The sequence below is a fragment of the Lactuca virosa genome, chromosome 4 (assembly GCF_052849685.1).
Source record: "Lactuca virosa cultivar CGN04683 chromosome 4, Lactuca_virosa_CGN04683_v6, whole genome shotgun sequence".
Classification (NCBI taxonomy): domain Eukaryota; kingdom Viridiplantae; phylum Streptophyta; class Magnoliopsida; order Asterales; family Asteraceae; genus Lactuca; species Lactuca virosa.
In genome coordinates, this window is record NC_136429.1 from 295,929,958 (window position 1) to 296,002,046 (window position 72,089).

Sequence of the window (72,089 nt, forward strand, 5' to 3'; positions counted from 1 at the left end):
ATCCAATTCCCATAATAAATTAACGGTGAACACTTCAAAGTTCTAGCTATTATATGTCACCTTATGAAATCTCCATTTTCTTTTTGCGCGATCCTTATGCAATTGTTTTTCACCAAGACTTTTTCTTCCAAAAGGATCCAGTTTTTATTTTTTTGAGATTTCCTGTTAACGATTTTCAACAAGTCACTGAATATGTTACCTACCTACTTGTTTAACAGGCCTTATTGGTCTCACAAGTACTTCGTTCTGTTTCGGTCTTATATTAAGTATCGAAATCAAGAATTGAAGTGAAAGCCACCCTTAATAGCCTTAATTAAAAAGATGCCTTTCAATGCTTCTTAACAAGTACTTGATCGTAATTCAACGGGATTCCAAACAAGCACTTTGAAGTCTCTCTTGACTTTGAAGGAAGAGATTTGTGCCCGGGATCAACTGCTTTATGTCTTAATAGACATCACAAATTCCCACAAAAAGTTTGCTTTATTTCTTTATCTTTTACACACTTACGCACACACATTCTATATTCACAAAGAGGTCTTGTTCGGTTCTTAACGAATTAATGCAGATGGTTTCAAAATTAAAAGCGATGGGTTGGTGTAACGTCTTTGGGTTATTATGGTAATAGCAATTTTATTGAAGATTCAACCGATGACTCAGCAAGAAGTTTAAACGCTTGATAATTTGAATTATGGATAAGTTTGGAAGGCGCCAAAATTTGAATCGGTTATCATCGTGCGTCATCTCTACTTTATCGGGGTTGCAAGATGTCAAATCACGCCTTTTCAGGAGTCGTTTCCAAGATTTAAGCAATCATTACTCACGATTTTTCTCTCTCTCCAAGATCGTATATAAGGACTGATTTCTGTGCGATTATTCCTTACCATACTTCAGTTCTCTAGAGCAAAAACAGGTGATCAATTTTTCACTGTTCATCTTCTTCCTCGACAAGCTTCATCAATGGCAGACTCTTCCTCAGTTCAAGAAACTACTGCACGCTCCACTCTTCTTGCAATCAAGCCCAATCAGAACTTGCTGATCGATCTCTCACCTTTTCTCTACGATTCGTACATGATTCAAGTGGTGGAATGCCTGAAATATTCCCCACTCGTTCAAGCCCTAACCACAGTCGAAGTCGTTCCAATGTCCTGTCTCTCTCAAATCTATTCCTCTGCAACGTATGACCTCTCTTCTAGGGCTTACGTATGAAGAATCCATGGTTAATCCCGATTCCATTACCACAGGTCAGCTTTTCTCAATGTTCTACAACATGGGTTATACTGAAACCCTAACCACTGTGACAAAGTTCAAAAAGTCCTGCCTTCCTCCTCAATGGAATGGCCTCTTCACTCTACTCTTCAAAGGGGTTTCTGAACGGAGTGTTGGATCTGACTGTGCGAGCAAGTCCTTCATGACTCTACTTTATGGTGTGTACCACGGTCTTAATCTGGATTATGGAATGGTCTTGTGGCTTCAGCTTATTCAGAGTTTATCATCTTCTTCTCGCCACACCAAAATCTCTTGTGCTCGCTTCTGGACTATTATCACTCAGTGGATAATGGATCGTTTCCATGTTCCTATCATGGCAGACTCAATGCTTTCTTCCATTGCTACGTTTCATACTACCAACATCATTGTTACTCATCCTTCAAAGTTTCTTTTTGTTGGGTCCATTCCTGAGTCGATGTCTGCTTCTGTGTCTCCTTCAAGCAAGATTATTCAGGAATAGAAGAAGCTTCCCTCTTCTGGTCCAAGGGAACTTACTGCTGACATGGTGAAATCAATTGAGGACGCAGACAAACCTGCCAAGAGAGGCAAGAAGCCAGAAGTGAAAAAGGGGGATAAGGGGCGTCAAGTCTCAAAAGTTCAAACCCCTAAGAAGCGAAAGTCTGAGAAGGCAGCACCATCTCAACCTAAGCCGAAGAAAGGCAAGAAACCCGCTCGCCGGCTAATTCTTCAATCCTCAAGTGATTCTGACTCAGAATATGTGCCTCCTACTCATCACTCAACTCTTCCTTGTGAATCTGACAGCGAAAGCTCAGATGATGAAGGTTCGGTTTGTGGTGATACACCACCTCGCTCGCCTACACCAGAGGTACCTGTTCGTTCCAAAGCACCTTCTCCTCCACCTGTTTATGTTCCTGTCTCCATCCCTCCGATTTTTCCTATCATCACATCTCAACCATCCTCTACCATTCCCATTTCTGCACCCATCTTCACTGAGGCTACCACTACCACCACTACTGGAGTTCGAACCAACGTATCTGATATGGGGGCTCGTTCTTCAGCTCCCGAAACCCCAGTTACTACCAAACCACCATCACCTACCCAATCCACTGAAACCAACACTGTTCTTGGAGGAGAGGACTTGGAGTTTGATTCCACTTACTTCAGTTCCTACCGTGTTCAAAGTGACGATGATGACGATGCTCCTATTACCAAGCGCCATCTCAAGACGGTTACTGATAAGCTCGATCAGCTAATCTCTTCCTCATCCACTGGTGCTTACTCAGAAACTGCTCTCAAGGCTTTGTTTTCTTCGGTTGTTCAAGAGCATGCTACCTCTCTCTCTGATGCAGCAAAGGCTATTGATGCTTCTACATCTCAATGTCAGAAGGCCTCGCTTGCTGTTGAGGCCTCCACAAAAGAATGCAAGGGAGCGACCGCAAAAGTCGAAAAACTAATTTATGAGGCTCAACTATTCCTAGATTCTTTGCAAGCTGCCGCTCAGAAGAACTCCCAGACTGTGAATGCTTCGCTTGATACTCTCACGCGTTCTCTCGAAGCTGAAAGGACTAATCTTGAAGTCGCTAGTAGGGCCATTGAAGCTGCCAACGAAAACCTTCATACTAATGTTAATGAGCGTTTGACTCAGCTGGTAGCCGAACTTGCAGTTGAAAATCGGATTATGGATGAGCTAGACAAGCGTACTTCTCAGCTAAAAATTCAAAACGTAAAGCTTCGTTCTGCCACAAAAGAGCTTGATGATTTAAAATCTGAAAGAGAAGTTATTCGAAGCTCCGTGGGTGACGTTCATTCCATTCTGTTACACCTTCTCGACGCCCACTACTCTATTTTGACTATATCCATTAGACGCCATTTAGCCGAAAAACTCATACCTGCGTTGGATATCCTTAGTCGGATAGAGGGTGTTCCGGTGACTTCTGTCAAGCCGCAACAAGGGGGAGAAAAGGTTACTCAAGCTGGCATGGATGATACTCAACATCCTCCCGAACCAAAATCAACAGCTGCACCGAAGGATAATGTAGCTTCGGTCATCAAAAGGGATAAGAAGAAGAAGAAGATTGGAGAAGATGATAAAGATGATGATGATGATTTTGAAGATATCTTGGGTGAAAATCCCTCTAAGCCTTTTCAGAAAACTAAGGCCACTGATAAGGAGATTGAGGAAAGGATTGAGAAGGAAACGGTTGAGTTCGAGAAGAAGCTAAAAGAAAAGGAGCTCTTGGAGAAAAAGAAGTCCATGTTTCCAGAATGGACCATTGAATCGCTCCAGAGAGAAGTTATAGATGAACCGAGTACTCATTGGCTCGAACCTGTTATGTCGTTCGGTCTTGAGAACTCGAAGGACGCTCAATTTGATATGTCAATAACTCGAAAGGCATTTATCTTTCATTGCTTCAACTCAACTGTTGTTATTCCCTCCCCGGACCCGAAGGTAGATCGGGATCTGTTGGAATTTTATTTGGAGTTCGCTCAGCCACAGTACTTGACCTGGAGCTCACAGAAGATTACTACGGTCAAGGTACTGGAGCCATATTCAGCTGGAAAATTTGTTAATGTCAAGTTTAAAGTGACCTGAGGCTCTGGTAGCTCGGTTCATAATTTTTCCCTGGCTGATCTACCGAACCTTAACCCTCACGACTGGATACTCCTCAATAATATTCTGCTGTCCAATCCTTAGGAGTATCAGCCGATCATTGACCACATCAAGCGAATGCTTGTTTGCTACATTCATGAAGTAGCAAAGATGGATCAAGAAATCACATCTGCCATTCACAAGCGACCAACGATCAAACCAATTGGAAGAACTGGCAATGTGAACGCGATGGTCAAGGGTAAAATCGACCCAAAATTTCACACAGTGATGTTCGTTAGGGGCGAAGGTCAAAAATGTCTTTTTGCTCTTATTGATAAGCACCTGTTCTCAACTGCTTGCTTGGAGCATATTTTGGAGATCATTCACAGGTGTGATCAGAATTCTGCAGCGGACAAGAAGTTGTTTACTGATATGCTACGCTGGTACATTCAATTTCGGCAGACACTTCTTCCTATCATTCCTCGGCTGTTCAAGGTTGTGAAGAAAGTGAAGGCTACACAACAGAAATAATCTCTCGCCTCATTTGACGCAAAGGGGGAGATTGTTGGGTCGAATAGTGTTGCGTCATGGGCTCGGTCCTTAGCCCAGTTTTGCTATCCGGTTTGGGCCTGTCCAATCGTGATTGTTTTTGTTTAGGGTTTAGTATTTAAGGTGCATGCATGCAGCCTTTATGGTAGCGCTTTGATTATTATCAATTGCATTGTACTACAAACCCTAGCTCGCCTCTACAGTGGAAGTTCTTTGTCGAGCTCTGCTGAGGCGTGACTACATTTGAATCATTAAGCATCATTTGATTCTATATTGTGTTCATTGTGTTTATTTGATTTTATTGTTTAACCTGTTGAAGATCTAATCGATCTAAGAGTTTTTCAACTCAACATACACCATATATGGACATAAGTCATTAAAATGACCAAAATACCCCTCAAAGGTTCAAATACTAAATTTTATTGCTTCATACTATTCCTCTTGAAAAATATGAATGTAGGCGAAAACCGTGCGTAAATCCGATTCCGTATGCAAAAGTTATGAAGAAAACAAGAAAATCTCCAAATCAAGGAATTACGCTGATTATGTAAATTAAAGCATGCATTTACACGGGCCGTGTTTTCATGTCTGCACACACACAAAACTCGATTTTTCTCAAAATAACACTATACTTTGCATAGTTCTCGAAGACCCTTTTCCAAATTACTTTGTACCATTTGTTTAGGTCCTCACACATGATAAGGAGGCGTTTTATCATCCAAAAACACCCCACTTAATCCATAAGTGCTCATTGAATTCCTTTTAAAAACTCATTGGTTCTCATATTCCATAAGAAGGGTTAAGTAGCCAATTGTTCATTTGAGCATTCAAAACTCATAAGGATTGTTCCTAATTTATTGAACACTCATATGAAAGTTGTCAAGCATATAAAACCACCATTAATCTCAATGAAAATGCCCAATCTAACCATGGAATCCTCAATTCCATTCCATGTTCCAAAATTGCCCTTTAGGCTTAAACAATCACTAGAACCACTTATAGCTCAAGATATCCTTCATGTTTATGTTCCAATATCATCACTTGAGTGTCAATTCATGTTCATGAATATCATTCACTTCTTATATGAGATTCATTATGTAATTATCAATAGATTTCCCAAAATGCCCTTATGGCCAATTATTCCATAAATTCAACTATAAATCACTCAATCCTTCATGTTCTTGCATTCAAATCATATTGTTAGTATCAAATCATTATTATGAGTATCGTATGCTCATCAAATGCTCATATTCCAAGAATATCATTGTCTTCATCACAATTTCTCACATAACCATCTAAAACCCATGTTTATGCTTGATTCTACCATCATGGATGAATTTGAGCATTCCAATTGGTTTTATTGCTATCAAATATCATCTAGGTCATATAATCCAATCTCATTTCATCATCAATTACAATATCCCCAAATTTGGTTTCTAAGGTTCATGAGGGTTTTCACCCAAATCCTCAAATCCATTAATGGGATGATTGGATTGAGGTTGGGATCATCAAAACAACTCAATGGAGGTTAGAAAACCAAACCCTACTCAAGAATAATACTAATTTCGACAGTGGGGGTTTTACCTAAACCTTGAATTTGAAATTTAGAGATAAAAGAGAAGAGGTTATACCTAGCAAGCTTTTGATTCCTCTTTCCTTTGCATGAATGCTCAAAACTTGTCTTGTATCAAACCCTGGGATCCAAGAAGGTGAAAAATCGCCATTAGAGAGGGTTTTGGAGCTCAAATTCGTTCTTTATCCATAAGGGAAGAGTGGTGCATCTTATGTCCCACATTTTCACATTTGGCCCCTCTAATTCATGTATTTTGTCTATTTTTACCATTACTCCATTTATTTTAACATTTGACTTAAATATTGACATAACAAGTCCTCTTCCATCAATTATTTAACTTTGGTAGTCCTTTCCACTAACTGAGTCAACCCTTTGGTCAACTCACTTTGTCAATTTGGCACTTTTGCCCCTTTAACTTTTAAAAATGTAATTATTTTCACTTCTAACTTTTTGGAATTCATATTAACTAATGATATGTTTATTCCTCAATTATTTAACTTTATAAATCACCTTTTGTTTAATTTCTTTATTAATCTAAGAGTCCGGTCTTAAATTTTAGGATGTTACAATTGCGAAGATAGAAAACTTGCGAGATCGGAAATTGATCAATTCTGAAATCTTCCGATGATCGAAGTAGTTCGGACGTGAACGGTAACAATTCTAATTACGAACATAATTGTGACTTCGCTTATGATTTTGGTTCCAAAAACAAATTACTTCTGATTACGAGATTAATAAAGATGTGAAGCAGTTCCAACTGCTTAAACGGATGTGAGAATGTCAGTTAACATCGAGTCAACAATAAGACGGAAAATTAAATTTCGATCTCAATTCCATTCCTTCAGAAACAAAATCAACAAGTTGAAGTGCAATTGCGAGATCATGGATAAGTGTGAAACCCAAGCAATTATCAACGTCTGCGAGAGCTTCCATAGATGAGAACACCATTATAGGACCCGACATCAAAATACGAGAGAAGGATTACTTACCATAATCATCGCAATCAGTTCCGATTACGAAACATGTTTCACAAACGATATCAAAACAACTTGTGAGTTAAAATTGACCATTCGGATACGAAATCCAATAACCAATGAGACCTAATTATTTGATCAATCTGCGAGACCTAAAATTTAATTCGGATGCGAGATCGACACTTCAACTTGAGAGATCATCTGATTGTGATTATGAGATCAAATTGCTCAGTTTAATTGTGAGACCTTCAATCAAGTTGATACCAGAGCAAGAACAGCTTTCAATTATTCACACGAATTTTGACTCTTTTGTTTGAAAATTCTGGGTTGACCATCGAACCAACCCTTTTTTATTGATTTTAACTTTCAATTCTAATTTCCTTCTTTCAACTTCTTTTTGTAGTAACTTTTCAGACTTACAGTTGCTTTTTCGCAGCTTTTACACTTCTCAAAGATAGCAGTGATTTCATCTTTTTCATGCTTGTGATTTCATATTCAACTACTTTAAACCAACAAAATGAATATCTTCAATAAAAAGAGCTCACCCTCAAACAAATTTCAGTAATTAAATTGAAATTTTAGGGACCACTTGAGATTTAAAATTAAAGATGGCATCTTGCAAACCCATTCACTGATCAGAACAATAATCATCTTCTGAAAATAATATTGGCTTCTTAGTTGGAACACAAAAATTTCCAAACATCTCATTGAACCAACCATAAACCTTTTTCTTTTTTCTCCAACTTCTGACAAACTTTTGAAAATGAATTTTTGAGTTAACATGCTTGATTTGAATTTTCTCAACTTTTTTAGAAGCAACATAAACTTAAACTTTTGGCATCCAAACTTGTTTCACCTTTCTTTTCTTCTTCTTCTTCTTCTTCAAATTTTGAGACTTCAAAATTGATTTTCGGATCTGAACATGTTCATCACATTTCGTGATCTGAACATTAGAAGTTGTAACGCCCCAAATTTCAACCCAAATTTTTCGATTAAAACTTTAAGTATTTATGTAATTCACAACCGTAAGATCTTAAAACATTTATCAGAGTATCATTAAAAGTTATCAAGTACACAAGTCCCCCATTGATGCGATGCAATCGAGTCTTGCCCCTACTTTAATATAAGAAAACCTAAAACATGTAAACCAAAAATCGTAAGCATGAAGCTTAGTGAGTTCCCCAAAATATCACACATAGCACAACACAAATAAACAGCTATGGGTTATCAGCAGGGCCGGTTCTGATGATTTAAATGCCCAGGACGAGCCGAAAATAAAAGGCCCTTAGGCCCTAACGTGTAACAAGTAACCGACAACCCGTGAAGCTCACCCCATGTCTAACATAAATATAACCCTTCTTGAAAACTAATGGATAAACATGTACTATGTCTACACCCCTTCTTTTTCTCTTTTTAATTCAATTTGTCTTCATTTGAGTTAACCCAGGTGAAGGATATGTTTCACCAACAAACCGTATATCACTTGTGCATTTACTAAATTTAATATCCATTAAACCATACCTTGTGCACATCTTCAATTTCTTGAAAACCTCCAACTTTTAAGGCTTTTAAAAATATGACTTTGTCTTGAAACTATAGTTGTACCAAGATCTTTTCAACTTGGTGACAGCTATTCCATTTTTCGCTATGGAGAGTATCATCCATAGTTATAACACTCAATCTAACCCCATGAACTAGACCGTTGCATGCCCTTTTGAACTCTGCAACATACGTTCTAATACCATTTAAATTTGTTGATGTTAATCCTTAAAATAAGAAAAATTACAGGGACATTTCTGTAAGTCTTGAGTGTGCAAGAAACTTTCTTTACACAGGAACACACACATTCATTGATTAACTCCATAGAAGTTACAACTTAGGTGAGTTGATTTATGAGGTTTCAAACCATATGTATGCATTTTTTCTAGCCTAAAATTCTACCTAGATGTTATTTAGTAAACCTGGAGTGGTAGAACCTTAATATTGTGTTCACAGTTACTAAAAAACTCAATGATTCGGGTTAGGAAGCTAGGAATAAGCTGGACTGGTATGAAAATTAAAGCGTACATAAATCATGTTGATTTATTGATAGTTTATCAATAGTATTACATTTGCTAGCCAACAATCTGATTTCTGATAAACATTAAACAATCAACATAACCTCATAATCTGGTAATTTGATTTAGTGATTTGGCAATTTCGATTCAAGGTTTGGAACAAAAAGAAAAGTAGAAAGCTTTTACCTGAAAACCACTGCACGTCTGCACGTTGCTGCTGTGTTGCACGTTGCTAAACCGTTGGACGATTTCACATAGGCAGTCGACTGGTTGTGCGATTTTGGATATCAACTTCACTTCTGTCTTCTCTTCTGGTGGTGCGTGGTCGACGAACGATTGATGACCTGCAGACCTAGTCCAGTAGTTCGTTTCTTGTTGGGCTATCGTGTGTATATATATATATATATATATATATATATATATATATATATAATTGGCCCCCTAAAATAAATAGGCCTTGTGCATATGTCCTCTTCGCCCATGCTCTAATCCAGCCCTGGTTATCAGCAACCCTGGGGACTATCAGCAGTCCCAGTGGGCTAACAGCACGCCCAGTGGATGTGGGTTATCAGCAACCCTGGAGACTATCAGCAGTCTCAATCACATATAAACAACATAACACAATAATAACAGCTAGACCTAGTTGGTCATCACAAATACAACTATTCTACCACACAGGCTCATACAAACATGCGAGAGTCACAAAGACAGCTAGCATCCTACATATATAATTTAGTGATCCGGCATTGGTGCCTTCGACTCACGAGCACCGGGAGAAGACTCACCCGAATCGAAGAACCCTGAAACACTACGACACGATCCCTTTTCTGCACTGCTCTCACCCGCGAATCCACTAATACCATGACCATATAAAGTCTTAATTAATAACCTAAAACCCTCAAGTTTGACCCAAGGTCAAACTTGGTCAAAAAGTCAACGGTCAACGGAAGTCAAAGTCAACAAGTCAACATTAGGATGAGTACGCCCAGCGTACTCAGCATCTAGAATTGGGACCCCATACGAGTACGCGCAGCGTACTCGAAAGTACGCCCGGCGTACTCGGCCAAAAGGCACTTTTCCATTAAGTGCTTAATCTCTTAATTCCTTTCATCCAACACTTAGAACTAGTCCACAACATCATTCTAAGTCATAAAGTTTCAACCTTTATGACTTTCCATGTTTAGAAAAGGTCCAAAAGCCAAAACCTTAACTTATTAATCCATTAAGACATCATGACACTTTCATGGAAGGTATAGAAGGATCAAGATCACATTTTTATGGATCCTAAAATCTCCATAATGGATAAAGATTCCAACTTTATCCATTAGAATGGTCCAAACCACCAAGATCTAGCCTTTAAGCATCAAAGGGATCAAAGGGACCAAAAGCTTCCAACTTTATCCATTAGCATGGTCCAACCCGCTAGGTTCATTTTTAGCCTTCACCAACTCCTTTTTAACCAATCTAGCATTATAACTACCTCTTTCACAAATTCCAGAAACTGATCAGCCGGACAAGCTGAATTTGGGTTCAATTTTAGCTCATGATTGTAATATTTGGGACTCTCCAATGATGAATTTTGTGGCGGAGATGATGCATGGAATAAGAATCTCCTTTTCTTTTTTTCAGCTTTTTTACTGAAGTGACACCCAAGAACAAAGACTCCTAACTACAACCTTTTGAAACGATACCTATAAAGCTTTGAAAACTCAAGGTACTTGAATTCACAACCAGCAAAGAATCATATAAATACATGATTAGATGAGCCAACAAAGCAATTAATGCAAAAATGGTTTATATGTTAGGTATTTGTGACCAAGAAATGCAAAAGCAGACAAGTCTCTTGAACTCTTATGGATTCCTAAATTACATTATTGAAAACATTTGTAATTCAAAGATGAAGCATTTGGATCAAGATACCAATCATTCGGGACTCCCACTTTTGACATCTCCATCTCCATCTTAGTCATCGGTGACCATAACCTCTAACCCTTGTTGTTTCTCCTCCATCAACAATTATAATTCTATAAGAATTTATATGTGCCCTATACAAATGTAGTCTTAATGTTTAAACAATTGTCCTTACACTAAGGGCTTACCCTTTTGCAAACCATAAATCTTGAAATTATAAAAATCTATGAATTATATGAGAAATAGTTACATCTATAGCAAAGCTTATTGATGTTTGCTGATTAGGGACAAATAATAAAGAAGTTCAAAGTTGATGTAAATTTTTTATTTGTCTTCAGGCCGGATTACATGGAGGAGTGGACAGGGCCGGCCCGGAGATTTTGAAGGCCCTGTACAGTTTAGTAAAAAATAGGCCCCAAAATTTTGAAGATCAAAGGGTTGTATGCTAATTTCATTTAACTTGCTTAACACATGTTTATTCATATTTGATGTAAGGATCCAACAGTTCATATGATGTTTCAATAAAGAATTTTTTGACACCACCAATGCTTTGACCATTTAGTTTCTCCTGAAAAATCTTAAGCATATGAAATTACTCATTAATTTCGTATACAGGTTGGCCTCTAGAAGTTATACTTTTTCATTTTAATTTCAATATACATAAGTTCAAATACCATTCAAAATAATACACATAAAAACTTGGTTCTATTTAAAACCTGAAAAAACATGAAAATTACAATTGTAATAATAAAATTAAAAGCATGTTTCTAAGACCTTCTTATACTACAAATCTTTTGATTCTAAGTCCTTCAAAAAACCTGTAAAAATTCAGATTAAATACTACATCAAAAAGATAATGACTTATATTATCATATACGAATCAAAAAGAAAGAAAAAATAAAATTCTTTGTACCTTATGGTTTTTCGAAAACTCAAGCCGAATTGGAGCTTTGGGGATATGTTTTGCTTCTGATTTTCGAAAATTTAGAGTGTTAGATCTAGTAGGACATTGCGGCTTCTGGTTCAGTGGATCTGATTCCAGTGAAGAAAGAAGTAAGACAAAAGAAACTCAAAGCTTCTGATTTTAGGAATCAAACCCACAAGAAAGTCAACAGTAAATTTACAGTTCAATAGATCCTGATTTTGGAGAAGAAAGAAGTTAGAACAAAAACATCAAAACCCAAATCTGATTTTAAACAAAAAAATAGAATCGTTACGTACTTTTGTCGATGATTGTAGACCCTTCAATAGCAGGCATGCGTTCAAGAATCGAAGCGTTTTTCTCCCTCGATTTTTTGATTTCCCGCTTGTGTGTGTCGGCCTCTTCTATTTCCAGCAATATGTAAGTAGTAAAGTTAACCTAATACTAACAAGGAAAAAAATTGGGCCCTTATGTTTTGGTGGGCCCTGTTCTTAAGCACTGGTTGAACTCCCATAGGGCCGGCCCTAGGAGTGGAACTAGTTAAAAGTTCCTGATTGTGTGAAATTTCCAGTTGATTTCACTTGCATAATCATATGTGATACTTTAAGCCTGTCACATATAGTCAACATGGTTAAAGGTTTCATGATTTTTTTACTTAATGTAGGTGAGACAGTAATCAATTGAATGAACTCTAATTAATGGAAATCTTCAAATTTTTTAAGGGGCAAGAACTCCGATGGTTAACCTGGTCTGGGCTTGGAAGAGATAAATATGTTAATTCATATCCACGAGACAACAATATTCAGAAACTACGGTAATTTTGAAGAAACATGGTTTAGTGTTCCAGGGTAAACTTACTTTCACGAAAGACTAGAAATATAGTTTTTAGATTATTGAAAATTGATTTTTTTTGGATTTATTGGTATCATTGTTATAGAGATTAATTTCTTATAGTAAACATAGAGGGTACAATTAATAAGTTTTATGATTAACTTTGTAGATAATGGAAAGTCGTGGCGTAGCCATGATTTTGTTTTAAGGTAGGGAAAATAATTTACAAAATATAAACGAGTAGCAAAATACTTCAAATGATAACAAAATATAACAATGTATGCATTATAAAGTAAATTGTTCATTTAAGTAGCACACAATGCTCTCTTACATCATTAAAATCATCTAGAATAGAGTCTAAACAGAAAAGCTTAGCAATATCAAATACAAACACAGTCTTATATTTTTTATACAAAACAAACTTATATGTAATACAATAATACAAATAATTAATTCATAGCAACAAGTAATAACCTAATTTATTAGAAACTTACGATAAAAATATAAAATCAATGCAAACCTAAATTGGTAAACAATATGTTAACTGAAAATTGTCTATGATAAAAATAAAAACAAGTAATTGAGTATTTAGATGACAGCAAAAAAATTAATATACCAACCTGACGAATAATGAACGAAATATGAAATAGTTAGCAACAATTCCAAAAATCGCAGTTATCAAATCTATAATCGGCAAAATCTAGGCCATATGAAGCGCAAACGTTTTTACTTAACAAAAATATATAAGACTCAAACTTGTGTGGGGTGGGCCAAGGCCCACCTTTGCCTCCATATGGCTACGCCATTGATGGAAAGATTTTTCGTAGGACATATATGTGGTTAAGCTCCATTAATTGTTGTTGTATTTAGCTTTTATAATCCTTTTTGTTTTCTTATCGACAAAATTGCAAAATTGCAAAAAAGCCACTGTCGTTTGTCGAAAATTGTCACTTTGGTTCAAAAAAATTTAGACCAGCACCACTAGTTCAAAATATGAGTTTTATTGTAGTTTTGGTCCCTCCATAAAGTAAAAGTACTTAAAAAGACTGATTTGTCCTTCTTATTTTTATTTATTTATTTATTTTATCTTATTAAAATAAAACAAAAAACAAAATTTAGACATACCCCCAAATAACATACCCCCACCCCATCCCTCTATTACAAACTCCATATCTATCTATTTCTTTCTCTCACTCTCTCCCTCTTTACTGTCCACCGGAAATTAACCGGCCACCGGCACCACCCTTTTCATCAGAACACCACCAGAGACTTGTCATACCACTCTAGTGCCACTCCCTTTCTCTTTTTTCTACTATTATGATCACCATCTCTATCTCTTTATCTTTCTTCTACTTCTACAAAAGTCAAAGCCATCAAAATGATCATCGGATGGAGCTAGGATTTCAGATTTGCTGTAAGTTGATGTTAACGGAGGCGGACAAAGGCATTTAGATGATTGTTTTACAATGCTTCCCCCTTCTCGGATTGTCTTCTCTGGTAGGGTTCTCTGGTAATATGAGTTTACAGCGACGTCATTGCCAGTGATATACCACTAGAGATCGTTTCATACCCAGATCTGGAATACCCTAATTAACCAGCCCTTCGGCATCGACTTCACCCATTGGAGGTAGAGTTTACAGCGACGTCATTGCCAGTGATATACCACTAGAGATCGTTTCATACCCAAATCTGGAATACCCTAATTAACCAGCCCTTCAGCATCGACTTCACCCATTGGAGGTATCAAAATTCCCAAGGGTTTTCATCGCCAACTTCCCCAGAGCTACAAATTTTGTTTTTAGAGCCACAAGATCTATAGATTTTGGTTCATCTTCTTCGCCATAAAAAAATCTATGGTTTCAAGGAGGTTCAATACTGGTGGTGGCGCTCACATGTCCGACCGTTGGTGTTGGCGTTTGTGATAGTGGTGGTGGTGCTATTTTCACTTTGTGAAAATCGGGAGGGAGATGGGTATTATAGAGAAAAATAAAAAGAGAAAGAGAGGGGGAAGGGAAGATGTGTTTTCAGTCTCAGCAGTCCGACGGTGGTCTGACAATGGTCCAGTAGCCGATAGCATTTTCAAGAAAGAAAATATGATTTTTTTCAAGTTAAAAAGGTGAAATGTGTGAAAAAAAATAGGTTGGGTAGGGTGGGGGTTGGGTGCGTAAGATTTTTCTTTTATTTTTAATTAGAAAATAGTGAAGTGATAAAAAAAGAAAATAAAAAACAAATTAAAATGAGTAAAGCTTTCATTTTAAGAATTAAAAAAAATAGATCAGAACCGCAACAAAAAAAATTATTTTGAACCGGTAGTATTAGTCCAAAACTTTTTGAACCAAAATAACATTTTTTGACAAACCACAACCAAAAGAAATATTTTTACAGTTTTGTCTTTTATTATTTTTTATATACTTTCTTTATATTAAAATATTTCCTTGATTTCTATTTTTGTAATCCCTTACATAATTATTTATACACAACAATCAAAAATTTAGATATTATAAATTAACATTGTCATCTACATTTATAAAATATAACTTCTATAATTTATTACACATAATAGTTAAATAGTTTAATTTGATATTGATTTATATAAGACACACTTTCGTTTGGTGGCTTGAAGAAAAAAAAGTGAAGAATTAGAAAAAAATAAGGTTGTTTGTTTTTTTTAAGGAAAAGTTATATAAAAGATAGATTTTATTCATTTTAATCAAACTAGAAGGTGATTTGCGGCGGTTGCAATATTTTTTTTCATGTTTGCATATTTTAGTGTTTCTTTGGTTTTTTCTCGTTTGATGTTTTTATTTTGTGTTTGTATAATGTTCTGAGGACAATAGGACAGTGTAGTACATCAACGTATGCATCGTTAATGTAAATATAATTCTACATAGAGACCTATTTCGTAAAGTACAGGTACAGTTCTTGTAATTTGTTTTCTATGTAATGACCAAACATATCAAACCTGCAAACATGCCAATATACGAAACGTAAATGGGTGGAACTTGTTGTTGTTCAAATTTAGGGGATAAAACTAACATTTTACAAGGTACGGGGATGAAAATTGGCATTCAACAAAGTAACGGCGTAGGAAGTGTAAACGTACAAAAATGTAGGGACCAAAGGTGCCAACATAAGAAAGTTTTATGGCCAAAATCTAAAATAAGAAAGTTTTATGGGCAAAGTCTAAAATAACAAATTAAATTGAGAGGGTAAAACTAACATTTTACAAAGTACGAGGATGGAAAAGTGGCATTCAACAATGTAACGCGTGGGAAGTGTGAACGTATAAAACTATAGGGACCAAATCTATATATATATATATATATATATATATATATATATATATATATATATATATATGCAAAGTGTAAAATTAACAAACTTGACCAAAATGTAAAACCATAAAAGTATACTTTGTGGCTAAAGTCTAATATAAAGAACTTTTTTGGTCAAAATCTAAAACTATGAAATTATTCTTCTTGTGTTGTTGCATCACCATCGTTTTTGTTTACCATGTCGGCTACTAACGCATTCATGGCCTTCCGATTAGGGCATTCCCGGGTCCAATGAGGGCCATCACAAATAAAGCAAGGCTTGTTGGGAGCTTTCGGGGGGTCGCGTCTGAATTGATTATCGAACTTTAGCCTATCTGCCCTCCGATCTTCGAATTTCCTAGGGGGGTTCTTGTCACCACCTGTTTTTGCAGCAGGGGCATTTCTTTGTGCGGTTTTGTAGTCCAAAAGCGATTTTGCCATTGATATTGCTTCGTCCAATGTTTGTACATTCCTCATGTTTAGTTCGGCCTTAGCCCAATCGCGCAACCCATCCTTGAAGTAGAACAAGGCGTCCCTATCCGACAAGTCTTCAATTTCTAGCATGATAGTTGTGAAACTCTTTTATGTAGTCGGCAATAGTACCTCCTTGGCGCAACCGTCTTAGTTTACCCATGGCTTCTTCAGTGGCATTGTGCGGGACAAAGTTTTTCCTCAACTCGATTTTGAACTGATCCCAAGTGACAATGGTGCAGGTCCATTCTCTCGTTCATTATACTTTCTCCTCAACCAAAGTTGGGCAGATTCTCGTAGAAACGTCGGGGCATTCCCAATCTTAGCAGCATCATCTACTACCTCACTTGCTTCAAAATATTGCTCCAGCCCGAATAGGAAATTTTCGACCATGGCAGCATTTCGGGTTCCTGTGTAAACATTAGGTTTGGGACCTTGATGCTAGGGCTGGGAGTGTGGCTCCCTAATTTTCCCAACATAAAGGGTTGTCTTTTGATCTCCCATTTTATAGCTTCCATCTCTTCGTGTATAGTCTGGATCTCATCTCCAATAGTCTTCTTATAGGCCAACAGTTCTTCAGAGATGGTACCAATTTCTTGCTTGACTTCGATAGTCGCGTCGTTGATCAAGGTTTTAGCTGCTTGTGACATTGCAGCATTCTATTATGTCAAGGTCTCAACCACTTCGTACAAGTCGTTGATTTGTGTCTGCACGCCTTCCATAACCGATTCAAGGTTCAGAACTCGAGTTTCAACAGCTTCCCCGGAGCGGTTGGGCGGAATGGGAGGGGGTCTGGATTGGCTTCGAGACTTGGACCTTTTGGTATTCGTTTTTCAGCTTCTCTGCCACAATCATCAACATTCTCAGGAGTAACAACAGAATCTTCGCCTGCCATCGTGTTGCAAACCTTCGAGGAAGAACCTCGGATAATCCTTTGCTCTAACACCAACCTGTCACAGAGTCGATTTCAGACCCATGCGACCTTGGCAATCCTGCTGTCAAAGAATGCCAAGTCGAAAATATGATGAGAGGTTACTAAGCAACACTTGCAAATCAGAAACTGGGAACTTTGTATTGATAGCAGAGAATTTTCGTGGATACAAATGAAAGGAGGGGAGGGGATGAGCCCTTTTTATAGGCGCCCCTGGATACAAAGAGTCAAGGAAATCAACAGCCAAGCTAACTAAAAGACAAGGAAATTAAGGGACAAGTTCTGGAAGCTATCTAAACTATGGGCTGGACTATACCCAGTTAGACAAAAATGGGCTTCCTGGATTTGGGTTGTAACACTAACGCCACATGACCTTTAGAAATCTAAAAGACCACCAATGTAATGTTTCTCAAAGATCATAGAAGTGCTACTTTTTGAAAGCCACAGAGATCATTTATGAAATTTTTGTCTTTTTTGATAAATCTTAATATATTATTTTTGTGTTAATGAGACATTTGTTAATGGAAAAACTCGAAATCTAAACCAAAATACCGAAAAATACTTACATAAAAACCACGAAACCGATCCCAAAAAAACTCCGAGACTGACCTCAAAAAAACTAACCATCAATATGCATCTCTAATCTTGCCCCTATTCTTTTGGCCCACTTTCAATGGCATCCGATTCATCGTTATACATATCAATGGGAATGGGAATTATGAGAAGAAGCACGAGTCTCCATTTTAAAAACCGGTATTCTTTTACATACCGACTAATGAGTTTTTTTTTTTATCAAAACACACTTTTTTCTTTTCAAAATATCCAACAGATTGGATTTTTGCCAATTTACATAATAATGTTTCATTTCTTAAAAAAACAATGTAGTAGAGATTCATCTTGTTATGTAAGCTTATAAGAAATTCATAATAACAAATGAAACATAAACATATATATTGAAAATATAAGTTGATACGCACATAATTTTGTTGCATAAATAAATTATTAATCATTGAAAACATTGACATAAACAGAAAACGATTATATAAGTGAATCACACATACCCTTTCAAGAAACATTCATCGGTGGATATTAATTACTCTATATTATAACCTTCTATCCAAGACCTTTTATCTCTTATGTGCAACTCCATAACAACTCAAATGTTACAAGAACACACACACTCAAGGTGTTGATTTGTGGGTATGATCATCTTCAATATAATGTCATTATGTACACATAAAATTGGTTTGTGCATATAAGAAATAAAAGAGGATAAAGAGAGAATGAAGCAAACATCAATATCAACATCAACATCAACATGAGATTCTTTTATCTTTCCCAAAACACATCATAGTTTTACAAGACAATTTGACAAGTGAGACCCGAAATAATGGCATTCAACAGAGTTACAAACAAACAGACCATTTTCATTTTGCATAAACAACACCTTCAACCCCCCAAGTTTCTCCCAATTTGCAAAAAAGACCCTTGGGAACACAGACTTATTTCCACCATGGCTGTGAGTGCTGATTGACTTCATACTTCATATGCACCTGGTGAAGAAGGTCTGGCCCACATACCCACCTGCCATTGCTCTTCTCACATTCGACTCAAACATCTTCGGGTTGTCTCTCAACACTGCAGCTGCTTCTCTGTTCAGTGGATCCTCATGATTCGGCTCCTACACAAAAATAATAATCAAAAGGGCATTCACGTCTTTTTGCATATGTCTAAGTCCTTGTCCCACCTTTTTAGATAGGACAAAAAGTAAAGCTTTATTTTATTGACATCTGAGTCATGTCTAACAAACGCAGTACAACCTGTTCTGTTTTGTCCAGTCTTGTCCTTAGAGGTGAGAGAAATGAAGAGGGCATTTATGTCTTTTGCGAAAAAGCAAAATCCTCCCACCAAGTTTCACCTTTTTGGATGGTATAAAAAGTGAAACTTTATCTGACAGACATGATTGAGTCTGACAGACTAATGCATGTCAAATACAATACAACCTATTCTGTCAGGTGATGGAGTTTACCGTGAAAAGATGATACAAGCCGTAGATGATGGTGTTTATGTTAAGGACGGGTTTCCAGTCTTCACGAAGAATGTTGAGGCAAACATTTCCATCCAAGTCAATGTTGGGGTGATAAACCTACATACAAATGGCATATAAATATATGTTGAATTGAGAAGATTTGTAAAAAATATTAAAGAAATGAAATTGTGAAGGGTGTTTCTCACTTTAGTTTTGCATTTGACCTTTGGTGCCTCATGGGGATAGATGGATGAAATCTGGAAGGTGAATGTAAATGTGCCACCTCTGAAAGAAGATAATCAGTTAGATAAAAGAAAGATGGATGCATATAAATTGATACATATATGATTTTGTTGCATATACTTACAAGTAGTATCCATCATCAGGCCGAATGGTTACTTCAAAGTTCATGAGATCATCTTTTCCATTTGGGAATGATATGCTACATGTCTTGGGTAGGTTTAATTCACTTATATCTGCAAAAAGAAAAAAGAAAAAAAAAATGAATTTTGCAAAAGCAGAATCATGATTTGAAGTTTTGATCAACATTAGTCCATTACTCTAAAGTGCTTTGCTAAATAAGAATGTAATGTAACTTACCTTTGTGAAGACGCAATTCACCTGCACTTTGCTTCTTAACAGGTGGTTTGCCATTAGAATTTTCTGCAAGTTCCCTTTGTTTCTCCTTAACTTTAAACAATTTAATCATTATACCTATAGTAAAACAAGAGAGAATAAGTAAAATTAGTGTAGAAAACAATTAGTATTTATGTATTGACCTTTATAAAACAGATGTACACACAAGCAAGATCCTGTGATATTGATGATCAAATCACAGCTGCTGATGGAACTAGCAACAAAATGAAATAAATCTAGAAGATAACTGAATTTCACTATCAATCTCAAAATTTGCACTCTAAACACTATCTGATTCACAGAAAGGGAAAATATGTTCCCCAAATACTACAGCTTTCGTATTTGAGCAAAACACAGGGTAAATAACCAATGAATAAGATGAGATTTTCACAGAATCTATCATAAAAGTCAGTGTAAGGGTAAAGCGAACTATAAGAAAACAATTAAAGGAAGCTTAGCAGTTGAAGAAACAATAAAAGCCCAATAATAGCATCGGTTGCCCAAATTAGGGCACAAAATCAGTGGCCGGAATATTTAAAAGCGGAAACTAATCCAGTCAAAAAACAACTACTAGCTAAACCCTGAACAAGCAAATCCAAAACGAAGAAAGTCGAAACAAATACTTAGATCAAACCAGAAAAGAGAGAAATGAACTCACGATTAGTCAAAATCAAAACCTGAGCTACAGAATTGTTTCTTAAAAGCTACCACTATTGCGATCTGATCGAATAACACGGAAATCAGGCGTCTTTATTCAATAATTATATGCATGTACATGTGATTTACAAGCATAAAGGAAGCTAACCTGTTGGATCAAAAGCCGAGTAAAAGGAGAGACGAGAGGAGGAAAGAAAGATATTTGGGATTTCGGGGAGAGGGTTCTTATCGAAACAGATGGTGAGAGAATCTACACGAAACGACGCTGAAAGCAAGTCTACTTTTTGGAAATATGGCTTCGCCCCATTTATATTCCTAATAGTGATGTATTTTTTATTTTTCTTTTTTATATTATTGTACTTCAGATTTTTTTATTTTTTTATAATCATAAATTAGATTATAACCGGGTTAAATGCGGGACGTATTAAAAAAATATAAAAACATTTATATATATTGCATAATAATTATAAAAGAAAGTTTATGGCTATTGTTATTATTGAAATGTGAAGAAGAAACACTTAAATCGATAAATATCTATAAACGTTGCAGGTCTTCTTTGTAGACAACGTTTTTTGTTTTATTAGTTGAACGATCTTCCTCGTCACATATGAGTACCTTCAAACCTTTTTTGTTTGTTACACGAGAAACAACTACATATAACTGACAATGGGTGAAGACAGGTCTACGCAAGCATAATCCAACATTTAATAATGACTGTCCTTGACTTTTGTTAATGGTCATAGCGAAACAAACTGCTATTGGGAATTGCCTACGTTGAAAACGGAATGGAATTTTTTTATCGGATGGGGTCAACTTCATGCGAGATATATAAGTAGTCTCGTTGAAAAATCTTATTTTGGACTGGTTTGTAACACCGTAAATTTCAAACAATTTTTCACTTTTTAAAATATAATTTCATTCATAAATATTCTCGAATCCCAATGTATCACATATCAAATCCATGAAAACACATCCCAAGATCATAATGTATAAAACTCCAATAGTGTGTACTGATCATGCCGGCGCCTTCCCGCGATCCTTACTGGTACCTGAAACACATAACACAAAACACTGTAAGCATAAATGTTTAGTGAGTTCCCCAAAATACCACATATAACACATATTAGCCACTCTAGGCTATAACTCTGTGGGCTCACTGGCTCTAACTCTGTGGACCCTCTGGTCCTAACTCTGTGGACCTTCCGGTCCTAACTCTGTAAACTCTGGAATACACACAGCATAGATCACATAGAAATAATGCAGTGCAACACATCACATACATAGCATACAAGATACTCTGTCACATAACTCTACTTACCACTCAAGGTAAAGTATAGTGAGAAGACTCACCTCGAGTAACTCGGTAAACCTCGAACTCTGAAATACTGCACTAGCCTTCACCTAATCACATAAATAAATTCTCTAATTAATACAACTTCTAAAGGCTAGGCCAACTCCTCTCTATAATTTCTCTAATAAGGGTAAAAGACCATTCTGCCCCTCTAATGGCTCATAAGTCCAAACACTGACTAATCCCTAAAAGTCAACAAAAGTCAACAGTCAACATTGACCAGACTCGCCGAGTGCACTAGAGTGACTCGGCGAGTACATGCCTGCCTCCTCGTCCCTGGTCCTCACTTGACTCACTGAGTCAACCCTATACTCCCCGGGTCGTTACAGATCGCGAGTCACGGGGCAACCCGACTCGACTCGTCGAGTCCCTTATGGACTCGGCGAGTTCCTCCCATGAAAACTCTCAAAAGATCTCTTGAGGTCAGATCTGCTTCACCAAACAGTAGATCCATCCTTCTAACATTCAAAAGTCACGTAAAGGTGCAACATTTACGTGCATGCAACCCATATCAAGCCTCAAATGGAGAAATATCACTAGAAATGGCAACCTAGTCTCCAATTGCTTATTTGCTTGCAAAAAGCTAGAAGGTAGTGACTCTATGGACCTCTCAAGATCCAGATCTGATATCATCAACACAAAAGGGGACCTCATACTCACTAGATCTTAAAAAAGGGAGGTAAAAACCCTAAAATCATGAAATCTATCATATCAATACGAAATAGAAGGGATTATACCTCCAGAGACAATATCTCAAGATGATTAGCTCCAATCCAAGCTCCCTTCACGTTCTAGATGGATCCTCTCTTCTTTCTCTAGCAAAAATCACCCCAAAATGAAGATTATAAGCCCTTTCTTGCACTCAAGCCTTCCTCACTCTCTCTAGGGTTTCTCTGGAACAAAGTGGCCTCAAATGACAGCCATAAGGACCTTTAAATAGGGCACAAGCCCCGAAAATTAGGGCTTCATTTGACAGCGCGGACTCGCCGAGTCCACGCATGGACTCGCCGAGTCCCTTCATTAAATCCAGGCTGGCAGAAGCGCGGTTCCACTCGGCGAGTCTGAGCGCCTACTCGCCGAGTCCCTTTCTAAAATTCAACAAAATACTTAAAATAAGATACATGGGTATCCGGATGTTACATGGTTTTTTCTATAAAACTCCAAACGTGAAGTCTCAATCTTCATGTAGATATCTACTACAAATTGTTGTAGTAATCTCCCTTAAATATCAGACATTTGCTGAGCTTCAGGCAAATGCCAGGAAGAGGGAGATCGAGCTGGAGACTCAGGCCAGGGAGGATGCGGAGTCTTAGGGGAGAGACTGGCGGTCAGCGCAGTCGCAGCCGGCAGCCAAGCGGGCTAAGCCCGTTGATTCTAGGTCAGGAGGCCAAAAGGGCCGCACTTGTGGGAAGTGCGGCAAGAGTCATGAGGGGACATGTCGGGCAGGGATTTGCTACAAATGTGGCAAAGAGGAGCATATGGCGAAAGATTGCCCCAAGGGATTTGCAGTATGTTTTCACTGCAATCAAATCGGCTATCAGAAGGCCGAGTGCCCTCAGCTTGTTCAGGGATCAGCTCAGGGTTCCACTCCTACAGCTTTGCGTGCGATTGATAGTCGGCCGGTGAAGGTCGAGGCCCCGAAGGCTCGTGGGAGAGCTTTTCAGCTGACAGCGGAGGAGGTCCGCGCAACACCGGATGTTGTGGCTGGTACGTAATTCTTTATTTATTCATTTTGAGATTTATTGTGCTTATGTTGTGCCATATTTAGGTACATTTCTTGTGAGTTCTGTACCTGCCTTAGTGTTATTTGACTCGGGTGCGAGTCGACCCTTTGTGTCTTTAGCTTTTAGTCGTCACATCAGTGTTCGACGTGAAGCGTTGAGTCGACCTTTGAGGGTTTCTATAGCTGATGAGCATGTGGTTTTTGCTACTGATGTATTCCGAGAATGTGTGCTGGAGATTTTTGGTGTCGAGTTTCCGATTGACCTGGTACCGATTGCGATGGGTGATGTATGTGTCATTGTGGGCATGGATTGGTTGACCCGTTTTGGAGTTGTGATCGACTGCGAGCGTCAGTTGGTGACTATACGAGACCCTAGTGGGGGTGTGCTTACAGTGTATGGCGAGGGTACCAGATCAGGGTCAGCTTTCTGCTCTGCCGCCAGGGCGAGGCAGAGTCTACAGCAGGGTTGTGTGGACTTTTTGGCGTATGTGATGGATACGCGGGTTGTCGCCGAGAGGCCGAGTTCTATCGCCGATGTTCCGATAGTGTGTATGTTTCCTAATATTTTTCCTGAGGAGTTGCCGGGTGTACCTCCCGAGAGGCAGGTGGAGTTCCGACTTGATTTAGTTCCGGGCGCGACACCAATTGCCAAGGCACCTTATCGCCTTGCGCCACCAGAGATGCAGGAGTTATCCTCACAGCTCCATGAGCTGCTGGGGAAGGGTTTTATCAGACCGAGTAGCTCACCGTGGGGAGCGCCGATCCTTTTTGTCAAGAAAAAGGATGGTTCACACCGGATGTGTATTGATTGCCGGGAGTTGAACAAGTTGACGGTCAAGAACCGTTATCCACTTCTGAGGATCGACGATTTATTCAATCAGTTGTAGGGGCATCTTGGTTTTCCAATATTGATTTGAGATCTGGTTATCACCAGATGAGAGTATGCGAGGAGGATATTCAGAAGACGACCTTTAGAACTCGTTGTGGGCATTACGAGTTTGTGGTGATGCCTTTCGAGCTCATCAACGCACCGGCAACATTCATGGATCTCATGAACCGGGTGTGCAGGCCTATGTTGGACCGGTCGATGATCGTGTTCATCGATAACATCCTGGTATATTCGAGGTCCAGAGAGCAGCATAAGGAGCATCTGCGAGAGGTTCTTGGGGTATTGAGGTCAGAGAGGTTGTATGCCAAATTCTCCAAGTGTGATTTCTGGTTATGAGAGGTCCAGTTCTTGGGACACCTCGTTAATCAGAATGGGATCTTGGTCGATCCGGCCAAGATTGAGGCAGTTATGCGATGGGAGGTACCGAGATCCCCATCCGAGATCAGGAGTTTTCTAGGATTGGTCGGCTACTATCGGATATTTATCAAGGATTTCTCCAAGATTGCGGTTCCTCTCACCAGATTGACCCGAAAGAGCGTTACTTTTGTTTGGGGGACTGAGCAGTTGGCATCATTCGAGACTCTTTGCCAGAGATTGTGCGAATCTCCGGTGTTAGCCCTTCCAGAGGGAGTGGAGGACTTTATGGTCTATTGCGATGTGTCTATTTCGGGGATGGTTGCAGTGTTGATGCAGAGAGGTCATGTGATAGCATATGCGTCGAGGCAGCTGAAGCCTCATGAGACTACGTATCTCACCCATGATTTGGAGTTAGGGGCGGTGGTGTTCGCCCTCAAGATTTGGTGTCACTATCTTTATGGTGTCTGGTGTACCATATACACGGACCATAAGAGCCTGAAGTACCTGATGGATCAGCCCAATCTGAATATGAGACATAGGAGATGGTTGGATGTAGTGAAAGACTATGACTGTGAGATCTTATATCACCCAGGCAAGGCTAATTTGGTAGCTGATGCCTTGAGTCGTGGAGCCGAGGGAGCTTCGAACCGGGATGTGTGTATGAGGATGACGGTGATGACTCCAGTCTTGGATACCATCCGAGAGGCTTAGGTGGAGGTTGTGAGGCCGGAAAACTGCAAGAGAAAGCATGTGATTGGGCAGGTGTCCGAGTTTGTGATGGACATTCGTGGGCTTATGACCTTCCATGGGCAGATTTGGGTGCCCTATACAGGTGAAGAGAGACGCATATATCGAGATTTTTGATCCACCCAGGGGCCACTAAGATGTATTTGGACCTGAAAAGAGACTATTGGTGGCCTTGTATGAAGAGAGACGTGGCATGGGTTGTAGAGAGGTGCGTGACCTGTCGTCGGGTTAAGGCGGAGCACCAGCGTCCACATGGTCCCTTGCAGCCTTTGGAGATTCCCCAGTGGAAGTGGGAATAGATTTCTATGGACTTTATCACCAAGTTACCGAGGACTATGCGTGGGGTTGACGCGATATGGGTGATTATGGACCGGCTGACGAATAGTGCTCACTTCCTTGCTATTAGTGAGAGCTCTTTTGTAGAGAGACTGACCGAGATTTATGTGAGAGAGGTGGTAGCACGGCATGGAGTGCCAACCTCGATTGTGTCGGATCGAGACGTGCATTTTACTCCCAGGTTCTGGAAGAAATTTCATGAGGAGTTGGGCACACGTCTGCATTTCATTACCGCATACCATCCGCAGACAGACGGGCAGAGCGAGCAGACGATTCAGACGCTTGAGGATATGCTGCGAGCATGTGTGATGGACATCGGAGGAAGTTGGGACACTTATTTGCTCTTGGCTGAGTTTTCTTACAACAACAACCACCATTCCAGCATCGGTATGCCCCCCTTTGAGCTTCTATATGGGAGGAGGTGTCGGACTCCCATTTTTTGAGGAGAAGTAGGGCAGAGAGTGATGGGTTGCACTGAGATAGTGCTGAAGACGACTGAGCAGATTCAGCAGGTCAGACAGAGGTTACTGACGGACCAGAGTCGCCAGAAGAGTTATGCAGACAGGCGACGATCCGAGCTAGAGTTTCAGGTTGGAGATTTTGTCCTCCTGAAGGTATCCCCATGGAAAGGGGTGATCCGATTCCAGAAGCAGAGCAAGTTGGGGCCCCGGTACATCGGTCCTTTCAGAGTGACCGCCAGAGTGGGTAGGGTAGCATACCGGTTGGAGCTACCTGCAGAGTTGAGTCAGATTCATAACACCTTCCACGTATCCCAGTTGAGGAAGTGTGTAGCCGATGAGACGGCAGTGGTACCCCTAGAGGACATTCAGGTGGATGCGAGCCTGAATTACATTGAGAGGCCGATCGCGATTTTGGATCGAAAGGTGAAGGTTCTGAGGAACAAAGAGGTGCCCATGGTTCAGGTTCAGTGGCAACATCGGAGAGGGTCCGAGTTGACTTGGGAGCCGGAGTATGAGATGCGGGAGCAGTATCCAGAGTTATTTGCGGAGCATGACTTCGAGGGCGAAGTCTGATTCTAGTGGGGGAGAATTGTAACATCCCAAGTCCAAGTATACCTTGTAACCCTTGATCTTTTGAGCACTTGTCCATTTTAGCCCTTTATTCAGAAAAGGTGTTGAATGAGTACGCGGGGCGTACGCGAGTGTACGCTCAGCGTACTCATATGCGTGCATTTGACGCGGAAGCCACCTAGTACACTGGGCATACCAGAGGGTACGTTGGGCGTACTAGGCCCATAATGAAAACCTTAATTTAGGGTGAGTCCCCTATATAAAGGTTATGATGGTCTCATTCTTGGCCACCATTCTCAGACAACAAACCTTCTTGTGCCCTAAACCTTCATTCTTAAAGCTTGTGAGTGCATTTGAGAGCCTTTAAGAGTCTTTGTGTGTTCTTGAAGTGAAGAATAAGCTTTGGAGAAGAAGGAGTGAGAGTCCAGGCCCTTGGATCTGAGCATATCTGTGCTGGGAGCTTCACATAGAGGTATAAAGCTTCAAGTTTTCTCACTCTTTTAATTTGTGCATCATAGTATAGCATTTTAGGGTTTTTGTCCCAAAATTTGGAGACTTTATGAGATATTGAGCTCCAAAGACTATGATCAACCCCTTTGAGTGTATTTAGTGGTGTAATATCATAAAAATCCAATGTTGGTCGTTGGAATCAAGCCATGCATGAGATATGAGCTTTTTGAGATAAGAGAGTGAGTATTTTGTGTGTTTGTGACCATATCAGCCATGCAAAGGCTTAAAGTCACTGAATTTATGGAGTAAGAGATTTTAGGGAGTCCAGATCTGTGATATGAGCCAAGGTCTTAACTGGTTAAGACCAAATGAGTGAGAAGAGTGAAACTGGGATGTACGCTGGGCGTAATCCCAGTACGCGCAACGTAGGGGTCGAGCATCCCTGATGCCTGTATGGCGGCTGAGTACGCCAATCGTAGAGAGCTGGTACGCGCAGCGTACTCCCTGTCGTTGACTTTTTGGTTGACTTTTAGGGTTTTGTCAATTTGTGGACTATTAAGGCCAAGGAGGGGTAAAATGGTATTTTCCCCTTCTGTGAGTTTGTAGAAGGGTTAATCTAGCTTCTTGAGAGCCGTTATTAATTAGGGATAATTATCGTATGTGTTAGGCGGAGGCTAGACCGGTGATTCGAGTTCAAGGTTATCCGATTCTTACAAGGTGAGTCTTCTCACTATACTTACCATGAGTGGTATCTAGGTGACCGAGGTGTCTTATGTGCTTACTTGTGTTTTGTGATATTCTGCATTATGTCTTTGTGATTTATGTTGAGTATTATTATTATAAGCTTACTGGGTTAGGACCGAAGGGTCCACCCGAGTTGTGGGACCGGAGGGTCTCCACTGAGACACATTGACCGGAGGGTTGTATTGAGTTAGCCTCGAGTGGCTAATATGATGTGTGTGGTATTTTGGAGAACTCACTAAGCTTCGTGCTTACCGTGTTACGTGTTATGTGTTTCAGGTACTTCTCAGTATCGCGGGAAGGCACCGGCTTGATTGTACACATATCTGCAATAGAGATATGCTTTTGGAGGATCCTGGATTTGTAATAAACCATTTTGAAATATGTGTTGATAAATTGGTACTTGTGATTTTTGAGAAAATGAGACATGTGTTTTATTATGATTTTAAAATGAAAAATTTGGTTTGAAAATTTACGTTGTTACAGTAACGTGCTTGGTAATCGCTCTTGTAAAAGCCTTGAGAGTTGTCCGACTTGTTTTTTATGTTAAGAATGGAAGCTTGTTGATTTCTGAGAGTGGCTTGTTGTTCCCGTAGTGAAGCTTGTTGTTCTCTAATGGAAGCCTCTGTGTCATTGTGTCGCTTTTCCGACATCTTGGAAAAAAGAGCTAGCCTTAATTCAAGATTGGGTTTTTTTTGGAGTTTGATTGATATTTTTGGTAAAATCCATGTCCCTGCTACCTATAACATTCTTTTTTTCTCCTTATTATACTCGTCATAGGGCTTCCACTCTCTCTTTGGTTTCCTCTAATCTTCATCGGATCGGTATCCACTTGAGTAACAAACTTGTGTTTTTTTATTCCCGTTCTCATCCAAATTACAATCTTTTGTAAGATGTGGCCCGCTACAATTGTACCATCTAAGTTAGATTGCATGTATCATTTGATTCATCTTCTTTATGTTTGATCCATAGTGTCGATTTTAGCATTGATCGTCGCTAGTCCTTCCAATGCTCCGTGTTGAGTCTATGGGTTGCGACATTGGGCTTCAGTAGTATAGTCCAATGTATTCACAGTTTGGGCCCGTCTAACCGTGTTTTGTTTTAGGGTTTAGTATATATATAGTGCATGCATGCATTATATTAATTACGCTTCTGGAATATTTTCTTCAACAAGTACTATAACCCTAGCACACCTCTAAAGTAGAAGTTCTTCATCGAGCTCTTCTGAGGTGTTGCTGTTTTAATCATTCGACATCTATTTGATTCATTGTGTGTTTGCTCTTTGGTTTACTTTCTGTTTTATTTGTTAAGAATCTTATCGATCTAAAAGAGTTTTCAACTTGTCAATTGGTATCAGGGCAGGAGGCTGTGTAAATCATACGCATCTCTTCTGTTTGAAGAATTTTCTTAGGGTCTCCGCTTTTATTGGATCTGTTGAGCCGTCATTCCTTCATTGACGTTGTTCATAGATCTCGATATTACCCTATTCAATCTTTACAAGTCGGATTCTTGACAAACATTCTGAAAAAGGTCATCATGTCTCACGATGATTCACAAACCAATCCGATCAATATCTCCAACAGTATTGGATCCACAACCAAAATCCCAATTCTATACACTCAAGATTATGAAGTTTGGACGCATCACTTTGAGTACTACGTCGTTGGTTCCGAAGACAATGGTTATCTTATCTGGGAAGCAATAACATTCGGTCCTTTTGTTCATCCTGGAACAAATAGAACTATTAAGACTCAAAAGGAGTACAACAAACTCTTAACTTTATGTGGAGAAGATCCATCAAGACGAAAAAGATAAGTTGTTGTGTAATGTTAAAGCCATGAGGATGATCCGATTTGCTTTACAGTCCGATACTTTTCGTTTGGTAAGCCCATGCACCACGGAAAAAGAGATCTGGGATAGACTTAAAGAGCTGTATTCCACTGATGAAGACCTAGAGCATTCTATCCAAACTCTATTGCTCTCTGAGTTCGGTGCTTTCCAACAAAAGCCAGATGAAAAACTTATTCAGGCATTCGATCGTTTCAACCATCTTTTGAGTAAGATGATCAAGCATGGTATTGGAAGAGAAGTGATCGAACAGAAGGTCACATTTATGAATGGTTTAAGACCCGAATGGATGGCTGTGGTATCAACTGTGAAGGCTCACAAACAGTTTAAAACCTATTCATTGGCGAAGATGGTGGGTATTCTCAAGTCTCATGAAAGTGTTGTGACAAAGGAAATGAAAGTGGTGTCTGGTATGGGATCCTTGGCCCTCCTCTCTAAGGCGACGAATGTGGCAGAAGATGAAGAAGAGTCAGAAATGGCAGAATGTGATCTGACAAGCGAAGAGTATGCAATGATGGTTTCCAACCCGAAGCGGTTTGCTCGCAAAAAGTTTCCTATTGCCAAGAACCGAAACTGGCAGGGAAGCTATAGCTCAGAAAAGGCGAAAGAGGAGATCAAAAATAATCCTCAGAAAGAAGATAACAAGAAGGAGAGCAAATTGGTAGGAGAATCCGGATAAGATTGCAACTTCTGCCATGGCAAGAACCACTTTGCCAAAGATTGCATGTTAAGAAAGCTATCGGAGAAGAAGGAGGGTGAAGATGATGAAGCATACCATATGCGCAAGCTGGAGGAGATAAAGAAGAAGAAAGCCTCTAACAGTTCAATGAATGCTTTGATTGTGCAGGAGAACGTTGTGGATGATGAATTCGGTGGCGTAGAGGTCTGGTCTACAGACTCTGAAGATGAAGAAGTACGTAAACCCACGCATGGCAAGGCATTTGTGGCGAAAGAACAAAGTACTAAGTTTAATGGGAGATGCTTGATGGTGACAGCTGCAGTGTCACAAATGAGGGGATACACAACCGAAGGCGAGTATGATGAGGCGAATCTGAAGGAAGATAAGTGTTTTGCTGCCAAACCCGTGAGCGAAAGGATCAACGACTGCGATCAGTTGATCAAGAAGGTACAATCCATTCTCGAATCACTTAAAATACCTGTAACAAACTATGAAAAGGAATTAAACGAATTAAAATTCAAATTTTCTAGTTTAAGTGGCAGTCTAATGCAAACACGCCTCACAAATGCTAACCTAACCGATCAAATTAACAGGGTGACATCCAAGAATTAGGAGCGAAGGATGTGGATAGAGAAGACGGAGTTAGAGTTAGTTGGGGCGTGATATGAAGTTATTTATTTGCAACGTGATAACTTGAAACTTTTGAAACAAAGAAACATTTTTTGCTTGATTGCTAAACGTTTATATACAAATATCACTCAATTGCATTTAGATTGTGAAATTGGCAAAAAGATTCACAAAATGATTTTGCCCTTCCTGGAGTTAAAGGAGGACGAAGTTGATATTGATGGTCATAACTGTGAATCTATTGTTTCTTCAGATAACATCTCTGACGCCTATAGGGTTGGTCTAGACAAAATCGAGTCTTTTATCAAGTCCAAAGACCATAAGGACATGCTTAAAAATCTTTTGGACGAGAATGGTAAATTGAAAATCAAGACCGAAACCATACAGAAATTTGATTCGTTGAGTACCAAGTTGAGTTCAAAAAACAAGATAAATGTAGAAAACACTTCTGAATTCGACGAGGACAGTGATATGAGTGAAATTTCTGTAAAGGATGTGGTTGACTGTTCAGAATTTGTCAAAATCGAAACCGAACCTACCAAAGGTCTTATATCTGAGAATTCGGTTGAGTTCGCTCGGATGACCAAAGATAAATCCAAAGTTCTGAAACCGAAGGCAGTGGTTTATCAAAAGGTACAAACTGTACCAAATCAGGTATACACCACGTCAGGGGTTACTCAGAAACACACAACCGAACTTACAGCCATAGTAAACGAAGATAACGCAGGTGGTTGTGATAATTATTTTTGGTCCGCCCCAATCGACAATGCAGATGAGACTGACGGTTTATCAGAGAGAACCTCATGGAGGGTTAAAGGCAGATACGTGGCAGAACCACTCAACAAGCCTACAAGCTTTGATGTACCAAGCACAAGTGGTACTAAAGAAATTCCAAGCGAAACTATGAAGGTTGCAAGCGAAACCTCTTCTTTGAAGAGCGAAACTCATGCTGAGAGACCGAAGCCAAGGGCAAACATACACAAGTCTCAAAATTAGCTTGCTGAACAAAAACGCCAGCGAAACAGAAGATATCAAAAGAATCTCAATGAAAGGAAGCAGTTTTGGAACTCCCAAAACTCCAATTATGTTCGCACAGAAGAGGCGTCAAATCTCAAGGCGAAAGCAGGATCAAAGGATAATTCTGATCCATGCACTCACTGCCAATCCTGCAGTCAAGCGAACTGAAAGCCTAGTTTCAGTCCCAGATCAAGTGGTGACAAGAACCGAAAGCCCAACTTCGGTCCTAAACCCCATCCTCCTCATTCTCGACCAAAGCAGAATCCTAACAAGGATGTCAAGGATAGCAAGGGAAAAGGGAAGCTCGTCTCTAAAGACAAAATGCAAACAAAGAAGACGTCAGCTAACCCTAGGAAACACGTAAACAAGTTTGTTAAGAATCAAAACAAAAATCCTCAATCTGATTTAAACAAACTCAAGGTCTTTACCATCAAAAGGAAAGACGAAACCACACTAATAAAAAGAACTTATATGGTTGATCTTTCTATAGCTATTCCATGTTCTGTAAAAGGCTCACGTGGACCCAAGCAACTTTGGGTTCCTAAATCTGCTTGATTTTTGCAGGTTATAAGTGATGATCAGTTCGACGACGAATGGTACATTGATAGCGACTGCTCACGTCACATGACAGGAAGGAGGGAAGAGCTAAGGGAGTTTCGGGCTCTTAAGGATGGTGGATGTGTCAAATACGGGAATAATTCATATGACACGATCAAAGGCTACAGAATGATCACAAACGATGAATTCTCAATCCGAAAGGTAGCATATGTAGAGGGATTGCAGCACAATCTCATCAGTGTCTCTCAACTTGTTGTGGGAACTGGCTTGAAGGTTTCGTTCGATGATGAAGGTTTGGAGATTGTTGAAAAGAAGACGAAGGTTGTCATGTTAAAATCCAAGCGAAAAGGAGAAATGTATCCTCTAAATGTTAACCCAATTCGAGGAAAGCCAACTGTATGCCTTTTAACGAAAGCACACTCTGACGAAAGTTGGCTATGGCACCGAAGGATGTCACATCTCAACTTTAAGGATATCAACAAGTTGGTTATCGGTGATCATGTACGAGGACTTCCACTTCTCAAATTCGATAAGGAACACTTGTGCGCAGCATGCGATATGGGAAAGCAAAGCCGAAAGATTCATCCCTCAATTGTCAACACAAAGATCGTCGAATCTCTTGAGCTTCTTCACATCGATCTATGTGGTCCTTCGGCCATAGAAAGCATTGGTGGTAACAAGTACATTCTTGTTATAGTTGATGACTTTTCACGTTTCACGTGGGTTTTCTTTCTTAAACAGAAATCAGAGGCAACTCCAAAGCACAAGAACTTTATTAAGCAAGTGGAACTTCAATTGCGAAAGGTAGTTAGAAATGTCCGAAGTGACAATGGGCTGGAATTCAAAAACCAAGAGTTTGAAGAATTTCTCGCTGAAAAGGGAGTGTCTCACAACTTCCCTGCTCCCTATACTCCATAGCAAAATGGCGTAGTTGAAAGGCAAAACCGTTCGTTGTGTGAAGCGGCCCGAACCATGCTCAGTTTCGCTTCTCTACCTCTGTACTTCTGAGCTGATGCAATTGCTGCTGCCTGCTATACCCAGAACCGAACCTTCCTCAACAAGAGATTTTCCATCACTCCATACGAAATCTTGAATAGTCGCAAGCCAAATGTCAAGTTCTTCCATGTGTTCGGTTCAAGGTGCTTTATTTTCAACTCCAAAGAGAACCGAAACAAGTTCGATGTAAAGGCAGATGAAGGGATTTTTCTTGGTTACTCGCTAACTTCAAAGGCATATAGGGTTCTGAATAAACGTTCAAAGAAACTTGAAGAAACCTACTATGTCACCTTTGATGATGCTTACGTGAAGAAACTTCAATCCAATAAAGGACCAACAGAGGAAATCTTTCCAAAATCAGGTCAGGTCTCGGTTCCAATTTCCAATCTATTTGAAGAATACATGTTGCTCTTTGATGAACCAGAGAGAGCAATTCATTCTGAGGCAAAGGCAGCTGAAAACAAGATCGACAACTTGAAGAAAATTATCGATGAAGCAACAAAAGAAATAGAAAGTGAACATCAAGGACCAACCGAACAGCCAGGTCCAAGCGAAACTCAAAGATCAAGCGAACCTCAAGTTCAAGGCGAACCCCAAATCTCGAGAGATCCTACTCATAGATGTTCTACATTCCAGGGGGAGAGTTCATCTACACCAAGGCGACCTGATTTGCCATTCCAGGGGGAGAACCCATCTCCAACAATGACCCGTGAAAGTCCAATCGAGGGGGAGAATTTTGAACCGGATGTTGAGATTGTTTCGTCATTCGAGGGGGAGAATAACAATACAAATGACGAAGACTCTCAATCAGAATTCGAAGTAGAAATAAATGCTGAATTGGATCCTGCTTATGATCCAGATTATCCTCCACTCGTAAAATGGACATGCGATTATCCAAAAACTCAAGTAATTGGTGAATCATCTGAGGGAGTTCTCACACGTTCTCAACTGAAAGCGAAGCAAACTGCTTTATTCTCTCAAGTAGAATTTTGCATGTTTAATTCGTTTGTTTCCAAGATTGAGCCGAAAACAGTGAATAATGCACATGATCACTCCGATTGGGTACAGGCCATGCAATACGAACTCAATGAGTTTGAGCGAAATCGAGTCTGGAGACTGATTCCCACACCAAAGGATGCATCTGTGGTTGGATTGAAATGGGTATTCAGGAACAAGATGGATAAATAAGGGAATGTAATTCGCAACAAGGCAAGGCTGGTTGTTAAGGGATATTGTCAGGAAGAAGGTATAGATTACGAAGAAACCTTCGCTCCTGTAGCAAGGTTAGAATCAGTGCGAATCTTTCTGGCATATGCTGCACATAAAAACTTTGAAGTATTTCAAATGGATGTCAAGTGTGCCTTCCTAAATGGAGAACTAGAGGAGATTGTATATGTCGAGCAACCACCGGGTTTCGTGAACGAAAGGTACCCTGATCATTGCTATATTCTGGATAAAGTCGTCTATGGTTTGAAGCAAGCTCCTAGAGCCTGGTATGAAACCCTTACTCGATTTCTAAAAATGTCCAAGTTTAAACAAGGTTCGGTTGATCCAACCTTCTTTCGCAAGAAAGAGGGCGAACACCTAATGATCGTCCAAATTTATGTCGATGACATCATCTTCGGTTCCACGAAACCTAGCTTAACAACTGAATTCAGGAAGTTGATGGAGACTAAGTTTGAGATGAGCTCAATGGGTCCAATTAACTTTTTCCTTGGCTTGAATATTAGACAGGGACCCGAAGGCATATTTATCAATCAGGAGGCTTACACAAAGACCCTACTGGCTAAGTTTGGCATGATGGGAGATTCCAAAGTAAAGTTTCCTATGGCATTTGGAACGAAGTTAACACCATCTTTGGAAAAACCGGCTGTTGATATGACCCTCTATCGGCAAATGATAGGTTCTCTAATGTATCTAACAGCTAGTAGAGCAAACATTATGTTTTCTATTTGTTATTGTGCTAGGTTCCAAGCTAATCCACACGAACCTCATATGGTGGTTGTTAAGAACATCTTCAGATACTTGAAGCGAACCTCATAGATCTCTCGGTCTATGGTATCCTGCTAAATCAGGATTTTTCGTTCAAGCATTCTCTGATGCTGATCTTGGAGGATGTGGTTTGGACCGAAAGAGCACTGCAGGCGGATGTCAATTCCTCGATGGTAATCTCGTCAGCTGGCAGCCCAAGAAACAAACATGTGTTTCACTCTCTACAGCCGAAGCTGAATATATTGTTGCAGCATCTTGTACTTCACTTGTCATTTGGATACAAAGCCAACTTAGAGACTATGGCCTAAACATGAAGAAGATTACTCTTTATTGTGACTCAGAAAGCGCTATTCGGATATGTCACAATCCAATGCAACACTCCAAAACGAAACATATAGCACTCAGATACTACTTCATCAAAGATCACGTTGAAGATGGTAATGTGGAAATCCACTTTGTCAGATCTGCTGATCAACTAGCTGACATCTTCACGAAAGCCTTACCTGAAGTAAGTTTTAATAAAATACTCCAAGGCTTAGGAATGATGGAAGCTGAATCAGTACCGAAACTACTTCCGCCTCATTAAAATTGAATAAGCAAAATAGAGCGAACGCTCGGGCTATTTCGGCTCCAGATTTTTCGGGAACCGAAATGGACCGAACGCGAAATAGAGCGAACGCTCGGTCTATTTCGGCTCCAGATTTTTCGGGAACCGAAATGGACGGAACGCGAAATAGAGCGAACGCTCGGTCTATTTCGGCTCCTGATTTTTCGGGAACCGAAATGAACCGAACGCTCGGTCCATTTCGCTTCACTACTTTTAGGTGAAGTTTCGGTTGTATTCTTTGTACACTATGTATATCTTTTCTTAATTCATTTCTTCTCATCAAACTCAAAAATATTTTCCTTTCTGTCTTTGTTTCTTTTTCAAGAAATTCATAAAACTCAAAAATATTTTCCTTTTTGTTTTTATTTCTTTTTCAGAAAATTCATAAAACTCAAAAATATTTTTCTTTCTGTTTTTATTTATTTTTCAGAAAATTCATAAAACTCAAAAAAAATTTCCTTTCTGTTTTTATTTCTTTTTCAGAAAATTCATAAAACTCAAAAATATTTTCCTTTTTGTTTTTATTTCTTTTTCAGAAAATTCATAAAATCCAAAATAAAATTTTGTTGCTTTTTATAAAAATCAAAAATACCAAAAATATCACTGAAAGGTATCATGGATCATTCAAATGATGGAGCTGGGACATGTATAAGACTCTTTATCTATGTACTAGCTAAGTGTCCCTAGAAGCATGTTGTTGCATGTCGACCGAAGCCTCCAAGACTTTGAGTGAAGCCTTACTGATTCGATATATACAAATCGTTTCTTCCCAATTAGGCTAATAAAATCACTCAAGTCATGAGCTACCTTACTCTTCTCACATTGAGTTAAGAGTTATCTGCTTGGTCCGTCTTTAATAGCAGAGGTACTTTCGGTTCTTTAACCACCTATTCTTATTTCTCCATCTCACTTCGGTTCATAATTGTAACCCTCGAGACTCTCAGAATTTGCCACTGAGGTTTATGGTTACACAACATCTGTGTTAATGATCTTAGCTTCGTTTCACCACGTGCTAAGTGAAACCCAAAATCCAACACCTATAACGAATTGACGGTGAACAATCAAATGTTCTAGTTTTCACCCACGTATTAACGAAACCACTTTAGTGGAAGGTACCAAGAAATCTCTTTTTAATTTTTGTGCGATCTTTATGAAACTGTCTGACACCAAGGCATTTCTTCCCATAAGATCTAGTTTATTTTTGTTTTTGAGATTTCTACAAATATCACCAAGTCATTGAATATATTATCTAACCTACTTGTTTAATAGGTTACACTGGTCTCATAAGTACTTCATCCCACTTTCGGTCTTATGTCAAGTACTGAAGTTCGGTTGAAGCTAAGCCGCCCCTTATAGCTTAAATTTGAAAAGATGCCTTTCAATGTTTCTTAATAAACATTTGATCGTATTTCAACGGGAAACCACACAGACACTTCTAAGTCTTTCTTGACTTTGAAGGAAGAGATTCGTGCCCGGGATCCACAATTTCGTGTCTTAATTGACATCACTTAAATCCCACAAATTATTTGCTTTATTTCTTTTTCTTTAGCACACTCTTACACGAAGATCTTTATGATTTTCCTCAAGTCATGATCGTGGTACTAATTGCTACTTCTCAGATACAGCGTTCAGTTCAATAGGCTATGATGGTACACTATGTTGGGAGCGAAGGGCAATTTCATGTGAAGCGAAAGGATGACTTGATATGTGCATAATTAATCATTTGTTTAACATATATTTCTATTCATTTTTGGCTAATTATATGCATAATATGGACAAAAGGTACTTAATAATGCTTATGTTGTGTTTTCAGTCCAAAAGACATGCTTGGAAGCAGAAAGGAAAAAGGAGAAGCAATTAGAGACCAAAGAATGAAGAAAAAGGGAAAACTATACACTTACTCGGCGAGTCCACGCATGTACTCGGCGAGTTCATTAGAATGTTCCCGAAAGAAAAGTCAAGATTCCTTGCCGAACACGGATTTCACACTAGTACTCGGCGAGTCCACGACCTACTCGCCGAGTAGCCCCTGTTTTGTGATAATTATAAATAGCGGGTCTTAATCCGATGGAAGGACTTCTAGAACTTTTGGGGAGAAGCAAGCTGCGATTGAAGAGCCAGAAGAACCCTAGAGAACGAAGATACAACTTAGAATCCAATTCCGAAGAAGATTTGAGGCACATTCTCATCATTCTACTTAATCTATTGTTTCTCAATTATGGTTAGACAATTAGAATTCGTTTTATTGCTGTTAATTACCTCAATCATGAGCTAAAACTCTTAAACTTCTGTTTGGGGATACAAAATTGATATTATGGTTTGATTAATGGTAGGATTAATTAAATATTGGTGATTTTGTTAATTTTAGCTTGTTAAAGAACCTTGTGTGTGAATGATAACTAATTTTCTGTTAATAGGAAGATAATTAAATAGTATGAACATCTTTTAATTATCAACCTCATATGTTTATGTGACCACTTTATCATATGTCTAGGACTAACGAACGTGAAAATAGAATTAATAAGAAAAATTAGGTAAATTCATGTGTGAGCTTGTTTGATGACCATCAGCAAGAGGTTAACTAAAGGACCAATTTAGTTAGCTATTACAAGTCTAAATTAACCCGAATAAATAATCTAGTGAATTAAATTAAATTAGACAACTGATCACTGTTTGAGTTAGTTTGTTTTCTAAGGATTATCGTAGCGAACGCAAGGCTAATCACTTGAATCGGTAGCCAATAGAAGAATTAATCCATTGCACTATTACCATAATATCAACCATAGGATCAATTGAGTTGAACTAAACAGAAGTCCCTTTTATTATTAAATTCAGTTAAATCTTTGTTTTTCTAGTTCTTAGCCTAAGTAGTATTAGTAAGTTTCTAGTCTTGTAAAACTAGAGAAAACCCATATTTACTATTTAATTTAGATAAAATTAGTCTTTAGTTTTAATTTACCGTTCCCTGAGTTCGACACTCTACTTACCCAACTATACCACTAAAAGACAGGTTCACTGCCTTTGTGTGCTTAATTTATAACTCAAAAGTAGGATTAAAACCAGTGCATTTCACACACATCAAGTTTTTGGCGCCGTTGCCGGGGAACGGTTCTAAATTAGCACTAATTTCTTTTTTTATCGATTATTTGTGTGGGATTTATCTTACACAAAGTTAATTCTGAGGTAATTTAGTAGTTAGTATAGGTTTTGATCAATCCCTGTTTTAATAAATTAAGTAGAAATTTTTTCTGTTTTTACCTTGAACTCGCCGAGTGCACTCGACGAAACTCGGCGAGTCCATCACTGTTCACAGTTTTAGCTTTTATTTTATTTTTGTTCTTTTTACGCGTTTTTCTTGTTTTATTTGCAGTTGTTTCATGACCCGAGGATCTGATACACCTTTGATCCCTCCTCTAGACGACCCGGAATCCGCCCTAAGGAAGAACAAAGGAAAATCCGTTGGAGAATCCACCTCTTCAAGGAATTCGCCATTAAAGAACCTAAAGTCCGTTTTCAGCAAGAAGAAGAGCAGCAAATCAGGAGCATCCAGCGCCTCTTTGACAATCGAAGACCCAATTAAAGAAGACGTCGAGTACGAGACCGAGGAAGAAGAAGACCCTACATTCGGTCACGTTTCCGATTCCGACGACGAATTAGCTATTCTCATGGCTAACATTGACGAAGTCCCCATGGGGGAATGGAAGAAGAGGATACGCGATGATACCGGACCGGGACTTGTGCAACCCGCAATTCCCGCTACTGCTACTTTTGAGCTCAAGGGTCACATCCTGGCTCTACTTAAGGAGATCCCCTTCACAGGCAAAGACCACGAAGACGCTTACAAACACTTGGACGAAGTCAATGATGTAGCTGATTATTTCAATGTTCCAAATGTGCCTCGGGAAACTCAGCTACTTCGCATGCTTCCGGTTACTTTGAAGGGTGCTGCCAAGGATTGGCTCAAGTCATTGCCCCCAGGATCTATCACTACATGGGCCCAAATGAAAGAAGAGTTCATTGATCAATTCTGCCCGCCATCCAAGATATCCAAGCTAAAGAAAGCCATAGCTAACTTTGAACAACAAGCTGGAGAATCACTATATGAAGCTTGGGAGAGGTACAAGAGCCTGCTAAGGAATTGCCCACATCATGACCTCAATAGTCAACAAGAAGTCTCCATCTTCTATGATGGAGTAAATGTTACCACTAGGCAATTACTTGACTCGCAAGGTCCGCTCACGAAGAAGGCACCCCCAGTGATAAAGCAACTAATTGAAGAATTCTCTAAGCATTCTAGAGAATACCACAATCCAAGAAATGATGTGACGAGAGGGGCCGCTTATGCAGCTTCAGAAGACTTGTCAGCAGTTATGGCTATGCTAAAAACCATGGATAGGAGGATGGATAAAATGGACCAAACAATACATGCTATTCGGGTGGGTTGCGAAAATTGCAATGGGCCTCACCTTACTAGAGACTGCGACTTGGATGAGAATGGCAACAAAAAGGTGCAAGTTTGTTACTCAAGTGGGGACCGATATGATGAAGATTGGCGTAGACCAAAGAAAGAGTGGCTCCCTTATGACGAGTACAAGAAGGCTAAGGAGGAGAAGTTCAAGCAAAAGGGAAGGGGTTTTTACCAAAAGGAGGAGCCATCACAAGAAAGAAAACCAAGTTTGGAAGACATGCTTACCAAATTTGTAGCTGCTTCAGAAAAGAGACATAGTGATCATGATGCTGCAATTCAAGAAACAAGGACCATGCTTAGAAACCAGCAAGCATCTATCCACAACATAGAAACGCAGCTAGAGCAACTTGCTCAACAAATAAACCAAAGATCACCGGGCGAACTTCCTAGCAAAACCGAAAACAACCCACGAGGCGCGCACATAAACATAGTCACAACAAGAAGTGGGAAAATAATCACTCCTCTGGCCCCTATTCAGAATGAAGCACCCAAAGAATCACAGAAGGAGGAAGCAGAAAATCAAGCAGAAAATCAAAATCTTCAATCTGACAGCTCTACTCGCCGAGTACAGAATATGGACTCGGCGAGTCCACTGCCAAATCCGAACAATCAGACCCCTGAAAAGTTTTACTAGCCGCCATTGCCATACCCAGCTCGAGCTAAGAAAGTGAAGCAGGAAGAGGAGTACCAGAAGTTTCTAGATCATATAAAGGCTCTTCAAATCAACATACCCTTCATCGAAGCTGTCGCACAAATGCCCAAATATGCAAAGTTCCTTAAGGAACTTCTCACTAATAGAAGGAAGATGGAGGAAGTAAAGAAGGTAGTCCTCAATGAGAATTGCTCAGCCGCCATGCTCAACAAACTACCAAAGAAGAAGGGTGACCCGGGAAGCTTAACTTTACCTTGCCAATTTGGCAATTTGGCTACCACTCATGCCTTGGCTGATTCAGGAGCAAGTGTAAATTTAATGCCTTATTCATTCTTCAAGAAGCTGGATCTCCCGGAACCAAGACCAATTCGTATGGCGATTCATTTAGCTAACAAGACAATCACTTTCCCAAGAGGAATATGTGAAGACTTAGTGGTCAAAGTGGACAAGTTTGTATTTCCCGCTGATTTCATAATTCTAGACATGGAGGCGGATCCTCAAGTCCCAATCATCCTTGGAAGACCCTTCCTCAACACGGCAAGTGCTATAGTAGACATGAGGGACTCGAAGCTCACTTTGCGGGTAGGAGAAGATTCAGTCACATTTGGGGTTGATCAAGCTATGAAGTATGCACGGAATAGTGACGACATGACATTCTCAGTTGACATGCTTGATGAATTATTGGAGGAATGCATAAGTGAAGATTCCAGCAAGTTCACAATTTCTGATGAAGAATTTGATGCAGAAAAAGACTTAATGGACATCGAGAGGCTGCTGGAAGAAGCTGAGTTTGAAGAATTGATGAGGCAATCTGACACTTCAACTCGCCGAGTAGGGCCGATCTACTCGCTGAGCCCAAGCGAAAAAAAAAACAGAATTCGTAAAGTCAGCTACCAACTCGCCGAGTCCCTTACCTACACTCGGCGAGTACAACAAACAGAACCCAAAAACTGAGCTCAAAAAGTTACCAGAACATTTGGAGTATGCCTTCCTTGAAGATGGCCATCAAAAGCCAGTCATTATAGCCTCTGACCTTTCCAACTCTGAAAAGGAAGAACTAGTGCAACTTTTGAAGAAGTGAAAACGGGCCATAGCATGGAGCATTACCGACATCAAGGGAATAAGTCCCTCTTATTGTTCACACAAGATTAACCTAGAAGAAGGAGCAAAGTCGGTTGTGCAGCACCAAAGAAGACTAAACCCAAATATGCAAGAGGTGGTCAAGAAAGAAGTGGTCAAGCTTTTAGATGCGGGGATTATATATTCCATTTCCGACAGCCCGTGGGTGAGTCCGGTTCAAGTGGTGCCCAAGAAAGGAGGGATGACGGTCATAACCAACGAAAAGAATGAGCTTATTCTGACACGAACGGTAACCGGTTGGAGAGTGTGCATTGATTATCGAAAACTAAACGATGCCACTCGTAAAGACCATTTTCCCTTACCCTTTATTGATCAAATGTTAGAAAGATTATCGGGCCATAGTTATTATTGCTTCCTAGACGGATTTTCGGGTTATTTCCAAATACCCATAGACCCATTGGACCAAGAAAAGACCACATTCACTTGCCCAAGTGGGACTTTTGCTTATCGACGCATGCCCTTTGGGCTATACAATGCACCCGCGACATTTCAAAGGTGCATGACAGCCATATTCCACGACATGGTGGAAAAATTCATGGAAGTCTTTATGGGCGATTTTTCTGTTTTTGGATCTTCCTTCCATGATTGTCTCACAAACCTTGACCTAATGCTTGCTAGGTGTGAAAAGACCGACTTAGTCCTTAATTGGGAAAAATGTCACTTTATGGTTAAGGAGGGTATAGTTTTGGGCCACAAGGTTTCCAAATCCGGAATTGAAGTGGATCGGGCAAAGATTGACACCATTGCCAAATTACCTCCACCAACTAATGTGAAGGGTATTAGAAGTTTTCTAGGACACGCGGGTTTTTACCGGCGTTTTATCAAAGATTTTTCGAGAATAACTAGACCTCTAACACAATTACTCCTAAAAGATGCACCATTTAATTTTACTAAAGAGTGTTTAGGGGCATTTGAATTTTTAAAGGAAAAATTGACTAATGCCCCGATCATTGTTGCACCAAATTGGAATTTACCATTTGAAATAATGTGTGATGCTAGTGATTTTGCATTAGGAGCTGTCCTTGGTCAAAGGGTTGATAAGCACTTCCGACCCATATATTATGCTAGCAAGACTTTAAATCCAGCCCAAGAAAACTACACCACCACGGAAAAGGAATTATTAGCTGTGGTGTACGCTTTTGATAAATTCCGCCCTTATTTAGTTTTATCTAAAACAACTGTTTTTACTGACCACTCTGCTATCAAGTATTTGTTTGCCAAACAGGATGCCAAGCCAAGATTGATACGATGGGTTCTACTTCTTCAAGAGTTTGACATAGAGATACGCGACAAAAAGGGAATGGATAATGTAGCAGCTGCCCACTTGTCAAGGCTTGAAAACCCGCGATTGCAAGAAGATAGAGTTGGAGATGATTTTCCGGACAAGTATATTATGGTGACTGTGGGAGAAGAACCATGGTTTGCAAATATAGCTAATTACTTAGCTAGCAATTACCTCCCAAAAGATCTCACAAGTCAACAAAAGAAGAAATTCTTTTCCGAGATAAAGTATTACTTTTGGGATGAACCATATCTTTTCCGAAGCTGCGCGGATGGAATCATACGAAGATGCGTGTTCGGGAATGAAAGCTGGAAAATATTGGAGCAATGTCATAGCGGGCCCACGGGTGGACATCATGGAGCACATTACACTGCTAAGAAGATCTTTGACATTGGGTTTTACTGGCCCACGATTTTTAAAGATGCAACCCAATTTGTCAAAGAATGTGATACATGTCAAAGAGCGGGAAACATTTCATCTCGAAATGAAATGCCACAACATAGTATCCAAGTGTGCGAAGTATTTGATGTGTGGGGGATCGATTTCATGGGACCATTTCCCATATCCAAAGGCAACAAATACATATTGGTGGCGGTGGATTATGTATCCAAGTGGGCGGAGGCACAAGCCTTGCCAACTAATGACGGTCGGGTAGTGGTGAGGTTTTTAAAGAAGTTATTTTCAAGATTTGGGGTCCCGAAAGCTCTCATAAGTGACCGAGGCACTCATTTTGCCAATGATCAACTAGAGAAGGTGCTAAGTAAATATGGGGTAACCCATAAATTTTCAACATCCTACCATCCACAAACTAGTGGACAAACCGAAGTGACAAATCGAGCTTTAAAGAGAATATTGGAGAAATCGGCGGGGAGCAATCGAAAAGAATGGTCGGATAAGCTAGACGATGCACTTTGGGCCTTCCGTACAGCTTTCAAAACCCCTATTGGTACTACACCATATAGGTTAGTTTATGGAAAGCAATGTCATTTACCGGTGGAGATAGAGCATAAAGCTTTTTGGGCTTTAAAGATGTGCAACTTCAACATGGAGGAGCTCAAGAACAACCGGTTAATGCAAATGAATGCTCTTGAGGAACTTAGAAATGATGCATACACTAGTTCTTTGATCTATAAAGAGAAAACTAAGAATTGGCATGACAGGAGGATCAAGGAAAATAAAGAATTTCATGAAGGGCAAAAGGTGTTGCTCTTTAATTCAAGGTTAAAACTCTTCTCGGGCAAACTCAAGTCAAGATGGGATGGTCCTTTTCTGGTAAAGAAGGTGTTTCCACATGGTGCTATAGAGCTATTGTCAAAAGATGGCACCCCGTTCAAAGTCAATGGACATAGAGTCAAAAAGTATGAAGAAGGAGTTCCAAGGAATGAAGGCATGGAAGAGTTGATGTTGCTGGAAGGGATTGCAGCCACGTAGAATGGGAGGAGTCCAGCTAATGACTCCTTAAAAAGAAGCGCTTCCGGGAGGCAACCCGAGTTTAGAGTTTGCATTTCTTTTTCCTTTACTTTCTTTTTAATTCCTTAGGATCTTTTTCATTCATCTTCTTCTGGAAATATGTTCTAAATGATTGCTTGAGGGCAAGCAATGCCTAGAGTGTGGGGTGGTGGGTTAAAAAAAAAAAATTAAATTCAATTTTTGACAAACTGCAAGCTTTACTCGCCGAGTAGGTACGAGTACTCGGCGAGTGCTTGTCTAAATAACCAAAAAAACCGCGTAAAAGCATTTGTACTCGGCGAGTAGATCGTTTCTACTCGGCGAGTAGCCAACTTACACAGACGGTATAAAAATCTGAGAAATAAGGGTTTTTACCCATTTTACCCACACACTCGCTGTGCACAGCCTCCTTCAAGCGATTTTTGTGATTTTTGGCTTAATCCTCGACTTTCAAGGGAAAAGGTATGATCTTTACACTTAAAAACTCATCAAAGGTTCAAGCTTTATCACTGATTTGCCCCTATTTAGTCTAAATTCGGATTTGGGGGTTTCCTCAAATTCTAGGGTTTTAATTTTACCATGAATTAGGAGTTGTTAGGAGAATTTTCTTTTGGTTTAGTGGTTAATGGACTAAGTACAGCAAACCCCTGTGCAAAATTGGGTGTTTTAAGTGACCCATATGTGTTCGACAGATTCTGGTCCCGATGTTCATCCTACTCGCCGAGTAGGACATGAACTCGGCGAGTAGGAGGCTATACAGATCTGTTTTATTCAATTTTAATTACTGGGTGTTGTTTGTTTGTGCATTATTAATGTTGTCATGCAGGTACCATGTCCAGACGAGGTCAGTCTTCAAGAGGGGGAAGCCAAGGGGACATCCCGTGGCTCTCGTTCCGCCAAATCACATCCAAATCGTCTCAAGCCCGTGCCAAAAACAAGTTAGAGGCTTTAAAACAGAAAGAGATTCATTTACCCAATGCAGTGGATTGGGATTGGATGGGGAAAGTTGGTTTGGAAGAAGAGCTAACACCATATTTGGTGAAAGAATGTAATTTGGGGGATTCAACCATCATATGTGATGGTTGGTTACAACTTTTCAAAATTCAAGAACCGGACTACGCTGAATTATGTTGGGAATTTTTTGCGACCATCTCATTCCGAGGTGGTAGTGAGTACTACAATCCCAATGTAGTTTCCTTTTCTCTTGGTGGGGAGCTGCGACAATGCAGCATGGCTGAATTTTCATGGAGGCTTGGAATCTATGAGCAAAGCACTATGTTGAATGAAGATTTTGAAGTTTTTTTAGAGAATTGCCACAAAGATCTCCCCGAGGGAGTGGTTGCTTCTACCTGGTGGACTACTATTGCTAACCGGGTGTACATCCCGTCTACCGCACAGGAGGGTCACATACGTTCACCGATCCACCGTCTCATTCATAGGTTCATTGCCAGCACGATTAATATGCGAAAGGACTGGGACAAGGTCCCGACCCTTGACATCTTTTATCTTTGGAGTATTATTACTCCCGATGTTTTCTGCAATCTCCCCTATCGCGTAGCCAAGTATCTTGCTGAAGGGGCTGTTAAGGAGAAGATGAACTCCAAGATTAATGGAGGGATGTTTGTGACGAGGCTTGCAAGGTCATTTGGGGTATTAGATTTGCAAGAGTCAAGGGCGCTGACGGTCATTTATCCCCCTCCGTTCAACACCGCATTATATAGGAGGGCAAGGATTATGGAAAAGTTTGGTGATTCTTTTTCTATTCCTCATGCGGATGAGCCGGCTATCCCCGAGGAGCCGGGAAGGCGAGTGAGGCAAAGAAGCGAGCGGGTACGGGAAGACCCACCGGTTATTCCGGTGGAAGAAGAGAACGATGGATGGAATCAACTTGAGTACTGGCGCTACTTGGATGATATTGGAAGAGGAGTTAACTATAACAATCAATCATTTGACTATCTCTTCCAACAAATGAACATCGCACCGAGACCTGGACCCGGCTACCCCCACATCATGAGTTGGGAAGAAAGGATGAGGAAAGGCAATAAAGGAGGAGGAAGTGGAGCTGGAGGAGCCGACATGGATGATGAAGAATGAAGAATGTTTCTTTTGTGTTTTTAATTTATTTTCGTGATGTTTGATTTGGACAACTTGTTAAACTTGGATGATTTTATTTCTCGTTAGGACTTTTGGTTGCTTTCACTTTTGTCTGCATTTTTTTCAGGATTGGAAGGTTAGGATGCATTTAGAAGTCTTATGGGTCAAGGTTCAAGTAAGGAATGTTCAATTGGGAGTGCGAAGTCTTTTCCATTAAGTTCGAGTCCGTTAGAGTTGGGAGTGTAGAGTGCTTTATTACTGAAGTAATTAGAAAAAGAGTCACTGAATTACCCCAATCCAGCACTTCAGTCGAAAGGAAAACTCAGCGCCTACTCGCCGAGTGCACATATCCTACTCGGCGAGTGCATGGACAATTACACGACTTCTCTGCAAGTTAGCAACATACTCGCCGAGTACACGACTTACTCGCCGAGTCCATCATCATTTTTCGGATTCCAGAGTTGTTTTGGGCACGTTCATTGCAGTTTTATCCAACTCTTTCATAGAGAATCATTGCTGAAGGTTTCTAGGAGCTGTATCCTACATATTTGAGTCATTTGCAAGTCTACCACACGCGACATGACACCCAAGACATGGATGAGCTGTTCCCATGTTTAAAGTCATTCAAAGATGGAGCTAAATTGAAGATGATCAGCCTCGCCACTGCTATCCCAGGGGAGTTTGTTCCAATTCCCTCTATACTTTAGTATTTTTTTTTCTTTATCATGCATAGCATGTAATGGGGGCATTGCATGAAATAAGTGTGGGGTAGGGGGTTGGTTGAACCTTAGCAAATTTACAATCCTAATATCATAATTTAGGTCTATTTTTTTTTTAAAAAAAATTGCACTATTGCATACCAAAAATGTTACTTAGGATTTAATTTATAAAATTTTGGTAAAAAGTAATTAGGATTCCATGTTAGAATTGTGTGGATGATTGTATGAAGACCCAAATGTTTAGTTGAGCCTATATACGTTATAGTGCATTTGTGGCCCCCTTATTCTAGTGAAATCATGGGACAAAAACACAACATCGCTTAGCCCGAAGGATGCAATATGTTTAGCATCGTGTACTTGAAATGTATTCAGGAAAATTGTTATCATTAATCAATAAAGGTTGAAGTTGAGTGCCCCTGCTTAAGCATGTAGGTATTGAGTGAAGAAAAAAGTGAGTTACATGAAAAAAAAGAGAGAATTACAAAAGAAAAGTTGTAAGAATTTTTGGAGCATCAAAGTCAAATATGAAATTAGAAGATCAAAAATTCCAAGAAATTCAAAAAGTTGAAGATACCAAAAACCAAACAACAAAGTGGTGAATTCAAAGAGATCAAAGATCAAATGCCAAAGAAATGAAGAATTCCAAAGAGCTCCAATGTGGTATCATAAATTGTAATTATCTAGATTATGTATGCTTGGGTTACCCAACCAAAAACACCTTGAGGTTAAGAGGTTTTCTGAGGATGGATTCGGAGGGATGCATAAAATGAGCATAGTTCGGGGTGAGTGGGCGAATGTTTATGAGGATTGTGAGTATTTAGAGTATGGGGGGTTATTAGGAATTTTAGACACAAATGTGCGCGTTGCGGTCTTGGCATAATGGCTGGGTTCGACTTGAGTTGTCCTATGTGATTCTAATGTGTTAAAATTCAGTTTTGCTTGGGGGCAAGCAAAAGTCAAGTGTGGGGTATTTTGATATGTGCATAATTAATCATATGTTTAACATATATTTCTATTCATTTTTGGCTAATTATATGCATAATATGGACAAAAGGTACTTAATAATGCTTATATTGTGTTTTCAGTCCAAAAGACATGCTTGGAAGCAGAAAGGAAAAAGGAGAAGCAATTAGAGACCAAAGAATGAAGAAAAAGGGAAAACTATACACTTACTCGGCGAGTCCATGCATGTACTCGGCGAGTTCATTAGAATGTTCCCGAAAGTAAAGTCAAGATTCCTTGCCGAACACGGATTTCACACTAGTACTCGGCGAGTCCACGACCTACTCGCCGAGTAGCCCCTGTTTTGTGATAATTATAAATAGCGGGTCTTAATCCGATGGAAGGACTTCTGGAACTTTTGGGGAGAAGCAAGCTGCGATTGAAGAGCCAGAAGAACCCTAGAGAACGAAGATACAACTTAGAATCCAATTCCGAAGAAGATTTGAGGCACATTCTCATCATTCTACTTAATCTATTGTTTCTCAATTATGGTTAGACAATTAGAATTCGTTTTATTGCTGTTAATTACCTCAATCATGAGCTAAAACTCTTAAACTTCTGTTTGGGGATACAAAATTGATATTATGGTTTGATTAATGGTAGGATTAATTAAATATTGGTGATTTTGTTAATTTTAGCTTGTTAAAGAACCTTGTGTGTGAATGATAACTAATTTTCTGTTAATAGGAAGATAATTAAATAGTATGAACATCTTTTAATTATCAACCCCATATGTTTATGTGACCACTTTATCATATGTCTAGGACTAACGAACGTGAAAATAGAATTAATAAGAAAAATTAGGTAAATTCATGTGTGAGCTTGTTTGATGACCATCAGCAAGAGGTTAACTAAAGGACCAATTTAGTTAGCTATTACAAGTCTAAATTAACCCGAATAAATAATCTAGTGAATTAAATTAAATTAGACAACTGATCACTGTTTGAGTTAGTTTGTTTCTAAGGATTATCGTAGCGAACGCAAGGCTAATCACTTGAATCGGTAGCCAATAGAAGAATTAATCCATTGCACTATTACCATAATATCAACTATAGGATCAATTGAGTTGAACTAAACAGAAGTCCCTTTTATTATTAAATTCAGTTAAATCTTTGTTTTTCTAGTTCTTAGCCTAAGTAGTATTAGTAAGTTTCTAGTCTTGTAAAACTAGAGAAAACCCATATTTACTATTTAATTTAGATAAAATTAGTCTTTAGTTTTAATTTACCGTTCCCTGAGTTCGACAATCTACTTACCCAACTATACCACTAAAAGACAGGTTTTATGCCTTTGTGTGCTTAATTTATAACTCAAAAGTAGGATTAAAACCAGTGCATTTCACACACATCATGACTCAACATTTCAACGGGAATATGGATCGTTTCAAAATTCAAGAGAAGATGAAAGGATAAGATTTTAAAGGCGCGTGAATTTGAATCCTTTCCTTTCCCACACCGCCTGACACGCTTGATGCACTTTTCGAGGTAACAGTTGTCAAGTCGCGCTTTTTCAGGCGTTACGTCAGCGGATTGTACAATCATCACTCCTGATTTTTCTCACTCATGGTAATTGTATAAAGGGATTTATCAACTTCTTTTTACGCTCTTACCACTTACAAATCCTCTCAAGCACTATACGGCGCATTCTCTCTTTATTGTTCATCTTTTTCTTCAAGGTTCAACAATGGCGAATTCCTCTTCTGTTTATGAACACAGTGCTCAGTCCTCTCTTCTCATCATTAAACCGAATCAAAACCTTATCATTGATCTCTCACCTTTCCAGTATGATCCCTACATGCTGCAAGTGGCTGAATGCCTCAAATATTCACCACTTGTAGTTGCCCTAACCAAGGTGGAGTATGTTCCCATGTCGCTACTTTCTCAGGTATACTCAACCGCTGTCTACGATAAAGTCAAGGAGAGAATTTTCTTTGAGATCTTCAATCAAAAGACGTCGATTTCAAAAACTAGGTTTTGTTTGTTGCTAAGGATTGCTATCGACGACTCCATGATCAACCCTGATTCCATTACCAACACTCAACTCTTCACAATGCTCTATGATACGGGGTACACTGAGATTCTCACCACTGTCACAAAGTTCAAGAAATCATGCCTTCCTCCTCAGTGGAATGGTCTTTTTACCCTCCTCTTCAAGGGTTTATCGGAAAGGGTTGCAGGTTCAAGTGGGACGAGCAAGGCGTTCATGACCCTTCTCTACGGTTTGTACAATGGGGTCAACATGGACTTTGGGTCTATCTTATAGTCTCAACTGGTTCAAAGTCTTAGTTCTACTTCACGCTACTCTGAAATCTCTTGTGCTAGATTTTGGACTCTTGTTACTCAATGGGCGATGGAGAAGCTTCAAATTCCAACAATGGCGGACTCATTGATATCGTCTATTGCTACTTTCCACACGACGAAGATAATTGTTTCTGATCCATCGAAATTTATGTTTATTGGTTCGGTTCCGGAATCCATGTATAGGTGTGTTTCTAGTGAAAGCAAAGTGATAACTGAGTACAAGAAGCTACCTCCTTCAGGACCAAGGCAGCTTACTCCCGAAATGCAAAGCTCCCTAGACGCAGCAGATAAACCAGCAAAAAGAGGGAAGAAGCCTGAAAGAAAAGGGGAGAAGGAAGGTCAATCCTCTAAAGTTTCTACTCCCAAGAAGCGAAAGTCTGAACAAGCAACTCCTTCGGCTCCAAAGAAACGCAAGATCAAGAAGAAGGCACACAAGCCGAAGGCTCCTTCTTCAAGTGATTCTGAATACGTTCCATCTGATCCACAGCCCGAACCAGAGTATAGTGATGACGACATTTCTCAAAATGAGAGTTCGCTTTGAGGTAATTCGCCTCCACCCTCACCACATCATGAAGGTAACCGAAACTCACCTCCTCCTTCTCCTACACAATCGGTTCCTATTACCATTGCTCCGTGCCCACCTCCCATCTCATCTTCCACTACAACCTCAATTCCAGTTCCAACCCCTTTATTCACCGAAGTCACCACAACTACTACTACTCCAAACGAACCTCAGGTTCGTGTCAACGTATCTGATACGGGGGCACCTACTTCTGAATATGAACCCCCAATTACCTCAAAACCTTTATTCCCACCTCCCTCACACGCATCTGACACTATTCTTGGCGGAGCAGAAATGGAATTTGATTCTGTCTATTTTAGCCCATATCGTGTTCAAAGCGATGATGATGGTGATGACGCTCCTATCACGAAGAGGCATTTAAAGGATCTGAATGACAAGCTTGACCAATTGCTTTCTTCTTCCTCTTCTACTCCAAGTGGGGCACACTCTAAAGCTGCAATCAAGGCTCTTTTGGAAACCTTTGTCAAGGAGCATGACACTTCCATTTCTAATGTTGTCAAAGCTATCGATGCTTCCACTTCCTCATGCCAGAAAGCTTCTAATGCAGTTGAATAATCCACAAAAGATTGCAAGCAAGCGACCGCAAAAGTCGAAAAACTAATTTCTGATGCTCAAATTTTTCTTGATTCTCTTCAGGCTGCAGCTCAGAAGAATGCTCAAATGGTGAATGCTTATGTTGATAATCTTACCAGCTCGCTTCACACTGAAAAGAAGCACTTTGAGGAGGCACGCCAAGCTATCCAGTCTGCCAACACCGAGCTTCACACATCAGTTGATGCCCGTCTTACTCAACTTGAAGCCGAACTAGCAGTGGAAAACAAGATAATGGGCGAGCTGGATCGTCGAACTGCTCAACTTAAAACTCAGAACTTGAAGCTCATGATGGCGACCAAGGAAATTGAAGAACTCAAGTCTGAGCGAGAAGTGGTCAAAAGCTCTGTTGGTGATGTGCATTCCATTCTTTTACATCTTCTGGATGCTCATGACTCGGTCCTTACTATCTCGGTTCGACGCCACTTGGCTGAGAAGTTGAGACCTGCTCTAGACATTCTAAGCAGGATTGAAGGTGTTTCGGAGTCCGTTATCCCTCCGAAACAAGGGGGATAAAATGTTACCCTGGGTCAATCACAACAACCTCCAAAAAGCAAACCCATCACCCAACCGGAAGTCACTGCTGAACCGAAGGGTAATGAAGCTTCGGGCAGTATGAAGGACAAACGAAAGAAGAAAATTGGTGATAATGATGAGGATGAAATCGATGATGTGGCTGATACAGAAGAAAAAGGTTCCAAATTCGAAGACCTCAAAATCCAGCGAACTGATCGAGAGCTTGAGGAAAAGCTTCGTAGAGCAAGTGACGAGGCTGAAAGGGAGAGGAAACAAAAAGAAGCGAACGAGGTTTTAGAACGAAGGAAATCTATGTTCCCTCTGTGGACAATGGAAAAACTTCTAAAGGAGGTAATTGAATCTCCAAGCACACGTTGGCTCGAACCGGTCCTTTCATTCGGTCTTGAGAATTCCAAGGATTCTCAATTTGATATGCCAATCACCCGAAAGGCATTCATCTTTTATTGTTTTGAGTCAACAGTTGCCATCCCCTCTCCTGACCCGAAGGTTGATCGAGACATGATCGAATACTATCTTGCGTTCTCTCAACCTCAATACCTGACTTGGAGTAAACAGAAGATCACAACAGTCAAGGTGTTGAAACCCACTTCGGCAGGGAAGTTTATCAATATCAAGTTCAAAGTGACCCGAGGCTCAGACAGTTCGGTTCATATGATCTTCCTGGCTGATTTTCCAAATTTGAATCCTCATGACTGGATTCTCCTGAACCATATTTTGTTAACTAATCAAAAAGAGTATGAGCCTATCATAGATCACATCAAGCAAATGCTGGTGTGTTATATTCTTGAAGTCGCAAAGATGGATCAGGAAATCGCCTCTGCCTTAAGAAAGAAGCCCACTATCAAGCCAATTAGGAAGGCAAGCGACATCAACTTGATGATGAAGGGTAAAATCGATCCACAGTTTCATACAGTCATGTTCATCAGGGGCGAAGGTCAAAAATGCATGTTCGCTCTTGTTGACAAACACATGTTCTCCACTTCTTGCTTGGAGCATATTCTTGATATCATATACAGGTGCAATCAGAACAATGAAGCTGATAAGAAGATGTTTTCAGATATGCTTCGGTGGTATATTAATTTTCGTCAAACTCTTCTTGCCATCATACCCAAGCTGTTCAAGACTATAAAGAAAACCACCGTTACTCAAACGAAGTGATCTCTCGCCTCAATTGGTGCAAAGGGGGAGATTGTTGAGTCTATGGGTTGCGCCATTGGGCTTCGGTAGTATAGTCTAATGTATTCACGGTTTGGGCCTGTCCAACCGTGTTTTGTTTTAGGGTTTAGTATATATATAGTGCATGCATGCATTATATTAGTTATGCTTCTGGAATATTTTCTTCAACAAGTACTGTAACCCTAGCACACCTCTAAAGTAGAAGTTCTTCATCGAGCTCTTCTGAGGTGTTGCTGTTTTAATCATTCGACATCTGTTTGATTCATTGTGTGTTTGCTCTTTGGTTTACTTTCTGTTTTATTTGTTAAGAATCTTATCGATCTAAAAGAGTTTTCAACTCGTCACTCCGTCTCCATTCGACCTTCCACGCATGACATCCTCTCTAGGATTATGGTATTCTCGAGAATGCTTTGCAAATTCTTCAATTAGCTCCTTATTTGTAGCCATGTTCTTCTTGGTTAGTGGCCCTTGAGAGTCTAGAAGTTGCCTTGGGCAAACATTGATCCCATTGTAAAAAGTTGAGATCTCTTGTTGCACATTGAGGTCATGTTGGGGACAATTCCTTAGCATCTCTTTGTAACTTTCCCAAACCTCATATAGAGACTCCCATCATGTTGTTGGAAGTTTAGAGTGTTCTTCTTAAGCTTTGCAATCTTTGATGGAGGGTTGAATTGTTGAATAAATTGCTCTCTAAGGTTGGCCCATGTTGTAATAATTCCCGATGGTAGTGATTTAAACCACGTTTTAGCCGTATCCTTGAGTGTAATTAGGAGGATTTGTAACATAACCACATCTCTCGTCACATTTGGAAAGTTGAAATAGTCAGCAATATCTAATACTTTGTTGATATGCTTGTAAGCGTCTTCATGATCTTTTCTGAAAAATGGCGTATCTTTAAGCATGTTGAGGATGTGTCCTTTAAGTTCGAAATTTGCTGCAGTCGGGATAGTTGATCGCACGAGACCATGCTCGTTATCTTCTCACATCCGTCGGGTATACTCTTCCATGGTCATATCTGCAATGTCAACCAATATAATAAATTAATCAATCAGTCTCTCTCTAAAAGATATCCTATTCAATTGCTAGGTTTGAGGGCAACCTAAAATGACTGTGATACTATCAATTCAAATATATCCCAATTATATTACGGGTTTAGACACCTAATCCAACATTTTATCCTCAAAATAATACCTAAAAATATGCAATGTTCTCGACAGCAATTCCGTGCTCACTATAAGATCAGATGAACAAGTTAACAACCGATTAATTCCTTTTCTTGAATTCGAACTCTAGAAAGGAAAAATGCATTACTTCTTTCAAAGAATGATAACAGAAAGGCAGTGAAGGAGGGATGACAAGAGAAGACCACCAGGTTGAATCGAGTGTCAGAGAAAATCACCTCCTTCACAGTGAAATTGTTGCTTGCCAGAATTCAAGAACGTTGGCAACAGTGCCACAGACTCCGGGTAAGCAGCTATGGTGGGATCATTAAAAGGAAGAGATAGGAGAAAGATGCAGATTTAAGAGAAGGAGATGGCGTATTGATACGTGTATTGAGAGAGATAAAGAGAGGGGGTGGGTAGGGTGGGTTTGGGTCTTTTTTTTTAATTAAGAAAAATATTAAAAAATATAAAAAAAACAAAATTAAAATGGTAAAATAGCCCTTTCATTTTTTTCAAGGACCAAACTACAAAAAAGTTTTCGATTTTGGACTAGTGGTGCAAGTTGAAAAGATTTTGGACTAATGATGCAAGTTGAAAAGAGTTTTGACTCCATCCACAGTTTTTGGCAACTATTGGGACTAAATTTGCAGTTTACTATTCTTTAATTAGAAAATAATAAAAAAACTATAAAAGAAAATATTAAGGGCATTATAGTAATTTCCTATTATACATAGACTTATATCGTAACAAAGTCAAAACCTAAGGACAATCCGTATAAAAAAATATATATTATAAATAAAAAGAACCAGACACAGAATTTTGATAAACCATAAAAATAATTTAAGTTCTGTTGACAAGAAAAATACATTTGAAAAAAAATAATTTTAGTTCTGTTGACAAGGAAATACCTTTGAATTCTATTAGGCTAATGTAATACCCTTTAATCGTACTTTGAAAATAATTTATGTTTTCAGAGGTTTTTTTTTTTTTTTTTGAAACGACAAATAAGATGCATATATTAGAAGAAAAGAAGCTATAACAGGAAGCCATAGAAGAGTACAGGGAACAATAAACAGAAACATAAACACATGTACAAATATGAAGAAAAAAAATAATAAACAAAGATCAAAATGGGAAGCAGCTCCAATCTACCCAACTTTTTCCATAATTGCCTCTGTATTTGCACCATTCAAACGTTTGTAATATGATTGAATCCACCGTTTTAGTAGGAAAGGAATGTTTTTTGTGGAAGATTTTCTCATTACGGGCTAACCAAATGTTCCACACTGTCGAGTATAAGATAACATTAAGTACCTGCCTTTTGTTTGAGCAATTCCCCTAAGAATTTCCAAACTCAATATATTCCATGATGTTGTCAAATTCAATGCCCAGTACACCACACCATTTGAGAATCCAGTACCATACCGTCTTTGCAAAGTAACACCCGAATAAAAGATGGTTCACTGATTCGATTGCTCTTTCACATAGTTGACAATTCAAGTTAATTACCGAAATACCCCTTTTATTGAGTACTTCTGCAACCAGAATTTTATCAAGATTGACCTTCCATATAAAACATTTGACTTTAAGAGGGATGCGTTTCAACCAATATATCAGTGTCCCAGTGAATTGGTGAATTGGTTACCGGAATCGTCTATTAGTCTCCTCATCACGTTGACGAGATAAGTTCCTTCCTATTGTAAGTTAAAGCGAAATCCAATTTTGAAGAGAATTGAAACTCCTGAGCGACAAAGAATTTATAAAACTCATGTAATTCCATAAGTATATTGTGGTTAGGGAGGTTGTATTTCCATCTCCACATAAAGCCATCCGCGTTTATCCTGTCCAAAACTGTGCACTTTTTAATCGCCTCCATGTTGTACAGGCAAGGGAATCAAATGTGTAATGGTGTATCTCCACACCAGATGTCTTTCCAAAAAAGAATCTGCATATTGAAGCTTGGAATTCTGGAGAATATCCTACTTGGTTCGATGTTATGACTAGATAGACTTTTAATGGCCTTGTCAATATTACCCCAAACTCCAGAGCAATCTTTTCTGCACAAAAAGGTGGAGGGTGTGCTTTGAGATTATGTATACTCTCGATAACTTCCGCCCACAGTTTCCATTGTTTATTCTTAAGTCTCCACCACCATTTGGTTAAAAGTGCGATATTTTGTGTTGTTAGTGTACCAACACCCAAACCACCATTTTCTTTGCTCGCCACAATCTTAGACAAGTCCACCCAATGAGTTTTCTTCTTTTTTTTCGTTCCCGCCCCATAGGAAGCGCCTTCTGAGTTTTTCGAAGGATTCAAGAACTCCCTGCGGTGCTTTAAAAAGAGAGGTAATACGTGGGAATGCTATTTATGACGATTTTATCAGGGCCAGTCTATAAGGAATTTGGGTCCATCATGTGCGCGCCAACCTTGCTCTCTATAAATTGTCGATCCTTAAAGTTGAGTGGTTGCGAGATCTTACAAAAAAACATTCCAGAGATCATTTTCATTCTTAGTCGATGTAATTTGCTCCGGTGAAAATATAATAGTTTTCTATATAAGAATTTGAAGTGTGTTCTATATTCAATTGACGTTAATCTGCATTATAGTTATATTTTTTTGTATCAAAAACCAATTTCAAAGAAAAACACTGAGAATCATTTAAAGTAAATTACATAAAGTTTGGGGTGACCACTAATGATATTTGGACGGTTCTAATGATATTTTCTCACATTTTTGGTTCCTGTCATAACTATATATATATATATATATATATATATATATATATACTTTTTTTTTTCAATTTAATTACTATTCATCTATTGTTTATGACGTAAAATAAATAAACATGCCAAACTTCTTCCCCAATCCATCTCTCTCTATCTCTCTCATTTATATTGTAAAATAAAAATTGCAAAATTTCTTTTTGCAAAACTGCTTTACGATTATAAAAAGAATTAGTAATTTTCTTCTTATAAAATAATAACGTTATCCGGAAAAAGTAAATTTGCATAGTGATTTCCCAAATTCTGTTTTACAAGATGGATAGTCAAACCAAAATATTTGTTTAAAAGAGATTCTTTAATAGTAGTCCATCAATTTTAGTTATTTTAACCATTAAATCTTTTCGAATTATAATCATCTAAATTAAATATATAGTCTTATGATTGAATATGTACTTTATAGTACAAGTATTTTTTTTTCCTTTTTCTTCATATTATCATTTTGTTTTTCTCATGCTAGCTAGATAACAAGGCTAACTAAAAGGGATAATGACTTAAAAGCGTAACATTTTATTGGTTTTGTACACATTTAGTCCCTAAGTTTTTTTTGTCCACATTTTACCTTTGAATTTGCTCTTGTGTATAAATTAAGTCATTATTACCGGTTGCTTCCGGTTAAGCAGGTCATTTTGTGTTTGGATGGTTTACGTGGCAGTTACCCTCTTCCACCCTCATTTATCAAGAAACCTCATTTACGAACGAAGATCAGTTAGGGTTATATTGTATTTAATCCGTTCTTGATCAGTGCCTCATTACTCACCCTTTTCTTCTCTCAATCTCTCAAAACACCATTCTGATTCAATGGAGGAAAATCAAGCTTTTCCAAAAGTCGATGTACACTATAACGATACTTTTGTGCCTAATCCATTAGTGTCTTTTGATCCACAAGTACTACGTCTGAATGAAGATGCAAACGAGTTTGTTTTCTCCGATTTCATCAAATATGTTGAGAAGCTTACCGATTTTCAGTGCAAGCATGTGTATTACTGTATACCTGAAGTGAGATTGAGTGAGGGGCTCCAAACACTACAAAATGAATGTGACTACTATGAGTTTCTTGAGGTTGCAAATGCTAACAGACACGTGGATGTGTATATTGACCATGATAATGAACCTATATTTGAGTGGATTCAGAAAGAAGAACCAGGCGATGAAGAACTTGTGTATTTAGAAGAAGATGTCGACTCTGTTTTGGCAGATGATGATAACTGTGAACATGAAGAGGATAAATCTGTTACATTAAGCAAAAGAATCTTTAAAAGAACCTATAATGATAAGTTTTTGAACAAGTTATGTCCAGTAGCTGTTGAAGATGAAGATGAAAAAGGCAATGAACTTCCAACTGTCTACCCTAGGCATGATGCTACTCAGGAATGGAGGAAGATGAAGCCTGAACTAGGTATGAGATTCTATTCTCCTGCTGAACTTAAGTCATTTCTCACTAACTATGCAGTTGCACATGGATATGACTTGTATTATGAGAAGAATGACAAGGATAGTGTAACATCCCAAATTTCAAGACCAAAAATTTTATTTTTGATATGACAATTTAGAAAACATTTATAAGAAAACATACTTGAGTAATATCATTGCATAAAACCACAATCTCATGTCTCAAAATCATATCATAAAAATAGTAACAGTGTCAGAGTACAATCCCAAGAAATCTCATAGTGCGGAAATCATGCGTGTGTGTGATGTGCTGCTACCGCGCCGACTCCTTCCCCTTCGCTAAAGAGGTACCTGAAACAAAACTGAAAACTGTAAGCACGAAGCTTAGTGAGTTCCCCCATCATACCACATACCATACAATCACATAACATACATACTGTCGGGCGATAATGGGGTGCCCGACCTACCCGGTCCGACCATTCTGGGGTGTCGACCTACCCGTGTCAAGCCATTATGGGGTGTTGACCTACCTGTGTCAAGCCATTCGGGGGTGCTGACCTACCCTTCGGTCCTAACAACTGAACTCCGGGCTCTATTTCATCCCCTACTACTACTATCACACATATCATAACATAATCATACTGTCAGGCATATCTGAGGCGCCCGACCTACCCTTCGGTCCCTACGACCGAGATACGAGGACTATTTCACCTCCTACTACTACCACATAATAACATAGCATAAACATACTGTCAGGCATATCTGGGGTGCCCGAACTGCCCTTCGGTCCTAACAACCGAACTTGGGGACTATTCCCCTCCTACTACCACTATCACATATAACATATCATGCTAGCACATAAACATATCAGGTAGTAGCAAACCTAGATGAATATCACAAAGACAATCATCTAACATACGACTCCTACTGGTGGGTCGACATTGTGGCCGTAGAACCACCGCTACTGGAAGGTAACTCACCTCGATGTCGTGTAGTATCTGTACGGTCCTCGGCACGGGAATCGACTCGTCTCTACTCCCCAATCCCTACACAACAACCTTTTCTGATTACTATTGTATACTCGTAACCCTTACAAGGGTCAATCCAAGTCCAAGTCAAAGTAAAAGGTCAAACCCTGGTCAAAGTCAACGTCCAGTTGACTTGACTCGCCGAGTTGGTCCACCAACTCGTCGAGTCCCTATCCTTTCAAAATGATACAACCCCCGACTGTACTCGTCGAGTCCAGTAAGAACTCAACGAGTTCACCTTCAACCATAGCATCGGGACCATCTTCAACCGACTCGCCGAGTTCATCCTTGAACTCGTCGAGTTCATCTTCGTCTTATGAATATGTCCAGTCTATGACTCGCCGAGTTCTATGAACAACTCGTCGAGTTTGGAGATTGCCTTGGACGCGCCGAGTCCGCTCATACACACGTCGAGTCATATGATTTCCAAGTCCAAGACAACCCCTAGCAGGCTGAGTGTTCCTTCCACTCAACCAAAACCATTTCCAGAAGACGCTTTGGGGGAAAAACGTCCCGACTCGCCGAGTCACCCAAGTGACTCGCCGAGTCTCTCTTTGTCCAAAACTATACAGTCGATTATGATGGGTCTTAACGCGTCAAAACCATAGATCTGGCCTCCTAGGGTCCATTTTATACGTAAAGCTTCAAACTTGATGTACATGCATGGGGCCTTTGGCTCAAAAACCATGAAAAGGAGGTCTACAAGATGCATGGGGTGTTTATGGCAACAAAGTTGGCACCTTTATGCCATAAAGACCCCCAATAGCCCCAGATCCGAAGTGCAACCCTAAGCATATCCACAAAATCTGATTTTTGCTTCTCTATACTCATAAAAAGGGTAGAAATAGCCCCAAATCAAAATCTAAGAGATAAATGGTCAAGGTTCCAGCTTTTTACCTTGAATGAGCTGAGAATGAAGTAAAACCTCTGGATCTCCTTGCTTTTACTTGAACTCCGAAGCTGCCTTCTCTTCTCTAACTTCAAACACACACAAAAATGCACAAAAATGGCTTGAGAGCACTCAAACAAGGCTAGGGTTTCAGTTTAAGGTCTTCTGGAAGTGTGAGGGACGATGGAGGCTGATATGGGAGGAGATAAGGTGTTTAAATAGGGTGCAAACCCTAAATATTAGGGTTTTGTCCAGACAGCTCCTACTCGTCGAGTCGGTCTCCCGACTCGTCGAGTAGGTCACTTAAATCCCCGATAAATGACGAGTCTATTCGACGATTTGGGCCTCCAACTCGCCAAGTCCCAGAGTAAATTGCAACATTTCTTGAATTTAAATATGTACCAGGAATCGGGTGCTACAAATCTCCCCCACTTATTTTAGACTTCGTCCTCGAAGTCTGCTGCTGAATCTGGAAAAAGCTCGGGGTAATGCTCCCTCATCTCTTCTTCCGGCTCCCAAGTCCATTCCGTCCCCTTGTGGTGCTGCCATTGCACCTTCACCAGCTCCACCTTCTTGTTCCTCAGAGCCTTCGACTTCCTGTCGAGGATCTCCACTGGCCGCTCGATGTAGTTCAGGCTGTCATCTACCTGAATATCCTCCAAGGGCACTATTGCCGAGTCGTCCACCAGGCACTTCCGTAACTGGGAGACGTGGAACTTGCTATGAATCTGATTGAGTTCGGCTGGCAGGTCCAGCCTATATGCCACATTGCCCACCCGGGCGACAACCCTGAAAGGTCCAATGTACCTGGGGCTCAACTTGCCCCGCTTCCTGAATCGGATGACGCCTTTCCAAGGCGACACCTTCACGATGAACATATCCTCTATGTCGTCTTGAGCACCACTTTGGTGCTCCCCATGACCCTCTGTCCGACTTCACCCCAACATATCGGGGTCCTGCACTTCCTCCCGTACAACATCTCAAAAGGAGGATGATCGATACTCGCGTGATAGCTGTTGTTGTAGGAGAACTCCGCTAATGGAATATAGGTATCCCAGCTACCACCGAAGTCCAGAACACATGCCCGTAGCATATCCTCTAAGGTTTGGATGGTCCTCTCGCTCTGACCATCCTTCTGCGGGTGAAAAGCGGTGCTAAAGTGCAGACGAGTACCCAACTCGTCATGGAATTTCTTCCAAAATCTGGAAGTGAACCGAACATCTCTGTCTGAAATCACGGAGACTGGCACTCCGTGTCGAGCCACTACCTCTCGGATGTAGATATCGGCCAACTTCTCGGCCAAGATGCTCTCCTGGATCGGTATGAAGTGGGCACTCTTGGTCAACCGATCCACGATGACCCAAATCGAATCCACTCCCCGTGCAGTCCTGGGAAGCTTGGTGATGAAATCCATGGTAATATCTTCCCATTTCCACATGGGAATGTCTAACGACTGCATCTTGACGTGAGGCCTCTGGTGCTCGGCCTTGACCTTCCTACAGGTCAGGCATCTCTCGACATACCAGGCTACATCCCGCTTCATGTAGGGCCACCAGTAATCGGGACGAAGATCTCTGTACATCTTTGTCACCCCGGGATGAATGGAAAATCGGGATTTGTGTGCCTCCTCCATCAGAACCTGAAGCACACTCCCGTGGTATGGAACCCACACCCTGCGGTGTAGTGTCAATAACCATCGGCTGCCATAATCGAAGGAGGAAACTTGGCCCACAATACGCTCACTCTTACGATGTTCCTCCTTCATAGCCTCCTGTTGGGCCTCTCGAATCCGCTCCAACAGAGGAGTCACCACGGTCATCCTCATGCAGATGTCTATGATCGGCGCTGCCTTGCGGCTAAGTTCATCGGCCACGACATTGGCCTTCCCCGGGTGGTAAAGGATCTCACAATCGTAATGCTTCATCACGTCTAACCACCGACGCTGCCTCATGTTCAGATTCGGCTGATCCATGAGGTACCTCAAACTCTTGTGGTCCGTGTAGATGGTACATCGGACCCCACAGAGGTAGTGTCTCCAAATCTTGAGGGCGAAAACGACCGCCCCCAACTCCAAATCATGCGTCGGGTAGTTCGCCTCGTGAGGCTTCAGCTGCCTCGAGGCGTAGGGATGACATGCCCTCTCTGCATCAAAACTGCGCCCAAACCCGAAATGGACGCATCACAATATACCAAAAAATCCTCCACACCCTCGGGCAGGGCGAGGATCGGCGCCTCGCATAGTCTCTGTCTCAGTGTCTCGAATGCCGCCTGCGGCTCAGGCCCCCAGTGAAAGACAACGGCTTTCTTCGTCAGTCGGGTCAAAGGTACGGCTATCTTGGAGAAGTCCTGAACGAATATCCGGTAATAGCCCGCCAATCCGAGGAAACTCCGAATCTTAGATGGAGACTTCGGAACCTCCCATCTCATCACGGCCTCCACCTTGGCCGGGTCAACCAATATCTCGTTCTGGTTGACAAGGTGCCCAAGAAACTGCACCTCGCGCAACCAGAACTCGCACTTGGAGAACTTGGCATACAAGCTCTCCCTCCTCAGGGTATCTAACACCTCTCGCAAGTGCTCCTCATGCTGCTCCTGCGTCTTGGAGTAAACCAAGATGTCGTCAATGAAAACTATCACGGACCGATCCAACATCGGCCTGCACACGCGGTTCATGAGATCCATGAACGCGGCAGGAGCATTGGTGAGCCCGAAGGGCATCACCACGAACTCGTAATGGCCATACCGAGTTCGAAAAGCAGTCTTCTGAACATCCTCTTCTCTAACCCTCATCTGGTGGTATCCTAACCGTAGATCAATCTTGGAGAACCAAGATGCTCCCTGAAGCTGGTAAAACAAGTCATCTATCCTCGGGAGCGGGTAACAGTTCTTCACCGTTACCTTGTTCAGCTCCCGGTAATCTATGCACATGCGATGCGACCCGTCCTTCTTCTTGACAAACAGGATCGGGGCTCCCAAAGGCAAACTACTCGGCCTGATAAATCCTTTGTCTAGCAGCTCCTGCAGCTGCGTAGACAACTCCTGCATCTCGGGAGGAGCCAACCGATATGGTGCCTTGGCTATCAGAGCCGCACCAGGGACTAGGTCGATCCTAAACTCCACCTGTCGCTCCGGAGGTATCCCAGGCAGCTCCTCTGGGAATACATCCGCGTAATCTCGCACCCCCGGAACATCGCTCACCGTCGCCTTACCCGCCTCCCGGGTATCCATAACATAGGCGACATACCCAGTGCAACCATGCTGAAGGTAGCGCCTAGCCCTCGCTGCAGAACATAATGCTGGTCCACGCTGTGGCCTCTCGCCCTGAATCACCAGCTCTCTCCCACCTGGGGTCCTGACACGCACTAATTGTTGTGCGCAGTCTATCACCGCCCTATTTGGGCTCAACCAGTCCATGCCTATAATCACCTTGTTCCCACGCAACGGGATGGGATCCAAGTCTACTAAGTAACGCTCCTCGAACAATCTCAAAACACAATCCCTGAAAAACCTCTAATGCCCGCACCGATCGATCGTCCGCAATCTCGACCTCTAGGGGGCAATCCAACATGCCCGAAGACTCAGGGAACCTCTTGCTAAGCGCAAGAGAGACAAATGATCGGGTAGCGCCCGGATCAAACAACACCTGAACTGGGATACCGTTCACATGAAACGGTCCTAAACAAGACATATCACATGGCACATCAATATCATAAGCCACACAAAATAAAAGCTAGGGAGAAGAAATCATACCCGTCACCACGTCGGGTGCAGCGCGTGCCTCCTCGGTAGTCAACTGGAAGGCTCGACTCCTCACCACTGGAGCCTCTGTCTTGCCCTGTCGGCCATCAGTAATCCGCAGGGTCGCTGGAGCTGGCGCCTTCACTGGCGCTGCTGCTGTTAACTGGGGGCAATTGGCCTTTTTATGGCCTCGCTGGTTGCAGTGGAAACACAACAACTCTGATGTCTGGAAAGTGGGCGCAGGGGCGGTACAATCCCTGTTGAAATGCCCCCTCTTGCCGCACTTGTAGCAGCCAGACGCTCCCAATCTACAAGCTCCCTCATGTGGTCTGCCGCATTTCCTGCAGCGGCCCTGGCCCTTCAGCCTAGTGTCTGCGCCCTTGGGCTTCTTCCCCGAAGCCCCAGTAGCCTGGTCTGTCTCATCCTTCCTCTTTCGGATGTGCTCCAGATCAATCTCCCTCTCCCTCGCCCTGGAAATCATGGATTCCAGGGTCGGACATGCTGAGAAGTTGACGTGCTCTCGAATATCAGCTCTCAACATGTCGTGATAGCGGGTCCTCCGCATATCCTCATCTCCCGCATACCGGGGCACCAAAAATACCCTCTCCCGGAACTTGGTGGTAATCTTCGTCACTGTCTCTGTCGTCTGCCTCATATCAAGGAAATCACTGGCCAACTGCTGAAGCTCCACAGTTGGCGCAAACTCAGCCCTGAACCTCGTCACAAAGTCCGACCAAGTCATAGCCTCAATAGCCGAAGCTCCCAACGAGTCACCAACCGACTCCCAGCAATCCTTGGCCCTATCTCTCAAACAACCTGCGACATATCGCACCTTCGACCCCTCAGGGCAGAAGCTTGTCAACTGTGCAGACTCAATGTCTGCAATCTATCTCCTGGCTGCGATGGGGTCCTTAGCCCCATGGAAATCCGGTGCACCACTGCCCCTGAAGTCCTTGAAGGACAGTGTGCGTGATCCTGACTGACTGAGTGCCATATCGCTCCTGAATGCCCTGAGGCGATCCTCCATCAGCTCTATGATCCCTTCCTTGATCGACCCAAAAATCACTGGGGTCGACTCAAGGATACCTCTCGTGATCTCAGACGCGATGTACTCGCATAGTCCCTCGTCCACTGGCTCGGAACCTGCCCCCAAGCCCGATCTTGAACCGGATCCTGATCCTGAACCTCCCCGTCCATGACGTGTGATCATCACCATTCTGAAACATAACACATAATCGTCAGAATCATACATAAACCTCGGGAGGTATTATACACTCTACAAGTTTCCTGGTTCTATATTGTCCCTCCTTGACTTGAGTACGGATCCTCTGCTTTCAGTAGTACGGGCCCATACTACCTTCCACATCTATCCATACTTTCCTCAAGGATTGCTTTGACTTCACCAAGTCCCTTCTACTACCGCTGCTCTCTTTGCTGATCCCATCTTAGGCTTACCCTAGGGTAACTCTCCAACCCACCCTCCGCCATCAGCTGCATAAGAAGTCCCTGCTGCCTTCAGGTAACTAACTTGCAAATACCATCACATATCACTAAGACGAGATAATTCTTCGAATGAGAGGTTCTTCCCTACAACGGTTGGACTCAAACAAGAGCTGCGAAATAGGGCTAAACCTAACCTTCTGAAATTATTTAATCCTCACAATATGTAATGTAACGTATTCGTTTATTAGTTGAGTAAAGACAACTAGAACTCCTATTAGCACAAAGCAAGCAGCATTCGGGCGTTAAGTAATCCAATCAAACATTCTCTATCCAAGATATCATATAACTGATTAATCAGTATTATCTTGCAGCTCAATAAACACATATAGCAGGCATATTAGGCATCTTTCTAGATCCTTAGCCCTAATCTAGCATGCAGTTCTCATGTACAACAATAGGCATATAAGGCATCATTCCTAGATCCTTAGCCCTAATCTAGCATGCAATTCTCATATACCAATCATATCGTAACATAACATGTATGGGTATCTTAGGGAAAACTTACTTGAGCTCAGCCGGTCGCGAACATCACACACCTCGTTCTTTCTCAAAACTTCTCACTTTGTCTTTTGGAAAAACATTTTTCCTGTGAAAAATCTTTAAAATCCTCGATTTGAGTTCAGACACCCCCGAAGGTGTGTCTGAATCCCTCAAACCAAGGCTCTGATACCAATTTGTAACATCCTAAATTTCAAGACCAAAAATTTCATTTTTGATATGACAATTTAGAAAACATTTATAAGAAAACATACTTGAGTCATATCATTGCATAAAACCATAATCTCATGTCTCAAAATCATATCATAAAAATAGTAACAATGTCAGAGTACAATCCCATGAAATCTCATAGTGCGGAAATCCTGTGTGTGTGTGATGTGCCGCTACCGCGCCGGCTCCTTCCCCTTCGCTAAAGAGGTACCTGAAACAAAACTGAAAACTGTAAGCACAAAGCTTAGTGAGTTCCCCCATAACCGAACTTGGGGACCATTCCCCTCCTACTACCACTATCACATATAACATATCATGCCAACACATAAACATATCAGGTAGTAGCAAACCTAGATGAATATTAGAAAGACAATCATCTAACATACGACTCCTACTGGTGGGCCGGCATTGTGGCCGTAGACCCACCGCTACTGGAAGGTAACTCACCTCGATGTCGTGTAGTATTTGCATGGTCCTCGGCACGGGAATCGACTCGTCTCTACTCCCCAATCCCTACACAACAACCTTTTTCGATTATCATTGTATACTCGTAACCCTTACAAGGGTCAATCCAAGTCCAAGTCAAAGTCAAGGTCAAACCCTGGTCAAAGTCAACATCCAGTTGACTTGAATCGCAGAGTTGGTCCACCAACTCGTCGAGTCCCTATCCTTTCAAAATGATACAACCCCCGACTGTACTCGTCGAGTCTAGCAAGAAATCGACGAGTTCACCTTCAACCATAGCATCGAGACCATCTTCAACCGACTCGCCGAGTTGATCCTTGAACTCGTCGAGTTCATCTTCGTCTTATGAATATGTCCAGTCTATGACTCGCCGAGTTCTATGAACAACTCGTCGAGTCCGTCTTCATGAGTTGGGAGATTGCCTTGGACTCGTCGAGTCCGCTCATACACTCGTCGAGTCATATGATTTCCAAGTCCAAGACAAACCCTAGCAGGCTGAGTGTTCCTTCCACTCAACCAAAACCATTTCCAGAAGACGCTTTGGGGGAAAAACGTCCCGACTCGCCGAGTCTCTCTTTGTCCAAAACTATACAGTCGATTATGATGGGTCTTAACGCGTCAAAACCATAGATCTGGCCTCCTAGGGTCCATTTTATATGTAAAGCTTCAAACTTGATGTACATGCATGGGGCCTTTGGCTCAAAAACCATGAAAAGGAGGTCTACAAGATGCATGGGGTGTTTATGGCAACAAAGTTGGCACCTTTATGCCATAAAGACCCCCAATAGCCCCAGATCCGAAGTACAACCCTAAGCATATCCACAAAATCTGATTTTTGCTTCTCTATACTCATAAAAAGGGTAGAAATAGCCCCAAATCAAAATCTAAGAGATAAATGGTCAAGGTTCCAGCTTTTTACCTTGAATGAGCTGAGAATGAAGTAAAACTTTTGGATCTCCTTGCTTCTACTTGAACTCCCAAGCTTCCTTCTCTTCTCCAACTTCAAACACACACAAAAATGGCTTGAGAGCACTCAAACAAGGCTAGGGTTTCAGTTTAAGGTCTTCTGGAAGTGTAAGGGACGATGGAGGCTGATATGGGAGGAGATAAGGTGTTTAAATAGGGTGCAAACCCTAAATATTAGGGTTTTGTCCAGACAGCTCCTACTCGTCGAGTCGGTCTCCCGACTCGTCGGGTAGGTCACTTAAATCCCCGATAAATGACGAGTCTATTCGACCATTTGGGCCTCCAACTTGCCAAGTCCCAGAGTAAATTGTAACATTTCTTGAATTTAAATACGTACCAGGAATCGGGCGCTACAGATAGGTTGCTTGTAAAGTGTTGTAAAGGAAAAAGACCACAATGCCCTTTTAGACTGTGGACTTCCTGGATGAAAGATGAGCAAACATTTCAAATAAAGGTCCTTAGAGAAGACCATAGTTGTTCAAGGGCATTCAAACTTGGGTCAATTGTTACCTACAAGTGGATAGGGAAACAATTTGTCACTGATATTTTGGAGTCCCTTAAAATGAGTCTGTGGAAGATGAAAGCTATGGTATCCAAGTTATTCAACATAAATGTTAGTGTTGGACAATGTAGAAATGCAAAAAAGATTTGCATTGTGTGAAATTGAGGGTGATTTGAAGGATCATTATTCCAAGCTGTGGGATTATGGAGCTGAAATTAAAAGGGCCAACCCAGGATATCATGTTGAAGTGTATGTGCAACCCCAAAATAATTCTACTGTAGTGTTTGAAAGGTTTTATGTGAGATTTAAAGGAGTTGTTGATGGCTGGTTAGATGGGTGTAGGAAGGTAATTGGGATAAATGGATGTTTTCTGAAGGGCATCTGTAAAGGGGAGCTCCTCTCAGCAGTAGGCAGGGATGGAAACAATAACATATACCTAATAGCCTGGGCAGTAGTAAATGTTGAGAACAAGAGTACATGGAAGTGGTTCTTGGACAATCTAATGGAAGACATATATGAAGGGGGAAATGGTAATGGAATCACATTGATGTCATATGGACATAAGGTACATATATACACAAATTATCTTTTACAAAAATTACCTTTTTCACAAACTAACATTCCAAATCAATGCAAGGTATAATGGAGGCTGTGAAAGAAAGATGTCCAGAAGTTGAGCATAGGTTATGTTAGGCCTGTCAAATCGGGTCGTCGTGTCGTGTTTTTGTCTGACACGACACGACACGACAAAGTTTTTTGTAACACGAACACGACACGACACGATGTCGTGTTTTTTTCACTAACACGAAAACAAACCAATTAAAAAACGACAACACGACACGACACGACAAAGATAATATTACATAACTATTATTTTATTTAATTCATATTTAATCATATATAACACGATAAAACAACAAACACGAAAAACACGACAAACACATGCTCAATCGTGTCAATTTTCGTGTGGATTTGTAAACACGAACACGACACGACACGACATCGTGTTTTTTATACTTGACACGAACACGACACGAAAACGAATTCGAATTTTGATTTCGTCCCGATTTCGTTTCGTGACGTGCATTTTTGTCGTGTAGTGTCATAAATTGACACCCCTAGGTTGTGTGCTAGACACATCCTTGCTAACTTCCATAAAAAGTTTAAGGGTGAGTGTTACATTAAACCTTTTTGGAGGGCTGTAAAGGCAACTATAATTCAAAATTTTGAACTTGCAATGGAAGAAATCAAGAGCTTTGATGTAGGGGCATATGATTATCTTAGTAAAAGGGACCCCAATTGTTGGTCAAGGGATTTTTTTAAGGTTGGAATGGGATGTGATGCAATGGAAAATTGTGTTTCTAAGAGCTTCAATGTTGCTATTGAAGAAGCTAGAAAGAAGCCATTGATCACTATGTTGGAGGACATAAGCGTATTTGTGATGGAGAGATTGTACATGCAGAAAGGGAAAGGATTGGGCTGGGATTTGGCAATCTGTCCAACTATCAGAAGGAAACTTGGTGAACTAAAGAAGTTGAGAATGTTAGTTGTTACAAACACTTTTACTTACTTTTTGTACATGCAAGTGCTAACTAACTTTTTCTACTTTTTCTATTGACAGATTATGAGCATCATATGTTAGTGGATACAAACAGTTTGAAGTTGTGCAATATAATGAAAGGTATGGTGTTGACTTGCAGAAGAGAGAATGTGGATGCAGAGGTTGGCAATTGACAGTAATTCCTTGTGTACATGCCATATGTGCCATATCTTCCTTGAAGCTTGATCCAGAGGAATATGTTGCAGAGTGGTTTACTAAATCTGTATTTCTTAGGGCCTATGAGTACAACATACATCCCCTGAATGATAGTACCGTGTGGCCCCACATGCCTGATGTTCACCAGATACTACCTCCTGTTAGGAGGAGGTTACCTGGTAGGCCATGTGTGAAAAGAAAAAGAGACCAAGCAGAAAATGAACTCAGTGGGAATACAAGGCATACTATAAGCAGGGTAGGTGTTCAACACAAATGTACAATTTGTAATGAAACTGGACACAACAAAGCTACATGTCCACTAAAGGGGTCCTTCTGAAGCAGGTCCAAGTAAAGCAAGAAAGAAGAGTAATGCAAGAAACTGTCCTTCACAAGCAGGTCCAAGCACTCCAGCTCCAAGTGCTCCAACACATGTCAATCAAGATCCTTTGACTCAAGAGCATGTCCTTATGAATCAAGAGCCTGTCATTCAAGAGAATGTGCCTGTGAATCAAGAGCATGTGAATGAAGTTCCTGTGAATGAAGTACCTATCAACCAAGATCCTGTGAATCAAGTACCTGTTAACC

At 40.4% G+C, this 72,089-nt stretch overlaps 1 protein-coding gene and 1 non-coding gene across 3 annotated transcripts; both read right to left on the reverse strand.

The window, feature by feature from the left end:
* Window positions 1-18,651: 18,651 nt before the first annotated feature.
* Window positions 18,652-20,966, reverse strand: LOC145108407 (NEDD8-conjugating enzyme Ubc12-like). Of its 2 annotated transcripts, XM_079045430.1 has the most exons (7): window positions 20,821-20,939; window positions 20,674-20,735; window positions 19,980-20,093; window positions 19,747-19,855; window positions 19,586-19,664; window positions 19,380-19,496; window positions 18,652-19,031 (listed from the first exon to the last, which is right to left on the reverse strand). In XM_079045430.1, the coding sequence occupies exons 3-7, from the start codon at window positions 20,086-20,088 to the stop codon at window positions 18,894-18,896; spliced, it is 552 nt and encodes a 183-aa protein (XP_078901556.1). In that variant the 5' UTR covers window positions 20,089-20,093; window positions 20,674-20,735; window positions 20,821-20,939; the 3' UTR covers window positions 18,652-18,893. The 2 variants fall into 2 exon arrangements, with proteins under 2 accessions (XP_078901556.1, XP_078901557.1); XM_079045431.1 differs by lacking the exon at window positions 20,674-20,735 and having other exon boundaries at window positions 20,821-20,966.
* Window positions 20,967-40,670: 19,704 nt separating this feature from the next.
* On the reverse strand, window positions 40,671-40,777 carry LOC145110275 (small nucleolar RNA R71). The gene has a single exon (XR_013709659.1). It is a non-coding gene; the product is annotated as a small nucleolar RNA R71 (small nucleolar RNA).
* Window positions 40,778-72,089: the final 31,312 nt, after the last annotated feature.

Bases quoted from the DNA above. Each gene is read 5' to 3' on its own strand.
- LOC145108407 (XM_079045431.1), bottom strand. From the start codon at position 20,088: ATGATTAAATTGTTTAAAGTTAAGGAGAAACAAAGGGAACTTGCAGAA. The intron at 19,856-19,979 runs GTAAGTTACATT...TTCTTTTTGCAG, and splicing joins TGAATTGCGTCTTCACAAAG to ATATAAGTGAATTAAACCTA. The intron at 19,497-19,585 runs GTGAGAAACACC...ATTTGTATGTAG, and splicing joins AGGTCAAATGCAAAACTAAA to GTTTATCACCCCAACATTGA.